At 36.3% G+C, this 72089-nt stretch overlaps 1 protein-coding gene across 2 annotated transcripts; it reads left to right on the forward strand.

Moving 5' to 3' along the window:
* Nucleotides 1-39783: 39783 nt before the first annotated feature.
* On the forward strand, nucleotides 39784-60157 carry LOC141516034 (uncharacterized). Of its 2 annotated transcripts, XM_074227375.1 has the most exons (4): nucleotides 39784-39878; nucleotides 41512-41623; nucleotides 41906-41980; nucleotides 57613-60157. In XM_074227375.1, exons 3-4 carry the CDS (start codon nucleotides 41927-41929, stop codon nucleotides 60055-60057), a joined length of 2499 nt encoding a protein of 832 aa, XP_074083476.1. In that variant the 5' UTR covers nucleotides 39784-39878; nucleotides 41512-41623; nucleotides 41906-41926; the 3' UTR covers nucleotides 60058-60157. The 2 variants fall into 2 exon arrangements, with proteins under 2 accessions (XP_074083476.1, XP_074083477.1); XM_074227376.1 differs by lacking the exon at nucleotides 41512-41623.
* The last annotated feature ends 11932 nt before the right edge of the window (nucleotides 60158-72089 follow it).

Here is a 72089-nt window from a genome sequence, read left to right on the forward strand (position 1 = left end):
TGAGTTCAAATCTGACCTCAGACACTCAATAATTACCTAGCTGTGTGGCCTTGGGCAAGCCACTTAACCCCATTTGCCTCACAAAAACCTAAAACCAAAAAGTTTTCAAATTAACAAACTGCATTGACTAATCTGTGATTTTTTCCCCCTGTGATTTCATTCAAATAGGGGAAAAAAGTAAACTAGACCTAAAAATAAAAACTGTAGATTTTATTTTATAGAGATCATATTTCTTGGATTTATTTTGTGCTGTATTTGTGAGAATCAAGATGATACATTATCAAGTGTCTGAATCATTTCTCAAGATTTGTCTCAAAATAAAGCATGATTAATAAATTTAGTTTTTCCAAGAACAATTTATTCCCACGCCTAATTAATCATTTGGGCAAGCTTTTAGCCTTGATGATTGCCTTTAGTAAGTGAAATTAAATTTGCAAATCTACCTTTATGCTTAAATTCATATTAAAGCTTGAATTGAATTTAAAGTAGAGGCAACCAACAGGTCCAAGGACCCGGAGTTGGGAGGATCTGAGTTCAAATCCTAGCTCTGTGACCCCATGCAAGTCACTTTAATTTCCACAAGCCTCAATTTTCTCAGGTATAAACTGAGGTAATTTGTATCACCTAACTCCCAGGGTTGTTGTGAGGATGTTGTTCAGTTGTGTCCAACACTTCATGGCTGCAGCTGTGATTTTCTTGGCAAAGATATTGGAGTGGTTTTCCATTTCCTTCTCCAGCTCATTTTACACATAAGGAAACTGAGGCAGACAGGGTAAAGTGACTTGCCCAGGGTCACACAGCTAGTGACCATCTAAAGTTGACTTTGAACTCAAGGAGTCTTTCTATCTCCCAGTCTGTCAATATAATAATATGTGTAAAGCACTTGGCACATCTTAAAACACTATACAAATGTTAGTTGTTATTATCATTATTAATTTCTTAAAGGGTAGAGTAAACTCTGCTTAGAATTTTTAGATATTAATAGATGAAGAGTAACAAACAGAAGGGCAACTGGATGGTGTAGTGGGTAGAATACCGAGGCAGGAGGTCAAATCGAGTTTCAAACACTCATTAGCTGTGTAGTAAGTCACATAATCATGTTTGCTTCTATTTTTTCTTCATAAAATGTGCTGGAGAAGAAAATGACAAACCTCTAGTATCTTTGCTAAAACTCCAAATGGGGTCACAAATAGTCAGAAAACCCCAAACAACAACATAATGACAGATCACAGATTTATTTATTATTGTTCCCTGTTGTATGAGCTCAAAGATGATTTTTAATAAATCATATACAAGAAATACAACACCACTGAATACATTGCTAAGTGATTGATTCTGAATAATCTAAAATGAATGAGAAAGATTTTTCTGATGGTTAAAAACGTTATCTTGAAAGTAAAGTATAAAGGGATAGTTGTATATGTTTAATGTATTCTTGTGTTTTTTTCAGATCATGCTAATTCTGTGTGCTTATCAGCTGACTATTAAAAATAAATCATCAATATCTGATTTGACTCTGAAAATAAGAAATTTTAGGAACATGGGTTCTTCTTTAATCCACTAGGATTAAATGCATAAATTTTCTTCAATAAAGCTTTTTTTCAACTATTTGATTCATTATTCAGTTATATGTAGTTAGTCTCCATCTTTTCTCCCAATCATTGCAGCACTGAGAAATAATTCATAAATTTATTTATTCAACACTTCTTAAGGGACCCCTGCATGTAGAAAGAATGGTGCTGAATGGGGGGGGGGATGTATAAAGTTGAGATGACCTCACAGCACTTATAGTGGGAAATTATTAGTGAGTTCAGCTTGTTTGAAATATCCAGGATAGACATTATTTACCCCCCAAATTTTTAGGTCTTCAGGGAGAAGGGATTCTGATCAGCTACATTTTAGTAGTAATTCTTTTTTTCCCTTGTTTGGGCCAGCTGACCCAATGAGGTTCTTTCCCACTCTCAAATTGTGTGATCCTGTCATCTGTGGTTCTGAATGGATGAAAAATATATCCATTCCACATCATGCACATTTATGGAGGGAAAGAAGTAATAGTGTCAATAAGATTCTCTTGAATATTTGCCCCTTGGCAAAGAGAATAACCACTTCAATGTCTCAGGGAAGGGAGGAGAAAATGTGGTATAATTTTAAGAGATTTTGAGATAAAGAAAATGACAAAAGAAGCTCTTAGCAAATGACCTTGAGTTTCTCCATAAAGAGGACAAAAGCTCAGCTGAAAAAGAGGGAGGAAAGGGTAGTGTGAAAAGCTTGAAGAGAGAACAGAGCCTTTGGAAAGGTTTTCTGTGGTGAATGGCATAAGGAATCAGTTGAGGAAGAATAGAAGAATTGTCTTGCTTCAGTGAGGGTCTAATTGAATTGCGCAATGGGAATTTCTAATATTCCCAGTCAGTACAATGGTATGGTTTCCATCAGTTTTGTTTATCAGCAGAAGACAGTAGATGATGGGAATAAGCCATGCTGGAAGTTTGTCAAAGGATCAGTTGAAATAGGACAGCATACAAAGGATTCAAGTGGTGAGGACAGAGTAGAGTTGAATTGACTTGTTATAGGGCCAAGATTAAAAAAGTAAAGAAGTGAAGCCTTCTCTGATCCAGCAGAAACCTGGGCCATTACTTCTAATTTATCTTCTATACAGCTTATTTGTATAGTGTTTCTCCCAATAGACTGTAAACCCCTAGAGATAAGAGATTGTCTTTTTTTAATTAATGAATTTATTCTTATTTTTGTCCAAATGATTTTTATACATTACTGAAATATTCTGGTTGAAGAGTAAACATAATACCCCCTCCCCCAGAAAAATATAGGCCCCCATGAGCAATAAAGTAAAGAGAAAAAATTTAAAATTAAAATTAAAAATACTACTATTAATAATAATAGGGGCAGCCAGGTGATGCAGTGGAACACCGGCCCAGAGCCAGGAGCACCCAAGGCCAAATCCAGCCCCAGACACCCAACAATCACCCAGCTAAGTGACCCTGGGCAAGCCACCCCAACCCCACTGCTCTGCAAAAGCAAAAAAACAAAACAAAATTAATAATAATAATAATAATAATAATAATAATAGGGGCAGTCATGTGGTGCAGTGGACAGAGCACTGACCCTGAAGCACCCAGGTCCAAATCTGGCCTCAGACACCCAAACATCACCCAGCTGTGCAGCCCCAGGTAAGCCACCCAATCCCATTTGCCCTGCAACCCCTCTATAATAATAATAATAATAATAATAATAATAATAATAATAATAATATATGTGCTTCAGTCTGTGTTCCAACACCTCCAGCTCTGTCATGGGTGGATCACATTCTTCATGATAAGTCCATCATCACAAAAGCTACTTCCATATTTTTCCACTGTTGCCATTGCTTATCACAACTTGTCTTTAAGTTTCTCTGTGTCCTTGGGGTCTGGTGTTGTTCTTTGTCCCTTATTTTTGAAGAGGACCAATGACATCAAAGTTCAGCGGCAAGACAAATGTCAGGATGACAGGAGATGGCCTAAGATGAAAGGGATGACCTTGGTATCTTCTGTATCTGATCAAGCTCTGAGAGTTCCACAGCACCAAGTCTAAGTCATGGGTTTTAAAGAGTCTAGAGAACTGAGAAGTTAAGAAATTTGAACATAACTTTTGATGTTTCCTCACATTAAGATTAGAAAAGTAGCAGGATATAAATTAAGTCTCATAAATCCTCAACTTTTCTAAATGTGACTAGCAAGATACAGCAGAAACATCTAGAAAGAGAAATCCCATTCAAAGTAACCTCAGACAATATAAAATACCTAGGAATCTACTTGTCAAGGCAGACTCAAAAACTTTTTGAAAACAATTACAAAACACTTCTCACACAAATAAAATCAGACAAATAACTGGGCAAATATCAACTGCTCATGAATAGGCCAAGCAAATATAATAAAAATGACAATTCTACCAAAATTAAACTACTTGTTTAGGGCCCTACCAATGAAAATTCCAATAAATTACTTCACTGAGTTAGAAAAAATTGTAAGTAAATTCATATGGAGAAATAAAAAGTTGAGAATCTCCAGGGATTTAATGAAAAATAATGCAAAAGAAGGTGGCTTAGCCCAGATCTAAAATTATATTATAAAGTATCAGTCATCAAAACTGTATAGTATTGGCTAAGAAATAGAGTGGTGGACCAGTGGAATATACTAGGTGCAATAGCAGGAAATGATTATAGTAATCTGCTGTTTGATAAACCCAAAAAGTCCAGGTATTGGGATAAAAAGTCTCTCTTCTATAAAAACTGTTGGGAAAATTGGAAGTTAGTATGGAAGAAACTTAGATTAGACCAACACCTCACATCCTATACCAAGATAAGATCCAAATGGATTCAGGATCTAGACAATATTATAAGCAAACTAAAAGATCAAGGAGTAGTTTACCTGTCAGATTTATGGAAAAGGAAGCATTTTATGACCAAGGAAGAGATGGAGAACATCATTAAAAACAAACTAGATAATTTTGATTACATTAAATTAAAAAGCTTTTGCACAGACAAAACCACTGTAACCAAGATCAAAAGTAATGTAGTAAATTGGGGGAAAATCTTTACAACTAATGTTTCTGACAAAGGATTAATTTCTAAAATATACAGAGAACTGAGTCAATTTTTTTTAATAAGACAAGCCATTCCCCAATAGATAAATGGTCAACGGATATGTAAAGGCAATTTACAAATGAGGAAATCAAGGTGATCCATAACTATGTGAAAAATTGCTCTAAATTGCTAATTATTAGATAAATGCAAATTAAAACATCTCTGAGGTACCACCTCACACCTCTCAGACTGGCCAATATGACCAGAAAGGGCAATTATCAGTGTTGGAAGGGATGTGGGAAATCTGGGACACTAATAAATTGTTGGTGGAGCTGTGAATTCATCCAGTCTTTCTGGAGAGCAGTTTGGAATCATGCCCAAAGGGCAACAAAGTGCGTACCCTTTGATCCAGCAATACCACTACTGGGTCAATACCCTGAAGAGATTAAGAAAAAGGGTAAAAACATCACTTGTACAAAAATATTCATAGAAGCCCTGTTTGTGGTGGCAAAGAATTGGAAATTAAGTGAATGCCCTTCAATTGGGGAACAACTTAACAAACTGTGGTCTATGATGGAAGAGTATTGTTGTATTAGAAACCAGGAGGGATGGGAATTCAGGGAAATCTGGAGGGATTTGCATGAACTGATGTTGAACGAGATGATGAGCAAAACCAGAAGAACATTGTACACCCTAACAGCAACATGGGAGTGATGATTAACTTTAATGGACTTGCTCATTCCAACAGGGCAACAATCAGGGACAATTTGGGAACATCTGTGATTGAGAATACCATCTGTATCCTGAGAAAGCATTGTGGAGTTTGAACAAAGACCAAGGACTATTACCTTTAATTTAAAAAAAAAAATGTTTTCTTATTAAGTAATTCTGCTATATCTCATACCATATGTTTCTTCCTTAAGGATATGATTTCTCTCTCATCACTTTCAACTTAGATCAATGCATACTATGGGAATGATGGAAAGACTAGCAAACTGCCTTCTGTTGGGGGGTGGGGGGAATTGGGGGAAAAATTGTAAAACTCAAAATAAATAAAACCTTTCTAAAATTTAAAAAAATGGAGAAGGTAATAAACTAGGAACTGAAAACTTTGAGAAAGGAAGAGAATGACCTGGGCACCAGGATTCAAACTGGATTGGGTGAATAATTTTGATACTTTGAACTTCAGAGGAAGAGAGGTTAAAACTGAGTAAACTGAGATTTTGGGGAATGGCAGTGAAAAGCAAGGGCTATTCCAACTCTTTTCTGTGCTGGGGGATATGAGTGAAGGGATATGAGTAAGATGGCAGACTGGAGGACCAGAGATGCACTATCATAAGAGTGAAAACAGATTTCAATGAGTATTAGTAAAAGATGCATGATGTAAAGAAGTCAGGATTAAGGGAAACTTATAAATGATTAAACAAGAATGTCAAGGGAAACAGTGGAAGGGATTTGCAGATTAAAGTGAGAGATGTGTGGTATGGTGATATTGAGGTTGGGGATGAGAGAATAGGAGATGGGGATGGGGATGGGGATAGTTTTCTCCTATGTGACCAATCATTGGTTAATTCAGGCATTAGGAGAGAAGCAGGCAGTGCCCTAGGGGTACGGTCTCTAAAGGGTATCATTCATGGACAAATGCTAAGTGTAGTCTTTGCTTAGTCACTCTCAAGGGCTTGGTTTTTGGGGGTGATCCATTGTTGTAGTCATCGCATAATTATTGTGGCAAAGAACTTCTGGGTCTACTTTTGTTCTCTTCCTTGGTCTCTAGGGGAGGTGAGGGTCAAGTAATGCTGAGCTGCAGAGGATGATGGACTGAGACCAGGTTCCTGATATCTTACATCTATTTTCAATTGTAAGTATCTGAGATAACTCAGTCACAGTGATTTCAGTACCTACACATTTATCTGATTTTCCAAATTCATGAAATGGGCTACAGGAAGAGTAAGAAACATTTTTTAAAAGATATTAAAAGATACATACAATATCCTGCAAATAACATTTGGAGAATATTAGATTCAAGTATTGAGGAAAAAAACACATTTTCACCATATATTTTATTTGATAAATGCTATTCAAACAGTCCTCCCCTAAAAAAACCCTTTCACCCCCTCAAAGATGTGTGTGTATGTGTGCGTGTGTGTGTCTGCATTCTCCAGAGAGATCTTTACCAGGATAAAATACTGGTAAAATACTTCAAAGAACTGTCCAATTTAAATATATTGTCAGGATTTTTTTGTACCAAAAGACAATTATCTTTTCACAAAATCTGCTGACTTTTTGGGTGAAGCCAAGAGGTTATCAGCAATATCCTATCTAATAGATATTTAAAAATACATATGCTTAACCTATCTCTTCAAAAAAATGTTAATGTTTCCTCTGTTTTTATAACAATTCTACTTCCCAATATACCCCTTTCTCCTTTCTCGCTCAGACAAACAAAAACAAAAGGAGGAAGAGGAAGAGGAATGAGGGAAAGTCATTTAGGAAAATTTAAAAATTAAGAAATACATCAATCAGGTCAAACAAAATAGAGATATATTTTCCATATTCCTAGGGAGGAGGCATCCATTATATCTTTCTTTCAGGACTAAGCTTTCCATTTTTCTTATAGCTTTCAGTATAGATTTTACTATTATTGCTCTTGGGTTTTTGTTATATTATTATTATTGTTGCTGTTTTACCATGTACATTGTTGAAGTATATTGTCGCATAAACAAATTGTGTATATATCTTAGACAATCCTTACATTACACTTTGGATCACATCACATAAATCCTCCCAGGTCTTCCTGGGTTTTTCATATTCATCATTTCTTATGGCTCCATAATATTCTATCTTGTTCAAGGACCACAATCTGTTTTTAAGCCAGTTGATGGGAATCTCTCTCGTTTCTGGCTCTTTGCTGCTACAAAAAAAGGTTTAATGTAATTTTTAGTGAATATGTAGCAGATTGCCTTTCCATAATTGACTCTCTATATATTTGCCTAGCAATGAAATCTCTAGATAAAAGGATGAAGGCCTTTTCATCTCTGACTTAGTATAATTCAAATTCCTTCCCAAAATGACAGGACTAATTTTCATCTCCACCAAGAGTATATGAATGTGACTATTTTTCCACAAACCCTCTAACAGTGATTATTCCTATCATTTATCATCTTCACAATATATAACGTGTCAAGGAAAACTTCCAAGTAGCTTTTATTTATAGTTCTTTTTTCATTACTAATTTGAAGTATTTGTTTATAAGATTGTTGATAGTTTACAAGTTCTCTTTTGCTGGAGAAATTGTTTTTGGTCTTATATATTTGTGTGAGTTTCCTATATATCATGGATATCAGAAAAAGATAATATTTACCAAAGTTTTTGCTTTTTTTTGATTATGAAGCAATCAGACTTAAGGGACTTGCTCAGCGTCACACATCTAGTAAATGTCAAGTGACTGAGATCAGATTTGATTTTGATGGCGTTGCTCTATCCATTTCACCACCTACTTGCCCCAGTTATTACTTTTTTTTAAAAGAAACTCAGGGTACAGTAAGAGCTGCCTGAAAAATTGACTTTTGGGAAATCATTCCATTCGTGATTTTGTAGTTGAAAAAGATGTGTCCCCTACAAAACTTCTCATCTATAGATGCCTGAAAAACTTGAAATACAATTCTTACCTGTTAAAGTCTTTCAGTTTAAAAATTTCAATGGTTTTTGTTAAAAGTGAAAAAATTTGCATGAATAATATTGTAATTTGGTACAGTGCACTTTTACTGGCACTATTTCAAGCAAAAAATATATTAATTGGTGCATGAAATTAAAAATGAATATCCTGGGGTTCAGCTTGGTGGTACAGATAGAGCATTGGCCAAGAGTCAGGAGGACCTGAATTCAAATCTGCCCTCAGACACTTAATAATTGCCTAATTGTGTGACTTTGGGCAGTCACTTAACTCCATTGCCTTAAATAATTTTTTTTTTAAATGAGTATCATGATTTAGGAAGTTCAACTAGTGATAAATTCTTCCGTTTGTAGTACCTATCTTTGTGAGGTATCCCTTTTTACCTACATCCTCATTAAAACCAAGTATTAAAATAAACTGGTTAGAAAATAGAGAGGTGAAATTCCAGTTAAGATAGCCACATGACAGATTACATGGGGTCCTACTCTCTCACTTGAACTTCATCAATGATATAAAAAGAGCTTCAGACTGAAAAGGACCCCCTAAATCCAAAAAAGGAATTTAGGTGAGGTACTTCATTCAATATAGTACTACACAGAAACAGAGCCAGAGGTTGTGGAAACAGAAAAAGAGTCTCAATAGAGAATGTAGCAAAGGCTTAGAGAAACAGATTAACTACCAGTGCCCTAACTATAGAAGTTCTGGAAAAGAAAAGAAAAAGAACATCCAATGCCCTGATAAGGGAAGTCCTTGGGGGAAAGGGAGATAAAAATGGCAGGGCCTTGTCCAGAGAAATCTTAAAGGGGAAACAAAAGACCACGCAACATTCTGACTGGAGAAGTGTAAAGAGCACAGAAAACTGAATCACTTAGCACCTTTGCTGAGAAAGCACCAAAGGGGACAAAAGAAATAGTACTCCAACAAGGAAAGTTGGTGACCTTTCCTAAAGTGAATAAAACCAAGAAAGCAATTTATACAGTAGTAATAAAATTGTAAAAACAATAACCTTGAAAGACAAAGAACTTTGATCAATGAAATCATGCAATAATGGAAACACCCACAAGATCACTGTGCATACTCTGAGAAAGAAGCCTGAAGCAGGCTCACAGAGAACCCATGTAGATGGAAGAGTTCACTGAAGACATTTGAAAGACAGTCTCAAAAAAAAAAAACACTGAGTCCCTACTACCCAGTTTCCAATTACCCAATCATTTGGAGAGAAAATGTGCTAAATCACAAATAATAAAAAAAGTTGTTTTAAATAACTCTGATACCACCTCCTCTAAATTGTTAAAAATTATAAATTATGGGATTAGTCAATGTTGAAAGAGTTTGGAGATGAAAGCTATACAAATACACAGTTGATAGAGCTAGGAATTAGTTAATTCTGGAAATAGTTTAGAATTATGTAAGAAAATTCACTAAAATTTCCTTATCCTTTATTCCTAACCCTTAATATGCAATTAAAGAAAATCACAGACAGAAAAATTCTTTGAGAAAAATCCTATAAACACCAAATAATTTGTAGTAGCAATCTTTATAAGAGGGGGGGAAACATAAAAGGAATGGTATGAATAAAGAAATGGTTCATATCAATGTATTGGAATAGTCCTATGGTATTAGTGTCATGGTCTCAATAGTGTTATGGTATCAAAGAAACATGGTAATACATGTGTAAATTGCTACAGAGCAAACCCAGAGAAAAAGTGTCCAATAATTGTTATTGTTGTTTATTTATTCAGTTGTGTCTAACTCTCTATGATCTTTCATGCAACATAGCATGCCAATGTTGACCATAGGGTTTTCTTGGCAAAGTACAGAAATGGCTTTTCATTGCCTTCTCCTGTGAAGTAAGGCAAACAAAAATTAAGTGGCTTGCCCAGGGTCACATAGCTAATAAGTGTCTAAGGCTGTATTTAATTTAGGCCTTCCTAACTTCAGGTCCAGAGCTCTCTCCACTGAGACTCTTTGTGCTCTGCATAATGATTACACTCATGTAAATAAATGCAAACTATATTTTAAGTAAATCCCACTTAAATTAGAGCAATGAATTATCATGTAATGACTGTAGGTGAGGAAACATCCCACCTGCTCATTGAGTTTTATATACTCTATACTCTATGTACTTTATAGTATATACTCTTTATATATTCTAACTTCCAGAGTGTTCTTTTTTTAAAAAAATTATTTATTTATGACAATGGGGTTAAGTGACTTCCCCAAGGTCACACAGCTAGGTAATTATTAAGTGTCTGAGGTTGAATTTGAACTCAGGTCTTCCTGATTCCACTGGGCCACCAAGCTGTCCATTCCACAGTGTGTTTAACAAACCATCAATCAATGCAAAAGGCATTGACCATTTTCCTAAAGTTGAAGTTAATCAGTCCCTAATTGAAGTTCCAACTGAAGAAGAGGTTTTGAAGCCATTAGGCTCCTTTCAAGTAGCAAAGCACCTGGTGCTAGTTCTATTCCATCTGAGATCTACAAGGTGGGGGGAGGGCATTGCTCAATCCAAAAATTGACTGATATTTTCCAGGTTATACAGCATGAAGGGTTCATTCCTCAAGAATTCAAGGCTGCCTCCATTGTCCACCTCTATAAAGGTAAAGGGAATACATTGTCCTGTGACAATCGCAGGGGTGTTTCTCTTTTAGCTCATGCTGGTAAGATTCTTGCTAGAGTCCTTCTCAATAAAATGATCCTTCACCTGGAAGATAATCTCCCTGAGAGCCAGTGTGACTTCAGAAAGGGTCTGGGCACAGTCGATATGGTGTTTGCTGCCCGACAACTCCAGGAAAAATACAACAGAGGTTGTATACAATGTATGTAAATCTGTCCAAGGCCTTTGATACTGTCAGTCATAAGAGTTTATGGAAAATTATGTCAAAATTTGGTTGCCAGAGAATTATTGTACATCACTTTCATGATGGCATGCATACCCCAGTTCTGGATAGTGGATGATGCTCTCCAGATTTCCCAGTCACTAATGTAATAGAACAAGAATTCCTGGTCTTGGAATCAAGGGGAAAGGAGTTTGAATCCAGCCTTAGACATTTGCCACTTACTAGCTGTGTGACCTTGGGCAAGTCAGTTAACCCCATTGCCTTTATCATGGAACACTAAGCTAATTTCTTATTTTGATAGTTACTTTAACATAAGATCAAAGAATGTCATAAATTTTATTTTCCTGGATTTCAGCAAGTCATTTGACAAAATATTTTCAAAATATTTCTGTTGATACAATGGAGAGATGTAGATTGGAGGATACCATAATTAGGTGAGATCAGAACTGATTGCCTGCATGCTAAAAGGACTGATTAATGTTTGCATCATCCTGGAGAGAAGACACTAGTACAATTTCTTTTTTATTGAAATATATTTCTTACTTTTAGGTTTCTTTTCATTTCTAACCATCTCCTTCCATCTACTCCCTCTTCCATGCATTGAGAAGGCAAGAAAAATAATTCCCACTATATATATGAAAGAATGCAAAACATATTTCCATATTAGCCAAGTTTTTTTTAAAAAGTAAGAAAAATTAAAAATGAGAAAAATATTCTTCAAACAGCATTTAGAGTTCTCTCTCTGGAGGTAGATAGCATTTTTCATCACAAATCCTTTGGAATTGTCACAATTGTTAGGTTTTTCAAGCTTGATTATTATTATTACTGTATAACTTGTGCTCCTGGTTCTGTTCCCTTTACTTTGCATCATTTCATATGAGATTTCCAATTTTTTTCTGAAACCACACCCTATATAATTTCTTGCAGCTCAATAGTATTCCTTCATAAATCACAACTCATTCAGCCCTTTCACAACTATTGTATAGTTTTCCCATTTTTTTTGGTCTAATAAGTGATGCTCTTATCTCAAAAACTGGGATCTTGGGGTTTATCAAATACTGGTTTAATGTGTTTGTTGTCATCTATATAGTGTGGCCTAATCTATTCCACTGAGCACCACTTTATTTTTCTAATAAAATAATATATAATAATATTATTACAAATACTATAAACATATATAATAAAAATAAATATTATATAAATATATAATTATATTATATAATCTAATAATAATAATCCTTTGATTTTGAAGACTTCCAATCAAGTTAATGACTTGAACATTGTGTTTATTACAGTGAAAGGAATGTAGTATAGAAAAATCACATCATTCTCTAGAAGCATTTCATCCAATGACCTGATTTCATAGGAAACAGGACTTTTTTGTGAGAGTCTGGATGCTGTAGGTCTGGATGTGGGTCTATGAATATGATTTCTCTTCCCATATCAGTGAGGTACCTTGGTGCTCCAGCAACAATGGGGCAAAGTGCCAGCACGTGATATATGGCCACAAGGTAGCAACATACAGTATACAAGGCACCACAATGTTTCAGTAATTTATTATACAGTACAAAATTGTTTTCACAATTACCACTTTAAAATACAGTTTGAGATCTGCTTACCTTCTTTCACTATTTTTTTTTTCATCAATACCCTTGAAATTCTTGGCCTTTTGTTCCACCAGATGAATTGCTATTATTTTTCTAACTATATAAAGTAATTCTTTGGTTGGTTGATTGTGTCACTGAATAAGTAAATTAATAAGTAAGATTTCTCCTGAACTAACTTCCAAGTCACACTGTCTGCCCAATAGTGGGCAGACAACGACATGACTATTTTTCACTTTTTATCGTTCCACAGAATCCACTGAAACAGTAAAATGTTCCATTGCAGGGGGTGGGAGGGGGGATTTCTTGTTCTAACAATGGTTTGAGTTTCCCCAGAACTTTTTTCTGTGATGTTACTTCAAGTATTAGTCCAATTATCATCTTTCAGAATTAATTAAAATACAAGTCTATGGTGATTTTCTTTCACTTTGTTTTTTTTTTTTTTAAGGAAGAAAAGTACTTTCTTTTGCTGCCCTCACTCTAAATCCTTGTTGGACAAGACTACCTTGGCTAGTATTTTTCATTCACTTGAATTTCTTCAAAGTCAATGATCCATTAAATCTGTAATTCCTATCTTGCATTTAAAACACTTAGTTGGCAAGTACTTTGGAATCTAAACAACCTATGACACCAAACAGAAAAAGCTATTCATATTTCTAGAATAGGAGTTCTTAACATGGCACTGGGTCTATGAACTGGGATGGGCAAATAATCACATCTTTATTTTCACTAATCTCAGCTGAAATTTTGAATTTCCTTCCATTATGAATGTAGACAATAAATTACATATAAGAACATTTGATCTAAATAAATAAATTTCAATCTTCAGAAAATATACAAGCAGTCATAAGAAATCGGGAGTAGGTATAGAAAAAAATCATTGTAAAATGATAAAAACTTACGGGTATGCATCATTAGTATAGCTTCTAACAGAATATTCTGGGAAAGGAGTTTCTATTCATCATATCCCATTTTCTCATTGATTTCCATTATAAAAACAAGAATTCATAACATTAAGAATTCAGAAATTCAATTAATAGGTAAGCAAACCCTTGAACTTATTAAAATCATATGTTTAAATCAAAATAATAACCAATAATTTTACTCAAATATAATTATGTTTATTATTGAGTTACAGCATCAGAAAACTGGAGTGAGGAGAGGTGGTTCTTTACAACTGTATCACATTATAGATTGTATTAATAACTACCAATCACAGAATTTGAGAGTTGGGAAGGATCTCAGTAGCCTTTAGTTGAAGACATAAACTGAAAAAATCTCATTGAGGCCCAAAATTTACCTTTACACAATTTCTCATCTCTTCTAGTTCTGTACCCTAATGTCACCAATATCCTTTGAGTGAACATCTGTTCAAATACTGAGGATGGCTATCTTGCCTTTCCTGATAATTTCCCAGATAATTTCCAGGATAAATATTCTTAATTCCTCAACCTGATCTGCATACTGCAATAATCAATATTCCTTAACAATCCTTGTTGTCTTCAATGTCCTTCTTAAAAACAGATACTAAGCTCAGATTTACAGTATGCCAAATGTGTTCTGATGAAGAGGGAGAACAGGAGCCTATTATCTCATTATTTTTATAGCTTTTATAAAACTCTAGGGATCCTCATCCCAATTCACATTCAAGAAGATGAATTAGATCTCAAAGAGTAAAGCTACATCTCTTGGCTCTAGGAGGTACCCTGAGGGGGCAGGTAACTCTTCCATAATGCCATATTTTCAGTTGCCTATGATTAGCATCCTAGGATCATTTAACTGTTTGAAATCCATTAATTTTTTTAATAAAAGGATATCTACTAAAATGAAGGACTAATACCTCTGGTGCAAGGGCTTCCCCAGATCTTTTCAGGTCTGCTCCTTCAGCTTTGGTGTCCACCTGACACCTACCTCTCACCTGTTGCTCCATTTTGCACACTCCAGTAAATTTTGACTAATGGACTAAACCAGATTGAGGGTAACCAATAGGCCTCAAATTTGTCAGTGAAGTAGGGAGATATCTACCCCAAGCATATGAAGCCTTCTCTTGTTAGAATGTATGGATGAGAACAGTTTGTTCCAAAGACCATGAAGCAAGTTATTTGAAGCTCTTAGAGCATGGTCAGATACTGAAGATGTCATGGTCATTAACTACATCTTGGGTCATTGCTAGTCATCTTAACTTTTGTCTTGCCTCTGGACTTTGATAATTTTTGAAGAGAGAGTGAGGCTGCCAACAATGAGTAACCATATCTCACTTAAATTCAATTCACACACAAATCAAAATATCACCCTATAATATCACTAGTTCTCTTCAAAAATGAAGAATGAATAATAATAAGAATGGAAATACAACATTTTCAAAAAAAATGGGAACATTGTCCACCATAATGCACTGGACCCTGGTGAAAGTATTGACCCTACCAAGCTGACTTAGCAAATTTATAGTTACTCCCTTGCTTATACAATTCAATATCTTGTCTTCAGGGTCAAGCCACTGCTAGGCCGGGTCCCAGTCTCTTCTCTGAGGCAGTTCTGATTTGAAGCTTACTAGTATTTTTCTTCTTCATTATTTATTTATTTATTTTGAGTTTTACAATTTTTTCCCCTATTCTTGCTTCCCTCCTCCCCACCCCCCACAGAAGGCAGTCTGCTAGTCTTTACATTGTTTCCATGGTATACAGTAATCTCAGTTGAATGTGATGGAGAGAAATCACATTCTTAAGGAAGAAAAATAAAGTATAAGAGATAGCAAAATTATATAATGATAATGTTTTTTTTAATTAAAGGTAATAGTCTTTGGTCTTTATTCAAATTCCAAAGTTTTCTCTGGGTACAGATAGTATTCTCCATCACAGATACTCCAAAATTGTGCCTGACTGTTGCACTGATAGAATGAGCAAGTCCATTAAGACTGATCATCAACCACATGTTGTACTAGCCTCTTTCTAAACTACATCTAGTATCAGATTTACCCTAGGACTTCTGGAAATATTTCCCTCTCAAACTCTAAAGAAAACTAGGGTAGTGAGAGGGCCAGATTGAGACATTGTCTAGAAGAGAAAAGTGGCAAATTTACCAAAGCAGAATCACAGAGTTTCAGAGTTGGAATAGGCTTTAGTGGCCAAATGATCAAAATAGAATCCTAACATATCCAACAAGTAGGCATCCAGTTTCTACTTGAAGACCTCTATCAAGGAGAAAAACACCAGTTCTTGAGGCAGCCTGTTGTATTTCTATGAATCTATTTATGTCTTAAAAGTTGTTTTTTCCAGTCAAAATAAAGCCTAAACTACCCTCTTCACAACTTCCAATGTTATACCCAGTTCTTCCCCGAATGGCTAAACAGAACAAGTATGATACCCCTCCAGAGGATAGTCTTTCAAATGCTTAAAGGCAGATCTCATTTCTCCTTGAGTCTTCTCCTCTTAAGGCTAAGAACTCCCCATTTCTTCAACTGATTCAATAATGAAAAGCTGAGTGAGCCTTCAACACACATCTCTTTGGATGACAGCTGAGGAAAACATCCAACTGGGAAGTTAGATATAGGTAACATGACTAGAAACTAGGTCGTAATTCTGCTGAATGTTGAAGGGAGGGTTATAATTTTCTATTATATTTATTTGTAGAGGCTCTGATAAGACTTTATTTGCTTTTCACCACCACAACCACCATCACCATTGTCATCATCATCATTATTATTATTATTTCCATTTATATATCACTTTAAGGTTTGCAAGTCACCTTGTAAATATGATCTCATTCGCTTCTCACAATCACTTTGGAAGATAGGTGCTATCATGAGTTTCATTTTACAACTGATGAAACTGAAGCAGGCAGAAGTTAAGTGACTTTTCCAGAGTGACATAGGAAGAATCTAGGGCCATATTTGAACTCAGGTCTATCTTGACTTAATTACAGTACTTTATCCATTAAACCATAGTTTCATCCTTTAATGCAATTCATTTCTTTTTTTTAGGTTTTTGCAAGGCAATGGGGTCAAGTGGTTTGCCCAACGCCACACAGCTAGGTAATTATTAAGTGTCTGGGGCTGCATTTGCACTCAGGTCCTCCTGACTCCAAGGCTGGTACTCTATCCACTGCACCACCTAGCCGCCCCTGAAATTCATTTATTAAGCCTCATGAATTTATGTGTTTAAATAGAGGGTTGATGAAGTTCTTAGGCGACCTGTGTGAGGGAACAAATGAGCCAGAGAAAGAGAAGTTGCCCAAATTGTAACTGAACCTTTGTTTCAGAGAATGCTTCTGACAGAGGGATATTAACTATGAAACTTCACTTCCACTACTTAATTTTTTTTCAAAAATAGTTTTCCAACAATAATCTGGCAATGATCAATAATGATTTATGCTCACCTTTGTATTCCCACCCTGATAAAATATCAAGTTAATGTATGTTTTATAGCTTTTTTATGATTTATCAAGTCTATGCTTGTTGAATCTGCCAGAGTGCCTGACACAGGGTCATTTGGAACATGGGAAGCCCAGGCAAGTTTGAATGGATGACAATAACTGTAAAATATATTTCCCAAGATGCCTTTGGTTAAGAGACTCAAATTCATAAAATTCTTAAAGTTGACTCATTCCACATCTCGGTTCCTAGCAAGAGAAATAAATATGTCTGAATTTAAGCAAAAACATATTCAAACTCTCTTTTTTCTTTTTCTTTTTTATGTAATAGTGTTAAACTCCTTTTTAAAAAATTAAAAACACTAACAATAAATAAAAAATAAATCTTACTTTACTTTTAATAATATGGGGTCAAGCCTAAAAGAATAGGACCTTCCATTGCTCAATTTTCCCCTTTTCTGACTCAGTCTGTTTTCGTACTTTTTCCTAAACATGGAAGAATCCCTGACTCGAAGCATTTTCCCTTCTTTCTGTCATAGTCTTTTGAAAATCCTTTTACTCAATTAAATCAATTGTCTATAAATAAAATGCAATCATCCATCCCTTCAGAGCCTGAACTGAAAAACAGAGAATTTGCAAATATTTTGTAATTTACATATTTTTTAAAAATTTAATTAATAAAAAAAATTCACCAGGCCTAAAGGCAGCAAGATGGTCTGCTCAGTAGAGTAACAAGTGAAAATAAATGATCAATAATTCACAGAAATTTTACTGTTAACTCTGAAAATACTAAAGAGCTCAAACAAATTATTACAACCACAATTAACTCTAAGAAATAAAATAAAAGCAAAGAACTAACCAGGGTCATAAGTAAAAAGTTTTATTTATTCTTTGAAGGGAAGAAACTAGTTGCATGTGCCAGAGACCCCGCAGTAGGAAATCCACTTTAGTGTGGCCAAATCTCAAAACAAAAGGAACTGTTGCCCTGACTATAAAGTGTAGCAGCAACACTGATACAAGTTTGAGCAGGGTTCCATGTCTGGAACTTGGCTCCTAGAGGTGCTTGGTTGAGTTCAAGGACCACTTGCTGCTGGTTTTTGCTGGGATTTTGCTGCAGCAGAGTGGTAATGCCAAACTCATGACACAACTTGATTTCTGAGTCTTAATACTGGAAAACAGGATGTCTCCAAACAGAAAAAAGAGAGGAATGGTCTTGATATGGGGATCCTGACAACATACAAGTTTTCCATATTGAGGCATTATGACATAAGGGCTGGAGTATTGGACCAAGAGCCAAGACTTCCTTTTATCTTTCAAGGTGAACAATTCTAGGCAAGTCAGTTAACATCTGTGCCCCTCAGCTTCCTTATCTGTAAAATGTGACAATTGTAGCATCTCATTCTCCTCAGATAAGTGAATCAATAGGAAGAGAAAATATGAAATATTAAGAGTTTCTTGATGATTCCATACAAAAGAAAATTCTGATGGTTTGCAAATTGTAAAAATATGTTGTAGAGTACATTTGATGATTCTTTTCCTATAGAAAAGGATAAAATAAATAACAGAAGATGATAACTAGATAGATACATTCATAGGATATGTAGAAGACATAAGTAGGAAATGGAAGGCTAGAAATATACATGTGATAGATATGGTAGCTGAATAGATGTGGCAGATACAGTAGATGTAGAGATATTTAGGTAGGTAGGTAGAGAGAAATAGCAGATAGAACTTATGGTAGTTAGATAAAAACATACAAATGATAGGAGATTGATAGAAAGAAACATATATATATATATATATATATATATATATACACACACACATACATATGATAGATATAATGCAAATAAATGTGTTGTTATTCTACTATTTTTGTAAGTAATTGTTGATTTTTTAAAGAAACATAGCAGGTCTCATTTCTCATTAAGGAAAACAATTGCCAACCTTGGCAGTTTATAAATATCTCTTCTGTGAGTAAAGGAAGTCAACCCAGAAGTGCCCTTACCTCCCATCAAACTTTGTTTCTCTCAACCATAAAAATCAGGTAGCAGGGCTATAAAAAAAGGTCTGTTTCCTTTGTTCATTCTCTAGCCTGTGGTGCCTCAAAGCTGTGGCTGATCAGAATTCACCTGAAGAGTCTTGAGTCTTAAGAAGAAGCCATCCCCAGAGGTAGGCACTTAGCAATCCTCAACTTTGGGTTCTTGAAGCTTTGCTCAGATCCTTAACCATGGGATTTTACATTTTTTTTATAAGGAATACTGCTCAACAAATTCCCCAAAACTCCCCTTACCCGGCCCCTTACAGAGAATATTCACTTCCAATAGTCTCGATTGTTCACTGATTAAAGGGATGTGCTCTTTAACTTGAACAGTATAATATTTAGCAGAATTTTAGTGAGGATTACTCATAACTAGAGAGACAATGAATTTAATGAATTTAAGAATTCTAGGCTTTGAACTGGTAGACCTGAATTCAGGTGTTGCTTTTACTAGCTTTGTGACCCTGGACAAATCCCTTAACATCTCTAAATCTCAGTTTCTTCATCTGCAAAAGGGAAAAATGGTACTTTTGCTACTTGCCTCCCAGGATGGTTGGGAGGAAAGTGCTTCATAAGATTCAAAACACAATGAAAATAAATTGTTTCCATGTATCTTTTTGCAAAATTTGGACCATCATCTAATTGGTTTTGTTTTTGATTTTCAAAGAGTGTAAATGGAAGAAAAAGCATTCATGGTGGTTTTTGAGGCATTGATTGCTAAACAACTATATTGCTTTATGCTATGTACAGACTTTGATTATTCATATTCTGAAATGCTTACCTGAAGAGAAAATAGTCTAAGATAGACATGGAATGCTAAGTTAGAAATCAAGAAAATTCAGGTTCAGATTCATCTCTGACCCAGGCAAGGAAGTACAATCTTAGAGGTTCATAAAATTCCTTTTAGCCATAAAATACAAAAAAGATGATGATGATGATGATGATGATGATGATGATGATGATGATGATGATGATGATGATAGCTAACACTTTAAAGTTTGCAAAATGCTTTACAAATATTCTCTGGATTTATTCTCATAACAACCCTGGGAAGTGGTTGCAATTATTATCCCCATTTTCAATATGAATCCATGAATCAACCAACTAGTGCCAGATTTCTTACTCCATATGTTATTTTAAACCACAACCCAAACAAGGAAAAGAAAATACCTATTTATCTTTATCAGGGCAACAAAGTGGATCAATGGATAGAGCACTAGCCCTGGATCAGGAAGAACTGAGTTCAAATCAATTGTTAGTTATATGACCCTAAGCAAGTGACTTAACCCTGCTTGCCTCAGTTTCATTATGTATAAAATGTCCTGCAGAAGAAAATGGTACTGGGGCAGATAGAGCACCGGCCTTGGAGTCAGAAGTACCTGAGTTCAAATCTGGCCTCAGACACTTAATAATTACCTAGCTGTGTGGCCTTGGGCAAGCCTCTTAACCCCATTGCCTTGCAAAAAAAACTAAAAAGAGAAAAGAAAAGAGAAGAAAAGAGAAGAGAAGGGAAGGGAAGGGAAGGGAAGGGAAGGGAAGGGAAGGGAAGGGAAGGGAAGGGAAGGGAAGGAAAGGAAAGGAAAGTGGTACACCAGCCCCAGTATCTTTGCCAAGAAAATCACAAATGGGGTTATGAAGTCAATTGACCAAATCAATTCAGCAACATCATCTCTCTCTTCCCTTAGCTGGGAGTCTGGTTCAACAAAGAAAGTCAGAATCTTAGAAGGCTCCAAAAGAGGATATTTTAGTAGGTTCTGTCAAAGGAAAGGTCTGCTTTATGTGGCTCTAAGCCCACAAGTCACATTTAGGAAGAGTACTTATCTCCTCTCATCTAGAAAGTGGACTGTTGGCTTGTAAGATGAAGAGTTGTACTCCATTTCAGTAAATGGAATGGAGCTGTTGACTTCCATTTCATCCAAACCCTGTGTATGGTCAAGCAGCCACTCAGGTAGGAAGATCCAGTGGAAGTATTACTGCTGCTGGGTATCTAGGGTTTGTTTTGAGAGAGCTCAAACTGATCAGTGGCATGAATGAGTAAGGGAAGAAGACACTGCTCCAAATCAGCACCATCTCCTGGTCATTGGCATCATCCTTGATAGTCTAGCCCCAAGGGGGGAAGGGGAAAAAAGAGAATACAAGTGCAGTTGGTAAATTGTAAATAGTAGAAATTGTGAGCTACTGCTAATTATTATTTAATAATTATATTAAAGGGGGGTATTCAGATTGTGATTTTATCAGTGCAAGGAAATTTTTCATATGGAAACTCTCTTTACCAATGAAAATCTACAACTATACCTTTAGAGGGTTAAATGGCTTGTCCATGGTCACATGTCACAGAGGTGAAATTTGAACTCAGGTCTTCTGCTTCCAAGGTCAGTTCACTAAAAATGATACCATCAAAATGATTTGTTTTCACTATCTTATGCAATAAATTATTATATCTCTCTAAACTAATTAGGGAGAAACTTATCTGTTAAAAATTTCCATATTTATCTCTAATAATGAACAATTTATTTTATGGTTTTCAGGTAGCAGCAAAAATGAAGACATCATTGATTGTGGTCCTTGTGACTCTTGCTGCTTATTTCTCAGTAAGTATTATCCAACCTAATCAGTTTTCCTTAATTTTCTCATTGATTGTGATTTGAAATAATGTGATATGATCTTTTATGTAAAAAGTTGTCATTATATATATTTAGTCTCATTTGACATTGAAATTAAATTTCTTTATTCAATAAAATAATTCATTTGTATTTTAGTCTAATTTTAAAAAATCCAGGGTCTTTTCTCATTTAACTCAAGTAGTCTAGCCAATGTATTTTGTGTTTGAAATATCATTTTCCAATCATAATAACAATAGCCAGCAATTTATTTAGCTAACACTTTAAAGTTGGCAAAGAGCTTTGCAAGCATTGTCTCATGATATCCTCACAACCCTAGGAGACAGATGCTGTTATCCCCATTTTACAAATGAGGAAACTGAGGCAGATAAACTTTGAAGTGACTTACCCAGGGTCATAACTTGAGGTCAAATTTGAACTTAAGTCCTCCTGACTTCTCATTAGATAAAACAAAAGAGGCAAGGCACTGTGCTTTTCTCAGAGGAAAGTAGGTAATCTTTCACAGGTCAGACATATGAATAGAGTGGGTTAACTATTTGAACCTGGGCAAGTGACTTAATCCTGTTTGCCTTGATTTCTTTATGTGAAAAATGAGCTGGAAAAGAAAATGGCAAATCATTGAAGAATCTTTGCCATGAAAACCCAAAGGTAGTCAGGAAGAGTTGGACACAGCTGAAGTGACTGAATAACGTTATAATTTCAGAAAAAAAAATTCAGCCCAGGAGAAAGAGTCTAAAATACATTGCTTGCTAAGAAAATAAATTGCTATAGAGAGAAATTCTACTATCCTTTAGAGATCTGCCTGCAATTGCATGGATTGGGGATCATAGCTTCATATAGGAGCTATCCAGAAATATGGAAATATGGAAATACCTAGACCATTGTTGACCTCATCAATCTATATTTCCTCATATGTTATCACACATCCCACATTGTTCTTCAGATTATCAACCTATCGGGTTTACCTGCAGTAATAGCTCAGTATCTAAGGAGAGGCACCTAATTAGGAAGTTCTCCTGTGTTTGAGAGATTCTCCCGAGGTGGGTGCTCAAGGCTTAGATGATAGTTTAGACCATGACCCATAACTAAATATATTAGTAGCTCTACCTGAATGAACCCATCATTTTCTCCCAATAGACTCCCAGACTGAGATGATTTGCTTATGCCATAATAATAATTATAATAACAATAGCTAATATTTCTAAGCATTTATTATTTGCAAGTACCATACTAAGCACTTAACAAAAATTTCATTTTATGCTCCTGACAACCCTGTGAGATAGATGCTACTATTTCTGCTATTTTAGTTGAGATGACTAAGGGAGATAGAAGTTAAGTGACTTGTCCAAGGTCACATAATCAATAAGTGTCTGAGATGTTATTTGAGTTCAGGTCTTCCTGACTCCAGGCTTAGCTCTCTAATATAAAGGCTTTGTGAATCAGAAAATCAAGAAAAAATAATTGACAGAATGTTTTGACAGTTTTTTTCTGCCACTACTAAAAAAAAATAACACTTTCAATGTCAGTATAGTTGACTGCATTTAAAAAAAATTGAATGCATAGATGGGGTTTATTAATTTTTAAAATTTTTAAGTCATTTAAAATTAAATTTTAAAATCATTTTAAAATCCTAGATTAGGATCTCCATATTTCATATTGACTTCTTCCTGTTTCAGAGATTATCTTCAAGATAAAATGAAAAGAATCTCAATTATCAAATCCCTTCTTAAAGGTCTTATAGTGACTGACATTTCTTCAGCACTTTAAGATTTTCAAAATGATTTACAGCAGTGTTTTCTTCACTATTATTCATTGCCAACAAGTAATCATTTGACCTCTGCTTGGAGACCCCTACAGACAGAAAACTCACTATTCACCAAGGTAGCTCCTTATGTTTTGGATAGCTCTAATTAGGAAAATTTGGTTTTCTTTTTCCCCACATTGAGTCAAAAATGACCCCATTACTTTGAAATATGACCCCATTGCTCCTATTTTGGGAACCACCAAAACAAAATGCCAACCATAGTTCGGGACACCAATCTTGTGAGATTGGATTCTATGGTCAATTCCATTTAATCAGTATGAAAACTGAGAATCAGAGAGGCCTACTGACTTGCCAAGAGCCATACAGTTAATGAAATAGCTGAAAAAAGATTTGAAACCAGGTTTTCTTGACTCCTGACTCCTCTGTTCACTGAACTATGTAAAGCTTGACAAGAAAGTAGACAAGGAGGTCATTAATGAAACAGTAAATTAAAGCCACTTGATTAAGAAACTTTGAACAAGTCTCTTAATCAATGTTGGTTCTATTTTACTCATCTAATTAATGAGGGACTAGCGCTTGAATTATAAAATTATAGAATATCAAAAGTAAAGAGACCTTAGACATCATTTACTATGACCTACACAAAATGAGGAAGTAAGGAAGTTCAATTGCTAGAATATTAGACCTGAAATCATGAGGAATTGATTTTTAATTTGACTTTAAGCATTTCCTTGCTTGTGACCTTGGGCAAATCTCTTAAGCCCTGCCTGCTTCGGTTTCCCCACCTGAAAATGGAGTAAATAATAGTACCTACCTCATAGGGTTGTTGAGAAGATAAAATGGGATTTTTACAAGACCCTTAGATGATTGCTATTATTATCTCCTCCCCCCCAATCACACAAGCTAGGACTCTCTTCTAGTTTTTCCTTAAATCTTTTTCAGCTTAAAATTTGATTTAATTAAATTCAACAAATTTTCATCAAGCACCTTATGATTTTTAGCACACTGTAATTCTGACTACAGGATTTCATCTAAATTAAACATATTTTCATCAGATTTCAATCCCAGAATTGGGAGAGACCTGGAAAGTCATCTTGTTTAACTAATCCCTGCTCTGAAATCTCCTCTATCTATAATATTCCCAACAAGTAGTCATTGGATCTCTACTTGGAGACTTCTAAAGACAGAAAACTAACTATTCATAAAGTAGTTCATTATGTTTTGGATAGCTCTAATTAGGGAAGCTTGGTTTTCTTTTTATTCACATGGAATCAAAAAATCCTGAGTTCAAATTTGTCTCAGACACTTAACTATCTATGTGACCCTAGACAAGTCACTTAACCCCCTTTGCCTCAGTTTCCTCATCTGTAAAATGAACTTGAGAAAGAAATGGCAAATCAATCTAAAATTCTCCTAAAATCCTTCCAATTTGAAACTCTTCTTCACTGGTCCAAACCTCTCCAAATCATCCACCAAGCTTCTTTCTCCTCATTGGACTCAGTTTCTTCCTCAACTATTCCTTCCTCTACATCCTTTTTCCATGGAAACTGGAAGGAGAATCAACTCCTTGAAGCTCTTACCTGCCCCATTATGGCATCTATCTGACACCACTTTGATTTAAAATTATTTTTATACCTGTTTATTGTCTCTGAAGGCCAGAGACTTTGTCTTTTGTACCTTTGTAAAATCCATGGTTATATTAGAATGACTTATATGTAGTAGATAATTCATAAACATTTACTTAATGAATGAGTAAATGAGTGAACAAATGCATTTAGCATCCCAAATAAGAACAAATTCTTTTTTTGAGGGTAAGAGACAAGATTCATCTAGACATTCACTCCAATACAAGCCCCTGTAGAAATGCTCTACAGATAATCCTTTTTGTTGTTTAGGCTACACAAAGGCTACTTCTGAGTTCCATAACTAACTAAGGAAGGTTATCAACTGCTGGCCATAATTCAGACTGATAAAGCCAAACAATTGGGCAAATATCCAAGAAACCAATAGTTGACATGAGACATCTGTCTAATTTTAGCTCTCATTTTTAAAAACCAATAAATTTGATCAATAGTAGGTTATCTATCAGTGAATAGCATATGTAGGATCCAGAAGGTCAGATACTTTGTATTTCATGAATAGCATGAGACTGGCTTTCTCCTTCCAGCTAATATCCATGGGTGAGATAGCAAAGCCATAAGCAAAAAAAATCAAGTTTCCAAATAATTCTATATAACATAGAATAATGATATTATCCTTAATGAGTAATTTTATTTTTTCTTTCAATAGTCTTGTGAATGTCACAGAGGATACCACCGTGGGCCTCTAGGTCCATTTCCACCACCACCACCACCACCACGAGGACCAATGCTGCTGCCACCACCACCACCACGACTCCCACCAAGACCAATTCTGATGCCACTGCCACCACTGCCACCACCAATTCCCTTTAACCCATTTTCTCTTCTACCTCCTCCTCCCCAAAATAGATTCCCTCCCTTTCCTCCTTTCCCCAGGCCTCATCCCAATGTACCTTTCCCTCCAAGACCAGGCCCATTTCCATTTCCTATAGTTCCTGGCACACAGCCCACTACCACCACCACTCCCAATACCACCCTCACTCCCAGTACCACTACACCTAGTACCATCACCCAGACTACTACCACCCCTAACACTACCACCCCTAACACTACCACCCCTCCCACCACCACCCCGCCTCCCACCCCACCTCCCACCACCACCCCCCTTCTCACCAACACCACCACCCTCTCTCCCACCACCCCTCTTCCCACCAACCCCCCTCCCACCACCCCTCCTCCCACCAACACCACTACCACCCCTACAACTACCACTCCTACTACAAAGCAAACTAGTTTTGGGGATAGACTTGGGGATAGACTGAGGCAATAAAATGCACAAGGATCTTATCTCTTAAGAGAAATGATCTGCAAAGGCAAAGTAGAAAATAATCACCATTTCTCCAGCCATTATTCCTAGTAATTGCAAAAATAGAACTACTTTGTAACCTAAAAGAACGTTCATCAGCATTGCTATTAACAATACACACATGGAATGCTAAATAAGAATTATCAATAAGGTTTCACTCCCCCAGTAACCTGATGAAGCCAAATCCCTAGGTAGGGCAAGATGCCAAGAAATGTAAAATATGATAAAATGAAAAATGTCACTAAGGCATAGATGGAGGACAAAACTGTATCATGACTCAATCTATCTAGTTTCATCCCCCAGAAGAATATCCATATTTTGGCAAAGAATATGCTACAAATACAAAATATCCTTATGGGCAATATAATACTATCTTTGAATTTAAAAAATACATTTGTTTTATTTAAAATACAAAGAAGACAATTCTAGGAGGAAAAAACTTTAAAAAATTCATGGAATCTGGTGCTCTGTCAAAAAAAATCAGCATTTTATTAATAAGTGATGGAAGGCAGAGTAGACAGAGATCTGACATCAAAATCCAGAAAACCACTGACAAATAATGGCAAGTCACTTCATTCCTCAATCTTTGGGGACTTCTCAAAGACTTTAATTTCTGGAAAAGGTGCTGACCTGCATGGATGGAAGGGTTTCCTCTCTCCTTGATATAAAGATGATCCTTATACCAATGAAATTACAGGTCTAGTTTCTACCGCTGTCCCTAATGAATTCTGAATGTGATAGCATTATTTTTAGAACTGAAAGTTATTCTAGCTAGTTTTAATGAAAGAGGAAAAATGATGCTTTTGGTCATTGTAGGGAATTTTGGTTGAAAGAATGCACAGTGAAGGAGAAAGAGAGATTAGTGACCATCTTAGACATCAATAAGGGCTCCTACATTGTTGCTGCTCAAAGTTGCATTTGTTCTTAAACTTGTAGAAACATCTTTCAGAGGAGTATTGCAAGTGCTGGTGTAGTTCTGAGAAATTAGACCCTTGAAGGACCAAATGTATCATCAAATTCTGTATCACAAACATATTACATCACAGCATACAACAGATAATGAAAATGACTGTTTGAAGTCAACATTTATTCATGAGAAATAATAAAGTGAACCTTGAATTTACATTTCATGCTAAACTCAATCTACTTTCCATGTAAAGATAATACTGAATTGAGGGACTTTCCTTTCTGCCAATGCATCTAACAATTATGGGAAATGCTGTATTGATTTTTCCTACTTAATAAATATTTAAAGCATCTACTTATATTTCACTTCACATTTTAGGGATGATGGGTCTTAGGAAGAATGAGATATTTACATATTTCTCTAATTGGATATTTGGATAGGTTTTGATGAATTGTCCTACAGTTGGGAAAAGTAGTTTAAAAATTCTCCTGAAGGAGGGGCAGTACAGTGGATAGAGCAATGGCCCTGGAGTCAGGAGAACCTGAGTTCATATCCAACCTCAGGCACTTAATAATTACCTGTCTGTGTGACCTTGGGCAAGCCACTTAACCCCACTGCCTTACAAAAACTAAAAAAAAAATCTCATGAAGGACCCTAGAAATTATAATCTTTTCCCAGTTGGGGGAAAAGACTGTCCCTAATCAAAAGAGTTGGAACTGGTCTGAACTTGTAGCAAAAGTGAACCATCAGCTATGGTGGCAGCAGCAACAGCAGCTATGGAAGAACTTTTGGATATGAAGAACTGTGAGCCTTGAACAATGGTTGGCTGCATTTCTTTGTGGTATTTCTTAAAAATCAAACTAGTAACTAAAATATCTCTAGGTTCACATAAATATGAATATTTTGAACAGATAGTTCTCTTACTTGATTTCTTATTTAGTAATTGTATTGAGTAGGGAGATCAGAAGAGCAGAACAGAGAAGGAAGAATCTAGCATTAAAACCATCTCTATAAAAGGAAACACTAAGACAAATAGGACATCTGAATAATGTTTACCCCAAATCATTCCACTGAAATGATCCAGAGTCTCACTAAGGATAATTGTGAATTTTTTGGACCTTGAAGAATTTTAATTTTAGTAGCATATCCTGACATCCTTGGACAATCCTGAAATGCTTTGAAATTCAACAAGGGAAATACAGCATTATTAATGATAACAGTAATAGTAATAATCATCATAATAATACATTTATCTAATACTTTAAGTTTTGTTAGCAATATACTTTATATGTGTCTGGATATATAGGTATATTTGATTTTCACAACAATCCTCATTATAAGTATGATTTTTAGAGATGAAGAAATTGAAAGTCAGTGAATCAGGTCTCACAAATTCTAAGCACTTAAAGATAATCAAACAAAGGAGTCCAGTGGCCAAGTTCATCATCAAACAACCAGAGGAAGACCTCAATTTTGTCCCTTTTTAAAAATCAATCAAGGGGCGGCTAGGTGGCATAGTGGATAAAGTACTGGCCCTGGAGTCAGGAGTACCTGGGTTCAAATCCAGTCTCAGACACTTAATAATTACCTATCTGTGTGGCCTTGGGTAAGCCACTTAACCCCGTTTGCCTTGCAAAAAACCTAAAAAAAATCAATCAAGAGTTATTTACTGTTGTAAGTGCCTACTCTGTGACATAGCATTCTTCTAGGTAGTAGGATACAAGTCCAAACCATAAACCTTCTCTAGTCTTGGTCATACTAGTCATGATATTTCAAGCATCATCAAAAGCATCTCATCAAGGAACCCTGTGTGTTTTTTTGTGAATCTGTCTTTTGGTTAATATTCTATTCATTTATTTTTGACCTTCATTTTCCATTAGCTAATTTATCTTTACCTTTCTCAGTCTAAAAATCCTTCTCCTTAGAAAACAGTAGTAAAATAAGTGTCAATTCACTCCACCTACTTTTCATTCATTCTCAATATCCTACTCTTGTTTCCATATTTCATCTTTAAAAAATTTAATTGCTCTGTTAGTTCCCCAGGTAACCAGCTAAGCCACTTTAGAAGCTCCCAGTCTCCTTCCTTCTTCATTGGAATAATTTGTTAGTGACTTCTGAATTTCGTCTTGAGAGATTTCCTTTCTCTCTGAGTCAACTTCTCCCAGAGAAATCTAGATTTGGGGAGATTTTCCCCTTTTCAAGTCCCAATGTGCCTGTTTCACCAGGATCTTTTTTCTTTTTAGGGTTCTAATGAGTTTTTGTTTTTTTCATCCCACAATCACTTTCTGATATTCATCCCTCCCAACCCACCCCACCTTCAACACCCCCCCCCCCCACACACACACACACATTTGCAATTATAGAGCCCTTGGAACAAAGAAAGACAGCTAAGCAAAACCAACTGACAATGACTACTTCTGCTAGGATATTAAACTGCAAACATCTATTGAATTCTCTTGCCCAGCAAGAGAAGGGGAGGGAGATTCATCATCTCTTTTTTGTAATGAATAATGACCATTGCATTTCTTCTGAGATTTAATGCCGTTTTCCCTTACATTATGGTAGTCACTGAACATACTGTTCTTGTGGTTCTGAGTTCTTTACTTTGTATTAATTCAGATGATCACTCTGAATTCCTCCTGAACTTTGAATCTTACTGTACAATAATCCTGACATATTAATTTCTGACCCTTCTATCAGGATTGAGGAGACTGAAGACCAGGAAGCAAAGTGATATCCCCAAGTTCACTCAGATTAGTAAGCACCAAAAATACATAGCAAACCATCTGCAGTCTACCACAATACATGGGATTAGTCACACTTGTGTAATATATAATACATATTTGTGTGATTATGAATGTATAGTCAATGTGAGCTACTACAGTATATGCATGTGTGTGTGTGTGTGTGTGTGTGTGGGTGGGTGGGTAGTCAATGTGAACTGGTGAAAGTTATAGATCTATGCACACATACATGCACAAATATGCAAATATGCACACATATATCATCAATTTTATATATATGGTATTCAATACATATATGATCATTTTGTATATTATAATACTATAAGTATAAATACAGAAAATATGTAAGATTTTTCCAATCTGTTTACAGTTGACTATATGTGCTTAACTCAAAGCTTATATGATTTGGATTTGCCATATTCCCCTGGCTAGTCCTAATTAGCTATAGATGACTCAGTATTCAAATACTTAGGGTAGCTAGATGGTACGGTGGATAGAGTGCCAGTCCTGGAGTCAGACTTAAGTTTAAATCTGAACTTAGACACTACTAACTTTATGACCTTGGGGCAAGTCACTTAGCACTGTTTGCCTCCTCTGTAAAATGAGCTAAAGAAGGAAATGACAAATCATTCCACTTTTCCAAAAACTCATGTGGGGTTATACAGAGTTAGACACAACTGAAGCAACTCAATAACAACAATGATTTAAATACTTTGGTTTGATGAAGTGATCCCTTGGAAGAGCCTTAAACAGACTTAAAAAGGGAACTTCTCTATTCCTGACTTTCTTCAACCCTCTGGGTTGAAGTATTTAACATCATGCAGCTCTGGAACGTCCCTTGAAGGGTGAGAGGAGCAATTCTTCTCCACCAAAGTATGGTGGAGAAATATGACAACATGTTTCCTCCTCCTATGTGAAAGTTCAAATGGGGGCTCAGCTAGGAGAGACAAGTCAAGAGCTTTGTGGTCTATTTATTTACCTGACCTCAAGAGTTTGAGTAGCAATCTCAAGATGGGCATATCTAGTGTTGGAGGCAATCTCATGAATTCTAGTTTATTAATTCTGGGTTCAGTGATTAGAGCTGCCAGATATCAAGGGGAATTTCTTCAGCAGATAAAATAATCAATGACATAAGATCAAATCTATGCCCTAACCTGACTTAGAGAAACCATGAACTTGAGTTTCTTAGAGAGTGAAATATAATAATGCCTATTGACCAGTCCTCAAAGTTCTTTCCTCTTCCAATATTTAAATCTTATCCTCTGGACAGAGTGAATAAAGAAAAGATACTACTGTCATTGATTAGTTTGTTTATATTTTTGACAATGCAACTTGAATAGTGCCCCAAGAGTATTCTCACCCTAGAAATTCATTCCACCCATGTGGTCCTTTCCTCAGGATTATCTCTGGTTCTTTCTAAATATGTATTAAGGAAGTCCCCAGGACAGTCATGTCTTTATTTCTTTCTGTATTCCATTCCTTATTCTACAGGCTTATTCCACCAAATCCTCATGTAGTTGCCTTCCCCATTTTGGTTTCCTACTACAGGTTGTCTTTCCCCTTAGAAGGTAAACTCCTCAAGGAAAAGAATTAATTTTCTGCTTGTATTTGTATTCCTAGAACAGAATCTTAGGAGGTCTTTCATAAATGCTTTTTGCCTTGACTGGGGATTGACCTTGCTACTTCTATTTATGTTGTTGATGTTAAAGTCTCATTAATAATGCTAGATTTTCAAGGATATCAAGAGAATCAATGAAAAAATACAAAAGGTAATCTACCAGATCTCAAATTGTTTTATAAAGAGATAGTTATCAAAACAATCTGGTATCAGATTGTTGTATTCTGATGCCAGATATTACTTGCAGGTGCTTATCTGGCATTGATGGGCTGTGGTGCCTCACTGACACAGGAGGAAGTGAAAACCAAGAGACTCACACAGCAGCCAGATTATCTTCTAATTTCTTATCAGTCAGTTTATGGGGTGCAATAATTCTGGTAAAAGCAAGTAAAGATGCCTTACACAGGATACCCCTCAATATAAGATATATAATTGTTCAAGTCATGCCACCAGTCATTTGGTTGGTTGGCCTGATCCTCTCCAATACCAAAGAACAAATATTAATAGAATATTGACTCAGAAATAGAATGTAGAATCAGTGGAATAGATAAGGCTCAAATTACATTATATGACCATATATAATCTAGCATATGATAAACCCAAAGATCCAAGCTTTAGGGACAAAAACTCATTATTTGACAGAAACTTCTAGAAAAACTGGAAAACATTATGGCAGAAACTAGTATTATAGACCAACATCTCACACCATATACCAAAATAAAGTCAAAATAAATACATGATTTAGACATAAAGGTTGATAGCTTAAACAAGTTAAGAGAACATTGAATAGTTGCCATTTTGATAGATATGAAGAATATAAGGCCAAATAAATTAAATTACAAAATTATAAATACAAAGTATAAAATAGATAATTTTGTTTATATAAAAATTAGCAGGGGTGACTAGATGGTGCAGTGGAGTCAGGAGTACGGGTTCAAATCTGGTCTCAGACATTTAATAATTACCTAGCTGTGTGGCCTTGGGCAAGCCATTTAACCCCATTGCCTAGCAAAAAAACCTAAAAAATAAAAAATAAAAATTAGCAAGGTTTTGCATAAACAAAATCAATGCAATTAAAATTATAAGAAAAAAGAGAAAACTGGAGGGTGGGGGAATTTTGCAACAATTATCTCTGATACATGATTCATTTCTCAAATATATAAAGAATTGAGTCAAATTTATAAGAAATACAAGTCATTTCTTAGTTGATAAATGGTCAAAGGATATGAATAGGCTGTTTTCAGACAAAGACAGCAAAGCAATCATAAGATAAAATTCTCTAAATCAGATTGATTAAAGAAATACATATTAAAACAACTCTGAGATAACCCCTCATATCTATCAAGGTGATTAATATGACAAAAAAGGAAAATGACAACTGTGGCAGGGGATGTGGGAAAACTGGAACACTAATGCATTGTTGATAGAGTTGTGAACTTATCCAACCACTCTGGAGAGAAATTTGGAATTATACCCAAAACTGTGGATATCTTTTCACCCAGCAATATTATATCTATCTATATCCCAAAGAAGTCAAGGGGGGGTGGAGATTTATATGTACAAAAATTTTTATAGTTGTTCTTTTTGTGGTGGCTAAGAATTGGAAGTTGAATGTTCATCAATTGGGGAATGGCTAAACAAGCTCTGATATTTGATTATAATGGAATAATATTGTGCTGTAAGATATGATGAGCAGGATGATTTCAGAAAAATCTAGAAACACCAATTGTGTATAATGAATAACTTAGCTATTCTCAGCAATACAAAAATCCAATAAAATCCCAAAGGACTACTGCTATTTTTCACTTCCTTTCTTTTTTTATTCAAGTTTTCTTGAAAATGTTTATATAATTGCATATGTATAACATATATCATATTGCTTATTATCTCAGGGAGAGGGAGGGAAGGAGGAAGGGAGCAAAAAAATTTGAAATTCAAAAGTTTAAAGGATATAAATTCCTCCAGAATTGCATTACTAAGAATAGCTGAATCTTTCACAGTTCTTCATTGAACAATATTGTTGCTACTGTGCATTCTGTTCTCCTTTTATGCTCATTTCACTTTGCATTCATTTAGGTAAATATTTCCAGGTTTTTCTGAGGTCATCCTGCAATATTGTATCGTAATAATCTACCACAACTTGTCCAGCCATTCCCCAATTTATGGGCAACCCTTCAATTTCCAATTCTTTAGTACCACAAAAAGAGCTTGTCTGAGCCATATTACCTGATGACTGGTATAGGTCAGTCCCTTTCACTGGGGGATACAGGACTCATCAAGCTCAGTGAATCTGGGTCAGGAAGCAGAAGATTCAGAAAAGTCAGCACTAAGTAGGTGTAAACAAGGATTTGCAATCATATTGTGACCTGGTTTAAAAGATAAACATCATCTCTCTATTGCTTCCACAGATGACTCTATTCATTTTTCCCAAAGATATATGGAGCTATGGCAGTCAAAGCAAATAGAATCTGTCCCTACAAGCACTGAACAAGCCCTCCAGCTGCAGGACAATGCTAACTCCCCCCCCCTGCCCCCCCCCCCAATTTCCTAACATTGCTTTGAGGAATTAGTTCATGAATCAGTCAGTCTATGCTGTGCTTATTCAGCCATTTCAGTTGTGTCAAACTCTCTGTAACCCCATTTGGGGTTTTCTTGGGAGACATATTGTAATAGTTTTCCATTTCTTTTTCTCATTTTACAGATGAGGAAACTGAGCTAAACATGATTAATTGACTTGCCCAGGATCACACAGCAAATAAGTGTCTGAGGTTCAATTTGATCTCAAAAGATGAGCCTTCCTAACTCTAAGCCAAGCACTCTATTTACTGAGCCACCTAGCTGCTCCTGTATTATGTAACCTTCCTTGGGCCAACTCCAGGTAATATTCTCCATGATCTTTAGTTCTAGAATGACTCTAATATCTGTTGTACAAAGGACGTTGTGCTTAAGGAGCACCTTTGTGATGGACTTCAATGGACTCCCCTAGCTTGAAACAACCATGTCACATACATGGACTATGGGTCACAAGGAAGATTAGGAGAGAAAGTACAGAATAAATCAAAACTGATTTGTAATCATGTGAGGAATAGGGGGCTGTTTGGGTCCCACAAGAATGTGAAGGGAGATTGTTAGTTTATATTACAATGACTGGGGTCTGCCTATATTGTTGCCTATGGGCAGGTAAAGAATTAAGACAAAAGGGGCAGCTAGGTGGCCTAGTGGATAAAGCACAGGCCTTGGAGTCAGGAGTATCTGGGTTCAAATCCTGTCTCAGACACTTAATAATTACCTAGCTGAGTGGCCTTGGGCAAGCTACTTAACCCCATTTGCCTTGCAAAATAAAAAGAATTAAGACAAAAGACAGCTTCAATCTGATCAAAACCTGAGATTAGGTCAGGTCTGCCCCACCTAGTTCTGAGTTAACCTAGGGTCTATGTCCTTCTCCTTTGTGCATGTTCAAGGAGATAGCTGCTCTTGCTTATTAATATAATGAACAGTGCCTGGAAAACGGATGGTGGTGAATGTATTAATTAGATTGTGACTCCAGCCAACGATTGGAATGAAGGGGAAAGATTTTCAAAATGCAAATAAGACCTAGCATTTCTGGGATTCAGTGCCCCTCTTTCCTTTACAAAGAGGTGTGCCATTTATTAAGATGTGTTAATAAAAAATCATTTTAATCACTCCAGACTAAGTATTTATGAACCATTGATAACAAACCACAACTTTGAGAAAAGAAATAAAAAAGAGACAAAAAAAAATCATTCAGTAGCAACATCATCCAAAACTTGCAATGAGATACTGGAGAGAGTGTTGGAAGCAGGCAGATGAGATTAATGACAGGTGAGGAAAATGGCCTTTATTTGATCCCAAGACTTCCAGTCGAAGGAAAGTCCAGGATCCAAAGCACCAATCCAATACTCTTGACACCATTCTTGACCCTCTCTGCACCCCTTAGGAAATCAAGTGACCCTCTGAGGACTTCTCTCTTCCCTTGGAAGCTCTGACAAATTGGGGGGGGGGGGGGGTCCTTGGAAGGAAAAACTTCAATGAGCCTGGTTGGGCATGGATTTCTCTAGCAATGACTGACCCAAAAAAGTCCAGGTGAAAGGAGAGAAAAACAAAAATGGACAGTGTTTTTAATCTTGAAAATCAGTAGACAAGGTTTTGCTTGAACACAATAAGAAATTAACAAAGTTAATGAAAAAATTCTAATTCTAAATCCTAAAACTATTTTTATAGATACATTCCTATGCTAAAAATAATAATGTAGAATTTCCCAATACATATAACCTCTTTCTAATTTTAACCTTGAAAATTTAAGTGACAGTCTTTATAAGAGCATTTATGTTTAAGTCAACAGAGAGACAAAATTTAATGATATAGACTGAAAATCCCAAATGAGCCATATCCTTCAAATTATAAATTGTTTGCCTAACCTTACCCATGATCCATAGGGTGACAGATAGTGAGATGGTTGCAACGTTAACATTATATTATACTAATCCCCTGACAACTGCTCTTAACAAAGAGTCACTAAGAAGAGGTTTAGCAGCTGCCCTTGGGGTCTAGAGGTTGTGGTTAAACTCCTACCTAAATTACACTAACAGAGTAATTGAACCAACTTCCTTCTCCCATTTTATCCCATTTCTTCATCTATAAAAGAAACAGAATATAAGAAAGATAAAATGGAGGAGTGGGTAGACAGGGTAGAAGTCATAGAGCCCTGAGATCAAATCCCAGCTCAGATACTTCCTAGCTGCTTATCCTTGCCCAATTCATTTAATCTCTCCATGCCTCAGTTTCTTCATCCGTAAAATGAGAAGATTGAACTCAATGGCTTCTTCATTCAGTGTTTCCCAACTCTAAATGTATGATCCTATGACCTTTGGGTCTCCTGACAGTTCTAAAGGTTTGAGACTGGAATGTTGAGTTCATAAAATTACATTGGCTCAACATATCTCATCCTGCATCCACATCACCCTTACTTCCAATTTTTTCCCTTGAATTTTATCCAATTACTGATTAAGAATATGACATTCTATGTATATTAAATTAGATCAACTAAACATTCACTGGCAAATATTTTGTTTTTGCTGTTGTTGTTCAGTTGTGTCTGACTCTTCTGTGACCCTATGGACCATGTTATAGGATGACAAAACTAGATTTGAGATAGTAAGTACTTCCACCTTTCTGGCTTCCAATTTTCTAAAACTACAAATTTCAGACTGACACACATCAGTCTAAAAGGAGTTTCTTTATCCAGGAATTCCTTCCTTACATACACACACACACACACACACACACACACACACACACACACACACACACACACACAGACACACATACACACTCACATTCCCTCTTCCTTTTCATCTCTCTCTCTCCCCCTTGCTTTCTCTCTTGCTCTCCCTCTCCCTCTCTCTCTCTCTCTCTTCCAATCCCCTTCTCTCTCCTTCCTCTTTGTCTCTGTGTGTATATATATATATACATATATATATGTATATATATATATATATCTGTCATCTCTTTGTCTCTTTCTCTCTGCCTCCCTCATTTCCTCTCTCTCTCTCTCTCTCTCTCTCTCTCTCTCTCTCTCTCTCTCTCTGTCTCTCTCTCTCTCTCTCTGTCTCTCTGTCTCTCTCTCTCTCCCTCTCCCTCTCCCTCTCCCTCTCCTTCTCTCTATAATATGTAGACACAGAGTCCATATATGTGTGTGTGCATATATGGAAAATATATAGAGAAAAAGAATTTGTATAACTATATGACCTCTGCTTGTGTGTATTATATTATGAACTTATGTAAAAAGCATCACTAAATGATTCATCATCTTTGACATGGAAATTCTTCACAAGCCATGGAGTCTAAGGAAGTAAAAGACAAAAGAAAATGTATAGCAAAATATTCATGGAAGTATTTATTTTGGTACTAAAATCTTGAAACAAGTGAGTACCTAGTGATTAGGGAATGATCTACAGTAAGTGGAGCCGGATCTTGTGCTATTTAGTATTTTTGATGGCATCAAGCTGGAAAATAAGTAGGAAAGTAGAACTTAAGGGGAAGCTAGATGGCGCAGTGGATAGAGCACCGGCCCTGGAGTCAGGAGTGCCTGAGTTCAAATGCGACCTCAGACATTTAATAATTACGAAGCTGTGAGGCCTTGGGCAAGCCACTTAACCCCATCTCCTTGCAAAAACTAAAAAAAAAAAGAAATGAAAAAGAGAAAAAAAAGAAAAGCAGAACTTTAAAAGCCCCATGGGTGAGCAACTCACAAATCCCCAGAAATCAAGAAAGAACTAGAATTACAGAAACATTCAATTTGAGAATCTAAGATTTTCTAAAGATCTATTAGTCCAACTCACACACTTTATAAAGAAGAAAACTAAATTAAACAAAGATAAGTGGTAGAAGACTTAGCACCAGAATTCATGTCTCAACCCTTAGGCCCAGATACTTTTAACAGCATATTTAACAGGTATATAAGATATATTATCATCAATTTAAAAATAAGGAAGTTGAGATAAAGATGTCTTTTTAAAAATTGAGTTCTATGACTTTCTTTTTTGTTTCTCTATAGTATATATTTTCCCCTCTATTCTGCCCCTCTTCCGTCCCAGAGTCACCCCAATCACAAAGAATGAGAACCTATCTTAAAGAACACTTGTATCCTCGAATGAATAAATCACTAAACAAATGATTTCTTAAGCACTTACTATGTGTAATACATTTGAATTTAGCCAAATGCAATGACATATTGACAACTAGATTGATCGAAATTGGATTGTAGATAGCAAATACTTTTTTTCTTGAGGAGTGCTACTTCAAAGCTCCACGAGGTCACATGGCAAATTAGTGATAGAATAAACCAGATCTTGTGGTTCTAACCCCACAGATCTTTCTACAAGATGGTATTTGAGAAATACAAGACAGTATTCCAATCCTCAAAGACCTTAAAAATTTTATATTCTTAAAATAGCTGCAAGTCACATCCCAGAGAAAAATCATACCCTAAGAGCTAAAGTGTGGATTCCAAACTTATTATAAAGATAAAACTTGAGGTCATTCTGTGTTCCAGATTCATGGAACAGATAGGACTTGAAGCCATTCTGGGTTCTAGAGTCATTGGACAGGTAGAACTTGAGGTCATTCTGAAAGGTGAAAAGGGGTCAATAAGGATAAGAAGTTCAAGGTCTCCCAGCTCAGAAGATGTTAGTAAGCCTATATGATAACACTTCACAAATAACATCAGAAGATGGTTTCATTCCTATGATTTCAGTGTGCCCATGAACTAGGATGGAAAAAATTATATCTCTTTCACTAACCTCTCTCTATCTGAAAATAAGCATTTTCTTCAATTATTTAAAAAAAAACAAAAACAAAATAAAATCCCATCATCCTGAAAAGGAAGGGTCTTAGACTTCAGTAGATTGTTCGGAATGGTCCATGACTCAAATAAGCTTAAGAATATCTAACTTAAAATAAAAATCAAATGCTTCCTAGGACAGTTGGGTTATGTTTTGGCTTTTTTTTTGGGGGGGGGAATGTTTTCTTAGTCTACTTATCTGTACAATGAAGGAGTTAATGTGAATGACTTCTGAGGCCCTATGTACATATGTACAGTATATATTTCATCTGATCCTTACAATATATGAATATTTATATAAACTCTTTTCAAATTTCTAAAAGAAATAATATATATTGAGCTAGAATTTTTTCATGTAAATCACATCTTGGAGAAATTAAGCCGCAAGAACACTGAGTTATTCAAAAATTAAGGTTCTCTTAGTATCCCAGGAATTCAAAAGAGTTAATATATCTACCAAAGCACATTCTGAGGCAACACACACTTGGAAATTCTGCCTCATTGAGTCAAGGTCTTTTTCAGGAAGGAACTGACGTGTAAGAATCAGTGCCAACTTTAAAAAAACTGCCACTTTCATTCCTTTGTTTGAGGAAGAACCCAGAAGTGACATTATCTTTCATCAGATTGTTTTCTGGTCTACAGAAACAATCCAGTATGGGACTATAAAAATGCAACTTCTCAGATGGGTAATTCCTATAAGTCTCTGTCTACCTCATCTGTAACCATCATCAGGACATCAAAGCATAGAAGGTGACCAGAATAACTGGCAATTTGATCAGACTGCAAAAGAAGGTTCCACTACCAGGGTAGGTATTTGGTAATGTTCTTCTTAAATCTACTGAATATTGACATCTAATTAATTTCTTGAGCTTTATACTTTCATGGATTTTTAATGAGTATGGAACTGTAAGGTTCACAAAATACTTTACAAATATTATCTCATCTGATCCTCACAGTGACCCTGGAAATAGATGTTACTGTTCTAACTCTTTTAAGGAGGACCCATTCAATCAATCAACTAATGTCCCAAATTCACCTGGCTTAGATGTTCTTTTAGATGAAAATATGGCGAGAAGTGGTCAGTAGTGAGGAGCTTCTAGGAAATTTATTAAGTGAATTGTCACATCTAATTCTACCATGCAGAAACTTAGTTCCAAAGGCTCTCTTGAGGTTCTGGGATGCTCCTTGGAATAGACAAAAGACAGAATATTATTCTTGTATGTAAGTTCCCATTTATCCTAAAACATAACTGCCCAAAAAATGGTTTATACTTTTTTCCAGTCATCATTCTGATTTTTATCCATGTTAAGCATTAATGTCAAACCCCAAACCAAAACATATATATAAATCCCTCTCTCCTCATACAGTTCTTAATGTGAGGGAATTAGATGGAATGGTAGACAGAGAGCTGACTTTAAAGTCAAGCTCTAATATTGCAATCCTTTCTCAGACACATACTAGATGTGTGACTCTGGCCACAGCTTCTCTTAGCCCCAGTTCTTTGTCTGTTTAGCCTAATGAGATAGTGAGCTCCTTGTCTGATTGTTTCTCATTTTATTCTGTATACATCTTATTTGTGGGTAGTGGTTTCCATGTTGTCTCCATCACCAGACTATGCTTTCCTTTGGAGGAGAGACTTTTTTGTCTTTCTCTTTATTCCCCAATGTCTGACACATAGTAGGTGCTTGATCCATCTTAGTTGATTAATTGAATAAATCATCCTTAAAAGAGGTATAATAATAATAATAATAATAACTTCAAATGCACTTTGCAAACATTAAAGTTTCATATAAAAGATTATTATTGCTGTTTGTTGTTGTTTAGTTAGAACTCTGACAGGAATGCCCTTGTACACAAGCCTGAGAGAATTACAAAAGTATAGAAAAGCCACCCTAAAATAGGAGTATCTTCTCTGTGACAATAATTTTGTTGCTTTTTTGTCCAGAAATCTCCATTTTTCATGTAATAATAATAAGAAAGAAGATACTTGCTAACTAGATGGTTAATGCAGTACAGAAAGGGGAGGAGGGCTTCCACAATCCTGGATTATTTTGCTTTTTTTTGTTCTAGCCCAATCATTTCATGGGTGTGGGGAACTCCTGGTATGGGAATTGCCTCCCCTGAAGCAGATCAGCCACTCTGCAACTTATACTCTAGGGATTTGTCAGGAGAACTGATTAGAAATGAGAATTACCTATCATTGCAGAGCTGATAAGGGCTGGGATAAGAGTTTAACCTCACTCTGAAGTGACCCTAAAGTCAGTCCTCTTCCCCCTAACTCATTCTGTCTTTATATGAAGAAAACACCTAAAATATATTATTTTCTGAACTTCATTCTTGGAATATTTGGGGATTTCTTATTTGTAAAAATAGGTCTTTAAATTTTTCTAAGAACCTTAATATAAATTCTATATTAAATATATATTATGTTTCCAATAGTTCTTAATCCTAGAATTGGAAGGAACCTCTGAGGCCATCTGGCTCAAAGCCTCCCCACTCCCCAATTTTACAGAAAAGAAGACAGATTTCAAGAAGTTAAGTGATTTTCAAGGTAAATTAAGTAGTAAGAATCAGAAGCTTGATTTGAACCTAGGATCTCTGACTCCAAGTAGATCTGGATGTCACTGTTGCTTCCTTGTGGTGTTTATTTAAAGAGTTCGGAATCTCCTAAAGAACTTTGCATCTTCCTAGTAATATTGCTTTTCCACAATTCAAAAAGTTAACATGGTAAACTCTTTGGTAAAATTTTCTTTTTATCACAAAAAATGTTTATTGATCAAAATTTTTCTCATTAATGGCACTAACAATAAGAAATCATTCTGTCTGATTCCAGGGAACGCCGACAACCTGAAGGATGAAACCACTGTATCTGACCTTGGGTCTTTTGGCTCTCATGACATACTTCCCGGTAAGCATCCTAAAATTACACTCAAATTTATAAAAATCTATTTCAGATATTTTTAAAAATTATCATACCTATAAAGTGTCTATACACAGAAAGACAGAGTGAGACAAAGAGACAGAAAAAGAGACAGAGATATACACAGAGAGAGAGATAGAGAGAGAGAGAAAAAGACAGAGAGAGAGAGAGAGAGAGAGAGAGCTGTCCTTGAAGTTAGAGGTCTGACATACTACTTTTAATTCTGACCATTATATTCTTGTTCTCTTCTATTCTTCCTTAAAAAAAAAAAAACTTCATTAGAAAAGCCAGGTTATTCCATTTTACAGCTTACAGAAGCACATATGAATTCCTCTGCTGACGAATTTTAACATAAGGTGTTAGTAGTTTGTTGCTATTTTAGTCATTTTTCAATCATGTCCCACTCATCCTGATCCCATTTTGACTTTCCTTGACAAAGATACTGAAGTGGTTTGCCCAATTCCTTTTCCAGATCGTTTTACAGATGAGGAAACTGAAGGAAAAAAAGAGTTAAGTAACTTGCTCACGTCATACAGCTAGTAATTATCTAAGACCAGATTCAAACTCAGGAAGATGAAGCTTTCTAGGCACCTACTTGCCCTCAGTAAGTCTGCTGTACTTTCACCCTTCACCTCTTTCAGGGGGACTAAGGGACAATGGATTTAAGTACAATGACTCAAGTTCAAAATTTAGAGGTGGTTTTTAGAGCACAGAATCAACTTTTTAATGAAACTGACTTTTGGAAGACTCTCTGATAGACTTATGATAATTTAGAATATCTTTAGTGAAGGAGTAGAGATGTGTGAATTTGGACTCCCCAAAGTCATTTGTCATTGGCCACCAGAATGTTCCCTGGAAGCAGACAATGATTTCCTACTGCTAGTTCCATTAATGAGAATAACTTTGCAGGAACAATTTGCAAAAGAGTTTACCATGTTAGCTTTTTGAATGGTGGCAAAGCAACACTTCTATGAAAATGCATAGCTTTATTAGGAGGTTCTGAACCCTTTTAATAAGTACCACCATTGCTCTCTTTCATTGGTTTTTTTTCAGCATGGAACATTATGTTCGAACCTTTGAGATCTTTTCCTTTACAAGGCAAACCCTTTATGGTGTTATGAGAGACAAATGTAGTATCATAGAAATATGGCTGAATCCTTTATCAGCAAATCTCAGGCTTAGTTTGGTTTTTTTACTCAAAGAGAGAGAAAAGTTTAGAACTTACCATGTGCCAGAGACAAGATTAAGTGACTTGTCCAGAGTCACACAGCTGAAAGTATCTGAAGGTTGCTTTCCATCTCTGGAATTTAGTTTCTTTTTCAGATCCAAGTGAAGAGGGCAGATGAGCATTTATTTAGCACCTATTGTTTAGTTTTAGTACAAGTGATTCCATTCCATCCCTCCTTCTCCAGCAGATCGCCCCTTCTCCATGTCCACTTTTTCTGCTTATCATCAATCTCTCCTTGGCTCAGTTGAATGCCTTTCTACTGCCTACAAGCATCCCAATGAATCCTTCATTTTCAAAAAACCCCGCTTGATCTATCTATCCCCATTATCTATCCTCTTGCATCTTGTCTATATTTCATGGCTAAACTTCTTGAGAAGGCCTTCTACAATCAACTTAGTCCTTTTCCATTCATTCTCATCTGAAATTCTCTGTTGTCTGGCTTCTTGCCTTACCATTTGATTGAAATTGTTCTTTCCAATTACTATGGTGTCTAGATTGACAAATCTCAGGCTGTAACACCCTAGAGAACTAGATCCTCATCACCTCCTACCTAGATTACCATTTATATATCGTTATTAGCATGATGACTTCCTCATTAGACTATGAGTTCCTTATGAGGAGAATTAGCAGAATTGGATTTTTTTACATGCTTCTTAATCTAAATGCTTAGTTAAAGTGTCTAATAAACAGTAGATTTTTAATAAATGCTTATCAATCTTTTTCATTTTTATCTGGAGAAACTGAGTTCCAGAGAGGTTAAATTGACTTCCACAAAGTCATACAGGAAATAAGAATCAGAGTGGGGATTTGAACTCAAGTTCTTTGGGGAAATAAGATATTTCAAACAGGTTGTGTCATCTTGGATCTTCATCAAAGGGATGAAAGATTCAATTATGTTTTAATTTTTCATATCTTATACTACAAATGCAAAGAATGAAGAAGCCCCTGGTCCCTCCTCTCAGGTATACATACCCCTGCCCATGGCCCATAAAAAACCATCTAGAGAAGAGGAAACATCCTTGTTGAGCTGACATGAAGGACAGAAATAAAATACATCAGTCAATAAAAATACATCAAGGCAAAATGACAGGCAAGATGGGGATAACTGTCTATGCAGAAACCTAGCTCCTTTCCTTCTCTTGTAACGCATCAAGACATCTTAAATAGTCAAGAAAAAACTAGAAGGAAGAGCTACATTTATTTTTTTATTCCTACTTAAATAAGCCTTGAAAGTACAACTTTCAAGAGAGACATTTCTGAATCTGATGCAATAAAAACAGAGGAAAATACAATTTTTTCTCAAAAAAATCAATAAATAGGGGTTAAGAAGTTCAAGATTAACTTTAGCTTCATTTATATGAGTAAAAGGTTTCATTTAAATAAGGGCCAGTGCCTGACCTTGTTTTCTATGAATTGACACTGAATCCAATAGTTTAAAACAAAAAGTCAAAGACAATGAGTGGAAAAGAAGTTTGAGACTCAGCTCAAGGATCACTTCCTACTCAAGGCTTTTTCTGATCCCCCAGGTTTTAGTACTACTGTCCCTTTTTTATGACACACACACACACACACACACACACACACATTATATATGTATTTATACAAGCATAAACCTATATGCACACCTACACCCAGGCTGCCAGGTGATGAAGTGGATCCAGCACTAGGTCTAAAGTCTGAACAGCCATCTTTGAGAGTTCAAATCCAGTTTCAGACCCTTCCTGTGTGACCCTTTGTTTCTTCATCTATAAAATGAGCTGGAGAAGGAAATGGCAAAACTCCCCAGTAGCTTTGCCAAGAAAAGCTCAATTTGGGCCATGAAGAGTCTGACATGACTGAAACATGATTGACCAACAAAATGTATATGCAAACAATATCCATATTGTATGAACGTATATTCCTTGAGCTCTTGGTTTGACCACGTTTTGTTTCTATAACCCTCAGCAACCAGCACCATGCTTGGTAAGCAACAGAAACTTAATAAACATTTGTTGAATTATTGAACTGAATTAAATGAATAGAATATGAAGGTAAAAGAGAAAAGTTGAAATCACTTCAAGGTGGCAATAAAAAAAAAACTAGGTGCACATAAAAATAAGAATAAATTTGTTCTTGGGGTCCTTCTACCTCTTCTTTATTTTGGGGAGGTTTTTTTGTGTTTTAGGTTTTTGCAAGGCAATGGGGTTAAGTGGCTTGCCCAAGGCCACACAGCTAGATAATTATTAAGTGTCTGAGGCTGGATTTGAACTCAGGTACTCTTGACTCCAGGGCCAGGTCCCTATCCACCGCACCACCTAGCTGCCCCCTCTACTTCTTCTTTAAAACTCTTCTTTCCCCCTTGGACTAATTCCCAATTGCTCAATATTCCCAACCTGGTCAGGTTCTACTACACAGATTTAAAAGGGTAGAAAGCAACAGGTTAGCTATTTTTCTCTGAGGAGGTAAGGATTGATGACGACTTCATGTATTATGTCTCTTAAAGCCCCAAGGAGATGTCCCTTATAATTGATCACCAAAAAGAAAACAGCAATGCTATTGCCGTCATTCCAATTCTGTCTCTATTGGCACAGGATGAAAGGGTTGAGACCTTAGAATCCCTTCTCCTGGCCAAGGCAAAACCCTCAATATGCATGAGTGATCCCAAGATGATCCCAAGATGATCCCAAGATGATCCCAAGATCATCTCATCTTCTCCAAAAGACTGCCCTCCTCTAAATCATCCCTCCTCTAACTAATCTATAACCTCTCCCCAATAAGGTCTATAATTTAAACATTTATATGAGTAAAAGGTTTGTGAAAAGGTTTTGCTAAAAAACCCCATCCAATTGTTTCTCTTTGTGAGTATGTAGAATGAGTAAAGGTAAATAGAATGCATGCTATAGCATTCTGAAACTAGAGGGGATATTTGAGATGACCTTGTCTAAATCTCTCATTTTATGACTGAGGAAGGTCACACAGCTAGAGTTTATTGACCTGGATAGGATAGTCCTTAAAGTGGATGTCCATTAATGGCTTAAGAAATAATTGTCATGAGATCTTGATGTTAAATTTGTTTTTTTCTATGGAATCTATCTCTGAAATTATGATGAATTTAGGAACCAACAAGAAAGACTTGGTAAACAAAATATTTACAAATTGATGAGTTGTAAAGCTATATTAAGCAAGGTCTAGAGGAAACTCATTTGTTACCAAAGAGGAGGAGGGAGTATGAATTGGGTTTTAAGGAAAGTTAGAGATTCCAAAAGTGAAGATAGGGAAAAGGGGTCACGTCACACAGAGGTGATTATGAGGAAATTTTTTTGGTTGAATAGTGATGGACAGGAGTTATGCCAGAGTACTGAGAGAAGAATAGGATGGAAAAAATAAGGACTGCCAAAATGACAAGTTGTTACTTCTTTCCTCAGGAAATAACTCCAGAAAATCATATGGTGGTGTAAATGAAGTACAGGGTAGAAAACAAATTTGTATATAGAACATTGTTGTTTTTCAGTCATGTATGATTCTTTGTGATCCCATTTTAGGTGTTTTTTTTTAAACAAAATTACTGTAGTGGTTTGCCATTTCCTTCTCCAGTCCATTTTACAGATGGGGAAATTGAGACAAACAGGGTTAAATGACTTGCCAAGGGTCATATAGCAAGGAAGTGTCTGAGTTCATGTTTGAACTCAGGTTTTCCTGACTTTAGGCCCAGTATGCTATCCATTGAGCCACCTGGTTGCCCAAAATGAACTGAGGTCTTTCTAAATTCTACATCAAGCCCTCAATCCATTATGCCTTCTCATCTAAACTCTTTGAAAAAACATTCTATGCTGTATACCTCTACTTTCTCTCCACTAAATTATTCCCAGATCTTCTGAAATCTGGCTTCCAGTCATCATTCCACTGAATGAAGAAATTCCTTCTCCAAAGTTTTCCAAAAACTAATGTTCTTTTTTCAATCCTCTTCCTTCTTGATTCTTTTTTGCAACCTATATACCCTCTCTTGCTAGTTACATTTGCCTCTCTACATTCTTCACTCCTGCATTTTCCTCCCACATGTTCAGCCACTCCTGCTCAATGTCCTTTCCTGGCTCTGATGACATGTCATGTCCATTAACCTTGGTTAAAGGTTCCATCCTTGGACCTCTTCTCTTTTCAATCTATTCTATTTCAATTGGTGATCTCATTGTTTCATTCGGTTCATTTAAGGGATGGTTACTTCCCTGATCTCTATTTCTCTCATATGTCCAATTAAGAGTTTTGAGATCATTGAACTGGAAACTCCTAAATGAGACATATACAAACCAAAATTTAATGTCTTTCCCCTCAAACCCTTCCCTCTTGTTAACTTCAATATTTCTATCAAAAGTTCCATAATCCTTCCAGTCACAAGGCTTAAAATGGGTACTATCCTCAATTTCTCACTTATACTCACCCATGAAATCCAATCAATTGCCAAATGTCTTTGAGTCTACCTTTACAACATTTCTCATATATGTTCTCCTCTCCCCTCACACACTAAAACTACACTAATCTAGGCCTTAAGCACCATTTACCCAGACTTTTGTAACATCCTTCAAATTGGCCTCCCTTCTTCAAATCTCTTCTCATTCCCATCCATGTTCCACTTAGCTCCGGAGTGATATTGCCCCTTTACTTATTAAAATGCAGTGGTTCAGGGGCAGCTAGGTGGCACAGTGGATAGAGCACCAGCCCTGAAGTCAGGAATACCTGAGTTCAAATCTGGCCTCACACACTTAATAATTACCTAGATGTGTGGCCTTGGGCAAGTCATTTAACCCCATTGACTTGCAGAAACCTAAAAAAAATCCAGTAGTTCACTATTACTTCCACATTCAAATGGAAAGTCATTTGACATTTTTAGTTCTTTACAATCTGGTTCCTTCCTAAGTTTCCAGTCTTTCATACATTACTTTCTACAACCCCAATGTGATGATTGTCTTTCATTCTTGAAAAAGTCTATGACATCAAGGGAGTGATGCTATGACAAGCACATGAATTGGATTTGAGTGGTATTATCTTGATCCAGTGACCAGATATGAATCAGGATGATTTGAGATGGTCCTGGATGTGAGGCAATCAGGATTTAGCATCGTGTCTGAGGCCAGATTTGAACTCCCATCCTCCAAGGCCGGTGCTCTATCCTCTGTGCCACCCAGCTGTCCTATCTAAAGTCTTACTCGCTCTTCAAACATGCTTCAATACATACAATCTCTGGCCTTTGAATTGGCTGTCCACCATGTTTAAAATGTTTTCCATCCTTACCTTCTCTTATAGTTTCCCTGATTTCTTTCAAGTCATATATCACAGCGTACCTTCTTCAGGCCTTTCCTAGTCTCCATGATACTAGTGAGATTCTGAGATTACTTTCCGTTTCTTCTGTGTTTATCTTTTTTTTAGAAAGATTTTATTTATTTTGAGTTTTACAATTTTCCCCCATTTTTGCTTCCCTCCCCCAACCCCCCACAAAAGGCATTCTGTTAGTCTTTACATTGTTTCCATGGTATACATTGATCTCAGTTTAACGTGGCAAGAGAGAAATCATATCCTTAAGGAAGAAACATAAAGTATAAGAGCAAAATTATATAATAAGATATCAAGTTTTTTTTTTTTCTAAATTGAAGGTAATAGTCTTTGGTCTTTGTTCAAACTCCACAATTTTTTCTCTGGATACAAATGGTATTCTCTATTGCAGATAGCAAAAAATTGTCCCTGATTGCTGCACTGATGGAATGAGCGGGTCCATCAAGGTTGATCATCACCCCCATGTTGCTGTTAGAGTGGACAGTGTTCTTCTGGTTCTGCTCATCTCACTCAGCATCAGTTCATGCAAATCCCTCCAGGCTTCCCTGAATTGCCATACCTCCTGGTTTCTAATAGAACAATAGTGTTCCATGACATACATATACCACAGTTTGATAAGCCATTCCCCAATTGAAAGACATTCACTCAATTTACAATTCTTTGCCACCACAGACAGGGCTGCTGTGAATAGTTTTGTACAAGTGATGTTTTTACCATTTTTAATAATCTCTTCAGGATATAGACCCAGTAGTGGTATTGCTGGGTCAAAGGGTATGCACATTTTTGTTGCCCTTTGGGCATAATTCCAAATGGTTCTCCAGAAAGATTGGATGAGTTCACAGCTCCACCAACAATGTATTATTGTATGTATTTAATTTGTATGTGTCTAGTTATTTCAAGGACTCTGCCCTCATTAGGTGAGTTCTGAGACAGCTAGGCGGTGCAATGGATAGAGCACAGACCATGGAATCAGGAGGACCTGAGTTCAAATGTGACCTCAGACACTTAATAATTACCTAGCTGTGTGACCTTGGGGAAGTCACTTAACCCCATTGCCTTGCAAAAATCAAAAAGCAATATAAAAGAATGTGAGTTCCTTGAAGGCAAGAGAATGTTTTGGTTTTCTTAATCTCCTCAATACCTAATACCATGCTGCTTGATATTTCTCCAGATTCAGAGCTTAAAAGAATTTTGGAGATAATCTAGCTCAACCTGCCCATTTTACAGTTGAGAAAACTGAGTTCCAAAAAGGTTGAGGAACTTGCTTGAGGACTTAGAGATAATATGCTTTGAATTGAGGTTTCAATGCTAGATTCTCTAATTCATCATTCATTTCAATATACCATACAGATAGAATTCTCTTTCTGCTAAAAGCAGATGAGTTAATTAATAAGAATTAATGTATTAATTTTCTTAATGACAATTTCGTTCTTTAAAAGGTGAAGGAAGCCAGAATGAGATTTCTTACAAGCAACCAAGATGTTGTTTCTGCTGACATGTGGTAGAAAAGGGGAATTGGACAGTTTGGAACCTGGGGAAAGCAGACTTTATTATGCTTTTTTTTAGGTTTTTGCAAGGCAATGGGGTTAAGTGGCTTGCCCAAGGCCACACAGCTAGGTAATTATTAAGTGTCTGAGACCAGATTTGAACCCAGGTACTCCTGACTCCAGGGCTGGTGCTTTATCTACTGTGCCACCTAGCTGCCCCAAAAGCAGACTTTAAAGATTGAGAAGGGGGATAGAAAGGTTCCAATGATATACTATTTCACAAAGTCACACAAGAGTCAATCAAGAAACATTTAATAAGGACCTACTAAGCACTGGAAATAAAATCAAAGGCAAATACAGTCCTGGTCCTCAGGAAGCATATATTTTATATGGGGAGATAACATGAACTATGCAAATAATTTATTTATATAAATTTTTTATATATAAAAAACAAATAAGGGTTATGCCACATAAGGACAGCATAAATGGAAGCTGTTGTCAATGGGGAGAGATTAATAATTTGGGGGAATAGAAAAGCCTTTTGTTTAAGTTTTTTTTTTTTGCAAGGCAGTGGGGTTAAGTGGCTTGCCCAAGGCCATACAGCTAGGTAATTATGAAGTGTCTGAGGTCAGATTTGAACTCAGGTACTCCTGACTTCAGGGCCAGTGCTCTATCCACTGTGCCACCTAGTCAACCTGGGAATAGGAAAGTCTTACAGAAGGTGGGATTCGAGCTAAATCTTGAAGGAAACCTAGGAAACTTAGAGCCTGAGGTGAGGGAACAGAGCATGGGGGACAACCAGTGTTATATATGAGAAACTGCAAGCTGAATTGGAGAGTGTACAGAGGGAAGAAAATCTAAGAGAATTAGAAAGGAAGGAAAGGGCCAGATGATGAAGGTCGTTACTAACAAAGGACTTTTATTTGACCCTAGAAGAAATGGGAAATCACTGGGAGAACTGAGGGGTGACATTGTCAGACCTACAATTTCTTTTCCTCTGAAAAAAACAGAGAGAGGATCAGAAAAGGTTCCAGGATTTCTCCTAAGGGTCATCAGAGTGATGATAAAGGATGACTTTTGTTAAGGCTAGACTACTAGGTGGATCAGTGGATAGAGCCCTATGGAGGACCTGAGTTCAAATCCAGCCACAGATACTTAGGGTATGGATCTAACAGTGGTCTTGCTGGGTTATAGTTTCTAAATTGTTCTCCAGAATGGTTGGAACAGCTCATAACTCCAACAAGAGTGCATTACTGTATCTCTTTTTCCCTCATTCCCTCCAATATCAAGCAACTTTCAACAAAGTTAACAAGCCAGATTCATCTCTCTCTAAAGAGAGAAAGAATAGATAAGGGAAGGAACATGGAACAGAAATGAAATGTTCACCAAGACACAGCAAATGCATTATCCTGCCTCACTAGCTACTTTATATTTTTATCAGTTCTAGAACTTAATGAAATGAAAATATTCTACTCTCTTCACTCCCAGTGGTGTGACTGAAGCTGTTTAGCAGTAGAGGTTATAGATGGGTCTACTGTCTCTCTCGTGATTTTGGCCACTAACCCACCCAACACAATGTTCCTACAGCTCCTGATGTACTTCAATAGGTTTACTTCCATCTCCTTCTTCTAGAGATTTCTATTCTCCTCTTCTTTTATAGGATGAGGAGGGCATCTGCCCTTCCAAATGGAGTTATAGCCTCTTTAGTCCCTGAGTCAGAATATACTGGAGATTCTATCCTGACCCAAAACATCCATTTCAATATCAACTACAATTCTTTCACCAAAGGACACTACGCTAACTTTGGGTTTTAGCTATTCTTTTTATTCTACTGAAAATCCACATTCTCATTAAGAAGACTAGAGTTCATCCCAAATAGGATCACTAGCATAGTTAAAGGCTTGGAGAATATGCTTCATCAAGATCATTTGAAAGAACAAAGGGGGGCAGTTAGGTGGCACAGTGGAGGGGTGGCTAGGTGGTGCAATGGATAGAGCACTGGACCTGGAGTCAGAAGAACCTGAGTTCAAATCCAGCCTCAGACACTTAAAAATTACCTATGTGGCCTTGGGCAAACCTTGGGCAAAGCCCTATTTGCCTTGCAAAAAAAACCTAAAAAAAATAAAAATAAGAAAGAACAAAGGATATTTAATTTGAGGAAGAGCCTAGTAACAGTGGCATGATGATCTTTTAGTGCTTAGAGGGCAGTCATGAGGAAGGGGTTTAGATTTGTTTTCCTTGATTCTAGTTATTAGGACAAGATAAAGCAATTCTTCCATGTAAAGGGGGAAAAACCCAACCCATGCAAGCTGTTCAAAAGTAGAATTATTTCAGTAAGTAGAATGGAAGCTCACTGAAAGTCTTCAAGCTCCAACTGGCTGAATACTTTTTGTCACAAACAATTTAAAGTTTTAATGTTAATAATTTTTTTAAAAATTATTTAGAATTTTATTTTTCCTCAATAACAAGCAAAAACAATTTTCAGCATTCATTTTTAAAATTTTGAGCCCCAAGAGGGAGCTAAGTGGGGCAGTGGATAGAGAACAGCCCTGGAGTCAGTAGGATCTGAGTTCAAATCCAAACTTAAAACACTTAACAATTATCTACCTGTGTGACCTTGGGCAAGTCACTTAACCCCATTGCCTTGCAAAAACAAAAACAAAAACAACAAAAATAAACTTTGAGTTTCAAAATCTTTCCCATCATCCCCCCCATCCCCTCACTGAGAAGACAAGCAATTCAATATAGGTTTCCAAAACATACTTCCATATTAGTCATGCTATGAAAGAAAACATAAAAAGCCCTCAAAAATAAAGTCAAAAGTATGCTTCAATCTGTATTCAGATACCATCAGTTCTTTCTCTAGAGATGGAGAACATTTTTCAACCTAAATTGTCTTGGATCATTATATTGCTGAGAATAATTAAATCATTCATAGCTGATCATTTTATAATATTGCTATTACTTTATATGCAGTACATTTCTCATTGCATTAGCCCTTAAAAGTTTTATGGGGGTTTTTTTCTGAGAGTAACTTGCTCATCATTTCTTATAGCGCAGTTTTCCTTGATAATTTCTTGAAACATGAGGACTATGCTCTTCTTTTGAGCATAGCTTCCAGGTAGTTCATTAATTTCTAAATTGCCTCTTTGAATCTATTTTCCAGATTAGTTGTTTTTCCAAAGAGATAGTTCATATTTTCTTCTTTTTTTCATTCATTTGGTTTTGTTTTATTGTTTCTTGATTTCTCATAAAGCCATAACCTTCCATTTGCTCAATTCTAATTTTAAGGAGTCATTTTTTTTCAATGAACTTTTGTGCCTTTTCCCATTTGATCAATCTGACTTTTCAAGGCATTCTCTTCCTCATTGACTTTTGGTACCTTTTTTTACCATTTGGCCTCATCTATTTAGTGAGGTGTTATTTTTTTCAGTATTTCTTTGTATCTCCTTTACCAAGTTGTTGATTCTTTTTGCATGACTTTCTTACATCAATCTCGTTTCTCTCTCTACCCCTTTTATTTGATTTTCAAAATAGTTTTTGAGCTCTTCTATTGCCTGAGACCAATTCATATTTTACTTAAAGGCTTTGGATGTTGGAGCTTAAACATCATTATCTTCTTCTGAGTGTGTGTTTTGATGTTCCTTGTCAATGAGATAACTTTCTATGAACAGAAATTTTTCTGTTGTTTGCTTATTTTTACATTCTATTTCTTGATTTTTTTAGTTCTTTACTAAAATGGGACTCTGTACCTTCCCAGTCTTGAAGAATTTGTGTATTTCAGAGCTATTTCTAGGGATCTGTAAGTTTTCAGTTCTTCCAAAGGAGTTATGATCTAAGGAGAGGTGTTAGTACTCTCCCGTCCTGTGCTCTGGTCTGTGAGTGATCACAAGCACTCTTTTCTGTCTTGAAACTGTGACAGGGTCCCCATTCCACTGCTTCTGCAAAGAGAGTCCTATAATCTCCTTCTGATAGATTGACTGACCCCCTTATCATCTGTAGGTCTGAGAGCTCTCTAAGTAGACCCTGCTGATTCAGGAAGGACTGGGTCCCATCTGTTCTGGGCTAAACTGTTCTAAACTGTCCTCCATTCCCACCCAGTGGGACAGACTTTTTCAGTTTACCTTTTAACTTGTCTTTGGTTGGAAAATTATTTCCCACCATCCTTTTGTTGGCATTCCAGGAAATTTTTATGGCATTATTTAAAGACATTCAGAGGGGTTTGGAGGAGAATTTAGTGAGTTGCTGATTATTCTCTGTCATCTTAGCTCTGCCTTAATAATAAGATCAGAGGTTCTTAACCTGGTGTCCATGAATTTGTTTTCAAAATATATGCTATTATTTATTTTAATATGATTAGTTTCATTTGTAGTCCTATATATGTTATTTTTTGCATTTAATAACTATTCTAAGATACACATAGTCTTCCCTAGTCTGTCAAAGAAGTTCCTAACCCAGTCCCCAAACCCCCCCAAAAAAAAAATTTAAAAAGCCCTGGACCAAATGCCATTTGAAGCCCCTTCCCACTCTTTAGCTCTGTGATTCTGAGGAACATGTGTAAGGATTGAAGTGCCTGTAGTACCTTAGAGCTGACAAAGTGAGATGATCAATATGGTGAGAAGTAATCTGCACCAATTACCCTTGGCTAAGGAAAACATTAGATTTTAGCAAAGATCTTTCCTTATCTCTGGAGAATAATGAAGCTTTGGTGATGACAGGCACACTGGCCAAGATATTACATTTTTCTCCTATGTTGTATCTCCTACAGCAATCTACTTCATCTGCTGTATCTCTAATATAGTTTTGAGACACCATGGCCTTCTTTTTCATGCCATTTTTGATTAGGGTAACGAGTTTCTCGGACATTGTAGCAGTAAACTATTCTCAGTCCTCCAGCTAAAAACTGATCTTTGACCAGACACATAGCAGCCTGTTTATTAGCAGATAGAATATACCATCTGAACCCTGGGACAGTATCTTTGATGCCATAACTCCAGTAGCCAGGATAATTGGGCCACAATATGTTCATTCCAGGTTTAGGTCATTATACATCAGGTCACTTTTTCATCCAGAACATATCTTTAGTTGCTTTGTTTTATTTTTCCTTACTTTAATTCTGGGCACCCTAAACCTAGGGAAATTTGCTATGGATGACTTGCAGCACTCCCTTACAAGTAGTCTATGGAATGTCAATCAAAGCAAGAATCCATCATAATCATAAAGACAGGGAGTTCATAAACATAGCGGATCATATTAAATTAAAAGCTATTTTCACCTTGTATTTCAATTTTTGGTAATAATTATCTCACTTCAACCATAAACTAAGACATTTGAAACCTTAAGCATCACTATTAATTAAAGAGATATATATATATATATACATATATATATATATATGTATATATATATATATATAATGAACATTGTTCATAAGATCTTTTATTAACAGAAACAATTAGACCGACTTTCAGTTGGTCTTATCAGTAGAATTGATAAGTTTCAGGTCCAAGGAGAGGATATAAGAACTGGAACATGTACCAAAATTTTGAAGACTTTTGACCACTCTCATGCCATAGCCTCATGAGTGAGGAAAAAGCATTGGGAAATAGGGATAGTGCATGTCAAGGCTAAGCCATTGCTGATGAAGCTGAATAAGCAGGAGTCATGATGGACATGGATATCAGCACAAAATATGCAAAGGGAATGTAAGCATTTGCAATAGAAGACTGAAACTTTAGGGAAAGTGTGAGTTATACTAATATCCAGCTTCGCCTACATGCTCTATATCTTGTTTTCTGATCCAGTGGGGAACTGGAAGGATCCTGACCAGAGCCTCTATGAAATTCTACAATCTAAGTTGTGAGCTCAATGTTGACTCACAATGAATGGTAAAGACAAGAGGTGATAACAGAGTACAGACAGGAAAGAATCTATACTGGCGGGATTATTGAAAAAACCTTCATGAAAAATATGGAAGCTGGGTCTTAAAAGATGAGCAGAATTTGATTTGATTGGGGAAGCAGTGAGAGGGGAGTTTTCCAGATAAGGGGAACCTATGAAAAATGTCATGGGAAAAACTTCATTAACTAAATATAACTCTTTTAATTTTTCATTTCCCTTCATCCTATATCTAATGCTTACCTCACTACGTGATTTCGGGTCTGAGTTTTTGTGCATACTACAGCATCTAAGTAGTGCAGTGGATAGAGCACTCACCTTGGGGTCAGGAAGATGGGAGATCAAACCCAGTCTCAGATGCTTGACATTACTAGTTGGGTGACCTTGGGCAAGTCACTTAACTCCGATTGCCCAGCATCTAGAGCTCTCTTCAGTCATCCTGATTCATATCTGACCACTGGTCCCAGATGGCTCTGGAGGAAGAAGTGAGGTTGGTGACTTAGCACAGCACCCCCCTCACTCAAATCTAATTCATATTCTTGTCATGGCATCACCACCCTTGATGTTGTGGTCTTCTTTGAGAATGAAGGACAAACATCATCATGTGACTTTGGGCAAGTAACCTCACTAGAATTCAGTTTCCTCAAATTAATATGAAAACATTAGACTATGTGGCATCTGAGGTCCTTTTGAACATTAGATATATGGTTCTGTGGTCCTTTTGAACAAGTATTGCTTTGGTGACAACATTGACAGTCTCTTTTCTGAAAACAAAAATAAAAACAAGAAACAAAAGTTGAATCATTCACCAAAGTCTGTTTGAGGTCACCTGGGATAGAGAAAGTTACATCAGAGGGCTTCATTTAAAAATTTTTTTTTACCATTCTGTCCCCAGAAGAACTCTTCTTGCAATGTGCTGGGCCTTCTAAATTGCACCATATACCATCTCTTGTAGCAATAACTAGGATTAAAAATATTTTCTGGAAGAAAATTTGGCTTCTTTAGAATGAACTCTAAAGCCAGGACTATTTGGCGGCATCAGCAGTATCCCAAGGAAATCCCAGTATAGTTTGGGAACTGAAAGCAAACCTTTGGCGATACATGGTCTTACTCTGTAGCCAGCAGATGATGCAACCTTTGAATCAATTTAATTTAACAAGCATTAATTCATCTCATTCTACAGGCAAAGCAAAAAGAGTCTAGGGATTAAAAACAACAAGTAAAACCATTTCTGCTGTCAAGGATCAAGTAAAAGGTGTGGGTTAAGAATGCACCATCTAAATAGATAGGTACAAGATCATTTAGGAGGAAGAAATCACCAAAATGAGGATCAGGAAATCTTTCCCATAAGAGAAGGTCCAAGTTCACATCCCTTGACTTCATTAGTTCACAAGAATTTCTAGGTAAATAAAGCAGAGTCTATTTCCCATAACCCAACAGTACTTAGAGTGCACTAGATCAGGAGACGACATTTCCTTATTTAAGGCTCAAAATAGTTACCCTTCACTAGAAACATAATTGTCCAACTCATGCCTCCAATCATTTGGTTGGTTGGTGTGGTCATCTTTGAATCAAAGGACGAGTAATAAAATAGTTTGTTTTATTTTTATATGAAGAAATTTAGTCCCCAAAAGTTAACTCTTTTTTAATATTGTTTTTATATACATCCTGAATTACATATCTCTATTCCTTTATTTCTACAGTTAAGTAAGACTCAGGAAAGACAAGAAAATGTAAAAACTAGACCACAGGCACATCAAACTTCATCTACCAGTATATCTTCTAATGCTGAAATTAATCTAAATTCATCAGGTCAACAGAAACTTAGGCCATCCAAATCATTTGTTCAAAAAAGTCATGATGAATCATATGATCATTCAACTATGACTCTTCACCGACTTGGTCAAAGGCAATCACAACAAAATATACCTCTTCAACAAAGAAAAGAAATGGCAAAATCTTTTTCAAATCAAATTTATTCAAAAAGTCATGGTGCAGTCAAATTTCCTATAACTCCAACTCAGAAGGAAGTTAAAGGAAGATTTCAAGCAACGTTTGGGCCATTACGTTTTCATTCAAATGTGGCTATTCAAGGAAAAGGTGCACAATCTATAACTGATCAAAATGTTCCCCAAAACTCTGGTCATCCCCCATCAAAACAAAAAATATATAACTTTTCTAAATCCCAGCAACTTGATCAGTCAAAACTCCAACTGGATGCATCCAGTCAGTCAAACCTGAGTCAGCAGAAACGACAACCAAAGACTCTAATAAAAGGGAATATTGACCAGGACGGACTTCATATACAGACACCAGTATATGGAAGACTAAGTCAAAAACATAATTCCTCCAAAATTATATTACAACAAAAAATTAATCAACAAAAATCTCAGAAAAAGACACTTCAACAAACTTCTGGTCAAGGAAAATGGACTCCACAAAAATCTTTCCAAAGGAAACCAGGTCAACAAAAATTTCATTCTCAGAAATCTACACTCAAAAAATTTAGTCAACACAAAATCCAGTCACAGAAACCATCAAAAGCTAATCGACCCAAGCATCAGACAAATACAATCTATCAAGAAAGACCTAACCAATCAAAGGTTCATCCACACATATTTATTCAGAAAACACTTGGAAGAAAATCACATTCACAAATCCTTAAACAAGGAAGTCCTGGCCAACACAAAGGTTACTTACAGATACGTACAAAAGGAAAAATTCACAAACCCAAACATCACCAGAAGCAGCCTATGAAGGGGAGAACTAGTCAACCAACAAGTCAGCAAAAAGAACCCAAAGCGAAAATACCTGTCCAGCATGTATGTCATCCACAGAAACATGTGCCAAGAATACATAGCTCTATCCATGTTCCTTCCCCTCAAATCTCTCAGCAGATTCAACCAGGTTCATATTTATCTGTGGGTTCCAGAGGTACCTCTCATCATTATGATCCAAATTCAAGTGTTCACAATCATCTTAATTCACATGAGCCAAGAGAAAATCCAGCTATTGCTAAAACAAAAAACAAATCTAACACTGATGTTATCAAACCATCCACCATGGCCATCAAGCAACTTAACACCAACAAAACAATCATTACCATACTTCCTAATACTTTTCCTGTCTCAGCAGCCACTTCCTTGATCAACACAACTTCTGCTAACACTGCCACTGGTACAAATGCATCTGCTTCCATTTTACCAGTCTTTATCACCAAATCTGCTGTTACTAAAGAGTCTGAATCCAGTCCATCTTCTGCCACCATGACTACCAACTCTACTGATGTTGCCAGCCCATCAGCTTCCTCTGCTGCAACAGCCAGAGTTGCTGCACATTTGATAGCCACATCTGCTACAACCAATATACACAATGCCTTAGATACATCTGCTTCTTCTTTTCTCACATCCGGAGAAACCATGTTTTCTCTAATTACATCTACTCCTTTCATTCCTCATGCTTCTATCTCCACTGATACCTTTATTATACCTGCTTCTGAAGTCATCCACTCCACATCTGACCATTCCATACCTGCTGCCCTTATGAACAGTCTTGCTGGGGCCATCCAGGCTAACAACAGCAACATGCCTCTTAGCTCTAATGAATCTGTTTCCTCCAAATTAGGGCATGCTGATAGAAGACATACCTCTGATATTCTTGTTCCCTCTGATATCACCTCTGCTGCCTCTGACATACTATCTGCAGACCCATCTGTTGCCATTAGCACAGATTTTACAACTTCCACACCTGAAGTCTTTCTCATTTCCCCTGAATCAATAAACTCTAATTACACTAGTCACCTCATTGATGATATCACTACTTCTACAGGAGTTGCTTTAGGTGCTCAATTAGCTTCCATCCTTGATTTCACAAACTCTGTGGTCAGTACCACATCTAATTCCACCATACCTGCCAATACTATGCAAACTAACACTACCTTTTCTAAAATTCCTATCAAACAAGCAGACACTATGACCTCATCATCTTCCTCTGCCACCATTCCTGTAGGCATTATGCCCATTATCACCAAACTTGATCCTGGCACACCTATAGGCATTAATTCTCCAGCTTCCTCGACAAAACCTTTTGTCACTGTCTCTTCTGATACCTCTGTTATCTGTAAAACTTTCCCTCCCTCTGCTAAGTAAGAGTTCATTTACTGCCACTATACCTGATAACCCACAATTCCACTGAGGAACAACCCAAATTTGATGAAACTACCATGACTGATGAAATAAATATTAGCAAAACAACAGACTGTTTAAAGTGTCGAAAAAATTTATTTGATTGCATTCAAAGTTCATGAAATTATAGAAGCTTATATTTAATAGCTAGCTTAATTAATGTTAACTTAATAGTTACTGATAATGGGTCTAGCATAGCATATGGAATTTATTACATCTTTGCCACAATTGCCAAAAATGATAATATTAAATTACGCAGCACTATGTTCTAGTAGTGACTATATGCCATTGGCCACTTGTGCACCACAACTATTCCTAGCATGATGTTGCCACTTACATACAACTAAAATAGAACTGTCCAACTGGATCATTTATTATTATATTGATTATCATATTGTACCTATCACCATGAAGATCTAAATGCTAACTCTAAGATCAATATTTTGCCCAACTGTAGAATCCACACAATTCCTTTCTCTCCTAATATACTTTCTGGCCCAACTTCAATAACTTTCACTTATAATCTGGATAATCTTCAGAATTACATGGGCTTTGAAAGTAACTAATTAAAGAAGCATATCATGGGGGGGGGCGCTAGGGTGGCATGGCGCAGTGGATAGAGCACCGGCCCTGGAGTCAGGAGCAACTGAGTTCAAATGTGACCTCAGACACTTAATAATTACCTAGCTGTGTGGCCTTGGGCAAGCCACTTAACCCCATTGCCTTGTAAAAAAAAAGCATATCATCATCAATTCTATAATTTACCCCTTTCCTGTGAAATCATGAGTGGACACACAACGTTTTAGAACTCTCTAGTTACAACCACCACTACATTGTCATCACAATTTATCAAAACAATTCCTGACCTCCAAAATAACTTCTAAGAGTGAGACACCTTTCAATTACTCATATCCTTCATAGCATCTCGGGCTGTTCAAATAGTTTAAGGCCAAGGAGTAACTAAGCAAGCTTCACTCTCTGATTCCTCAACCATTTTGTTTCTGATCCCCACCTATTCTCCCCAATCAAAAGGAAAAGAAAAACAGAAAAAATTAAAAAAGTACTATAGCTATTGAAGTAAATAACGTCACAGTACCCTCTGGATAAAGATAAGGAGGCCAATAGGCAAAACATAACCCACTGAAGCCTTGATTCATGGAGAAAAGTCACTTTGACAAATTATCAGTGATAGAATTTTCTTTAACAATTAATAAAGCATTCATTAACTAATGGTTTGGATGGTCATCTTATGAGTAAAGTTACATTCTTAGAAATTTGAGTAAAATGATAGATAATTTCCTTTATTTGGTGGTAAAAAAAAGGCCACTGTCCAAAGTTTTTATCACACCCAGAATTCTATTTTATGAAATTGGATTATAAAAAGAGTAACAGTACATGATGATGTATATATGTATGTATATACAGAGAGTATAAAACTGATACTTCAAAGACTTAACTATAAGAATGTTTCCCAGATAGGCAGAGCAAGAAACAAGAGAATATAAACCAAGAACACAGAGAATTTCTCTGTTGTTTCCCAAGATCCTGGCCTTTGAAATAATTTATCCTGGCCTTTTGAGGTAGAACTTTCTATTAAGTCATCAAACAATCTGGGGATTATGTGAATTAGGTAACAAATGCACATTTATTTCAACAATAAAAATTAGCCATTTTACACAATCAAGATACTTCTAGAAGCAGCTAGGTGGGCAATGGATAGAGCACTGGCCCTGGAGATCTGACCTCAGACTTTTAATAATTGCCTGTGTGACCTTGGGCAAGTCACTTAATCTCATTTCCTCAAATAAAATTTTAAAAAAAGATACTTCTGAAAGTTTGCAACTAATTTGACATGAAAACCCACTTACCATAATTATTATTTGAATGAATCTCATTTAAAGAGAATAATTGTCATATATTTCAACATTGGGAAAAATCTGATTTTTCATAGGTTGACATGGTGTAAGTCTTTGTATTAAACAGAAGAACTATGAATAAGTACAAAAATATGCAATATAGCTTTTGAGGTCTTTCAGTGAATTCCTTTCTCAAATATGTACCATTCAGCTTGTATACAATTCATATCCAAATCAAATTTGTTAAAGAATCCTCTAAAAGTGAGCTTAAATTTACACCTGTAAGACCATTAACACAAGCTACTTCAATAGTAGAGGATATGAGAGTCATATGATCTTTACTCTCAACACTTCCAATTCCTCTCAATTATGTTTTGATACATCTGCATTTGAGTAGTTGATTAGTTCTTATTCTTCATTACTGAAGACCAAAATAGCATCACTAAATTAGAGACAAGTTACAGCATGTTCGACTCTGGCTGATCAGATCAATGCAATTTCATGATGCCTTGTGGCATAGGTCAAGCACAAATAGTCCATGTGAACACAGATGGTTACTCTAAACTTTCGAATCCCATGTTTCCATTCTGCTTTCCTCATAGATCTCAGCACCCTTACTGATTCAGGCATGCCATGCTGGGTGGTCCTGTGCCATTGTCTCCTATGCTGCACAATTAATTCTAAAGTTCTTAAGACAGACTTTCAGGGTGTCCCAGTATCTTCTGACCCCCTTGTAAGTGCTTGCCCTGTATGAGTTCTCCATAAAATAGTCTTTTGGGCAAGTGCATGTTTAGCTTTCAAACAGTGTAGGTAACCCAACAAAGTTGCACTTCAGTATCATCTCCTGCCAGGTGATCTTCAGAATCTTCCTAAAACAATTAAAATGGAATTGATTCAGTTTCCTGCCATGGTACTGGTAGACTGTCCAGGTTTCACAGACACACAGCACAATGGCTCTGTAGACTTTCAGTTTGGTAGTTAATCTAATACTTCTTCCCTCCCCCACTTTCTTTTGGAGCTTCCCAAATGCTGAGCTAGCTCTGACAGTGCGAGTATCAACCTCATTGTCAATGTGGACCTCCCGGGAAAGGACACTGCCAAGGTAAGTGAACTTGTCCACAGTACTCAAAACTTCTCCATTTGCTGTAATTGATGATTCCACATACGGAGAGTGTGGTGTTGACTGATGGAACATCTGAGTTTTCTTGGGGTTAATGTTAGATCAAAATTAGCGTTAAGTAGCAAAGACTCAATCCATATTTTGTTGCATCTCAGCTTCAGAAGCTGCACTGATGCACATTCATCTGTAAATGGATCATGCACCAACACTCTCTTCACTTTGCTCTTGACTTGTAGCCTTTTCAAGTTGAAGAATTTACCATCAGTATGACAGGAGACCTTGATGGTTCATCCTCAGTGAAGGTGTTTAATAACATTGCTAAAATTATCTTGCCAAGAAGTCTGGGAATTAGAAACCAGGAAGGATGGGAATTCAGGGAAGTCTGGATACTGAGTGAGATGAGCAGAACCAGAAAAACATTGTACCCCCTAACAGTAACATGGGGGTGATGATCAATCTTGATGATCACTCATTCCATCAGTGCAATAATCAGGGACAATTTGGAGCTGTCTGAAATGAAGAATGCCATCTGTATCCAGAGAAAGAACTGTGGAGTTTGAACAAAGACCAAGGACTATTAACTTTAATTTAGGAAAAAACCTGATATCTAATTGTCTGATCTTGCTATCTCTTACACTTTATGTTTTTTCCTTAAGGATGTGATTTCTCTCTCATCACATTCAATTTGGATCAATGTATGCCATGGAAACAATGTAAAGATTGACAAATTGCCTTCTGTGGGGAGTGGGGGAGGGAAGTAAGATTAGGGGGAAAAATTGTAAAACTCAATATAAATAAAATCTTTAAAAGAAAAAAATAGGGGTGGCTAGGTGGTGCAGTGGATAGAGCACCGGCCTTGGAGTCAGGAGTACCTGGGTTCAAATCCGACCTCAGACACTTAGTAATTACCTAGCCGTGTGGCCTTGGGCAAGCTACTTAATCCCATTGCCTTGAAAAATCTAAAAAAAATAAAAATAAAAATAAAATAAAAAGCCTGGGAGCAAGGATACAGCTTTGTTTCACTCCAATGGGGACCAGGAAATCTTAAGAGCATCATGCACTATCCAGAACCAGGGCAAACATGTCATCATGAACTTGACATATAATACTGATGAACTCCAGATAAACAAATTTTGACATAATTTTCCATAAACCCTCACAACTAATGGTATCAAAGGCCTTGGACAGATTTATATACATTGCATATAGCCTCTGTTCTGTTCTTGGCATTTTTCCTGGAGTTGTCGGGCAGTAAACACCATATCAACTGTGCCTAGACCCTTTCTGGAGCCACTCTGGCTCTCAGGGAGGTGACCATCTTCCAGGTGAAGAATCAGACTATTGATAAGAACTCTGGCAAGAATCTTACCAGAAATGACTAAAAGAGAAACACCCCTGTGATTGTTGTAGGACCATCTATTCCCTTTACCTTTATCAAGATGGAAAATGAGTGAGATCATGAGGTAGGTGACTATTGCTATTTCCAACTCCACTCCTCCCAAGAACTCCCTGAAAAGTCTGGTAGTCTGAGCCTATTCTAGCATTAATGTCATCCAAAATAATATCCTCTTTTGGTACACTGATGATAAGGGTCTCCAAGTCCATAAAATTTTTCTTTCTCTTCATCGGGGTTCATCAAGGTGGGAGCATAGGCACTGACGATGGTGGCATGGCATTTTCCTGCAAGTGCCTATCTCATTGTTATGAACTTGTCATTCTCTCCTTTTCCTAGGTATACAAACATGTTGACTAGATCAGTTCTGTTTGTAAAATCTACCCCAGTTGCAGGGTGCTCCCCTTCCCTATGACTACTCCACATGTGAATACAGTCCTGACTTCAGTAATCTGGCCTTCATTTGCCAGTCTTGTTTCACTAAGTGCTGCCATTTGGATATAATCTCTGCTGAGCTGTTCATCTTTCATGTCAATTGAATATTGTGTTGTCTATAAGTGTGTACACATTCCATGCACAGATGAGTAGAATCTTCTTTGAAGAAATTTTTGTACATTTTTTGGTGTTTCAGTGACAAGGTGGGATTTCCACTTGCCTTAGTAATTAGGCCAGGGTTGGGGAAGCAGATAATTTGTAGGGCATCTTTTCTAGCCCCTTTTTCTCAGCAGGAGGGAAGCAGTATGATCCTTAAAAGGCTGCTCAGACACCCAGGGGGCTGCCAAATACCAATGCTACTTCCAGTGAGGAGACATTCTGTGGTTGGGTTGCCTGGATGAAGGGCTATGACTACAGCTCTCCATATAGCCCCATGTGTTGCTTCATCACTTGCTTCTTGCCACATAACTTTGAAATAGGAATGGTAAAATGGTGTGGGTGATGTCTTTTGATTCATGCATAAATTGAATTTAAGTGAGGCAGAGTGTCAGGAAGTCATAGCCCTCATTCTGTCTTCCAATGTTATCTTGGTCCAGTGGTAAGTCAAAGTCAAGCTTTATGGCTGCTGGAACAAATTGCTTTTATCCACCAGTGGAAGACTTCACATATTTGGGGTAGATATACCCCTAACTCACCAATGGTTTTGAGACCACCCTGCCATAGCTACCCTCAATATAGTTTAATTCATCTGCCAAAATGCTTTACAACAATAGCTTCTTGGAGCCCCAGATGTGAGTTAGGTGACTCAAACAGACAACACAGGTTCAAAGCAACCCAAAAAAGGGTTTGGCAGCCCCCAGACCAGATATACAAGTCTTCCTTGGCTGCACCCTACACTTCTGTCTGCAGTTTGTGATATTTCCATTTCTATGTAAATATAGAGGAGAACTACATGTAAATATTTCTTCATGAAATACCTTTAAAATAAATGCAAATCCACAGAAATCTCAATTCTTACAATAAAAAAAATCATTATATGCAATGTTTAGTTCTCATAATGCATCCTACTAAATTTTAGGCTCCAACAGGCAGGAGCTATGTTTTCAATTTTTGAGTCATCCCTAGCACCCAGCTTAGCTCTCTGTACATGGGAGATGCTTGACAAATGTCTATCAAACGTCCATCAGAGGAATAAAGAAATTGCCAGCTGCCACATCTCATTCAGAAGGACTTATATTTAAATAAAATCAAAACAACCATCACAAAATTGAAAAGAACTTCCATTTGATGATCCAGTTTTGAATTATCCATATCCCTTTCCCTTTCCCTTTTTTGTACTTTATCAAGAGTCTGGCATATAACCTGCAGGTTTGTGTCGTGACCTTATATTTCTATTAATGTAATCTAAGACTACAGTAGTTTTTTACATCCAAGACATTTGACTGATTAACACTGAGTCTGCAGTCAATTGAAAACTATACCTCTTTTTCACATGAACTATGACTAATCCAGTAGGTTCAAATTCTGTGTACATTCAAATAACCTCTAAAAAATCTAAATGGAAGGCTTAAGATGCAATCCTATTAAATTTCTTTTCATTAACTTAAATTGATGATTCCTGCTTGTGTGGATATTCCTGATGTCATATTTCTCCCAATTAGATTTGGCTAGTATAATTTGTTTGTTTGGCTACTTTTGCCTTCAACCTAGTAATTAATAAAAAATGTTAAACAGGATCAAAGGGGAAACCTTACATTACTCTTTCTAAGCTAACAGCAACCAATTAGATAACTTTGGATTTAATTACTAAACCATTAATTCAACAGTCTACTGTATTATCCATCACACTTCTCCATTTGTACCTAAGATATAATGGAAGAGACTTTGTTATACGCTTTGCTAAATCCAAAATGTACTATGTCTGCCATATTTCTTTATCTAACAATCTAAAATTTACTAGTTTTATGATTTCATTGATTCCTATTAATTACCCAATGTAAGCCACAAATAGAGGCAGAACACCCTTTATGAAGAGCTCTGGCTAAAAATAAGTTATCAAGATACTCACATAAGAAAATTGAAGACATTTTCTATGAACTCCATTTTCTTTCTCCTGAAAAGAGAGAATAAAAAAATCATTTGACATCACCACTGAGTGGGTGTCCTTCTCTTTTCTGTCACTATCTCATTTAATGGTCTCATTCATTCCCATAGACTCAATGATCATCTTACAGATGATTCCTAGTCTATATATTCAGGTTTATCTCTTCTGACCTACAGGCCCATATTATCAAGTGCCTATTTGATTTTTGGTGGCAGTCAACTAGCTGCTGCTAATGGTATTGATGGTGGTGATGAGGAAGGTGGACCCCATCTCCACAATTTTTCTCCCCTCAATGATGTCTTTGGGAGCTAAGCAAGAAAGCAAATTAATCTAGTGACTTGGGGAAGGGAGGGTATCATTACTATTTCCAAGGCTCTTGGGACCAGGATCCATCAGGATTTGAGAGGAGATGGTGGTCAAGGTAATGGTAACAGTTTGACTTGCCTGTCACATGCTATTCCTCTCTATCCTTCAAGATGCTTTATTGCTTTATCTAGGTTGGCTTGCCTGCCATGAAATCTTCATCAGTCATAACATGAGGAAAAAGGAATGGTGATTGAAAGAGAACTGGCAAGCAGCTGCAAAAATAGATCTCATTAAAAGAGACAAGAAAAGAAACTATATCCTCCTAAAAGGTACCATAGACAATGAAGCAATTTCAGTACTAAATATGTATGCACCCAATGGTATATCATCCAAAATTTTAGAGGAGTAGTTGAAGGTGCTACAGGAAGACATAGGCAGTAAAATTCTACTACTTGGAGACCTCAATCTCCCACTCTCAGATTTAGATAAATTAGATAAATCTAATCATAAAATAAACAAGAAAGAAGTTAAGGAGGTAAATAGATTGTTAGAAAACCTAGGCATGATAGACATTTGGAGAAAATTGAATGGGGATAGAAAAGAATATACTTTTTTCTGTAGTATATGGCACTTACAAAAAAATTGACTATGTGCTAGGGCATAAAAACCTAAAATTCAAAGGTAGAAAGGCAGAAATAGTGAATACATACTTCTCAGATCATAATACAATAAAAATCACATGCAATAATGGTCCAAGGAAAGACAGACCTATTTGAAAACTAAATAACCTCATTTTAAAGAATGAATTGATCAAATAACAAATTATAGCAATAATTAATGATTTCATCCTAGATAATGACAATAATGAAACAATGCACCAAAACTTATAGGATACAGCCAAGGTAGTTATCAGGGGATATATCTTTAAATGCTTTCAAGAATAAATTGGAGAAAGAGGAGATCAACAAACTAAACATGCAACTAAAAATTTAGGGAAAGAACAAATTAAAACACCCAATTAAATACCAAATTAGAAATTCTAAAAATTAAAAGAGAAATGAGGCAGCTAGGTGGCAAAGTGGATTGAGCACCAGCCCTGGAGTCAAGAGTACCTGAGTTCAAACCCAACCTAAAAAAAATTAAAGGAGAAATTAATAAAATCAAATGCAAGAAAACTTTTGAACTAATAAATAAAACGAAGAGTTGGTTTTATGAAAAAAACAAGAAAATTGATAAACCTCTGGTTAATTTGATTAAAAAGAAGAAGAAAATCAAATTGCTAGAATCATAAATGAAAAAGGTAAAACTCACCACCAATGAGGAGGAAATTAAAGTAATAATTTGGAATTATTTTGCCCAACTGTATGCCAATAAATTTGATAATCTAAGCGAAATGGATGAAAATTTACAAAAATATAAATTGCCCATGTTAAATGAAGAGGAAATTAAATACCTAAATAACCCTATCCCAGTAAAACAAATTCAACAAGCCATTATTGAACTGCCTAAGAAAAAATCTCCAGGGTCAGATGGATGCAAAAAATGAATTCTTTCAAACATTTAAGGAACAATTAGTTCCAATTCTATAAAAAACTCTGGAAAACTAGGTGAAGACAGAACTCTGTCCCTAACTCTTTTTTTAGGTTGTTTTTTGCAAGGCAAATGGGGTTAAGTGGCTTGCCCAAGGCCACAAAGCTAGGTAATTATTAAGGGTCTGAGACTGGATTTCAACCCAGGTACTCCTGACTCCAGGGCTGGTGCTTTATCCACTGTGCCACCTAGCCACCCCCTAACTCTTTCTATGATACCATTTTGGTGCTGATTATCTAAACCAGGAAGAGTCAAAACAGAGAAAGAAAATTATAGACCTATCTCCCTGATGAATCTAGATACAAAAATCTTAAATAAAATCTTAGCAAAATGATTACAGCAAGTTATCACTAGGTCAATACACTATGACTAGGATTTATCCCAGGAATGCAGGGTTGGTTCAATATTAGGAAAACTGTTAGTATAATTAATTATATCAATAACAAACATATCAGAAATCATAGGATTATATCAAAAAATGGTGAAAAAGCTTTTGACAAAATATAGCACCTATTCCTACTATAAACACTAGAGAGCATAGGTAGGAATAAATTAACTGTTCCTTAGAATACTAAGTAGTATCTATCTGAAACCATCAACAAACATTATATGCAATGGGGATAGGCTTGAGGCATTCCCAATAAGGTCAGGGGTGAAACAAGGATGTCCATTATCACCACTACTATTCAATATTGTATTAGAAATGTTAGCTTTAGCAATAAGAGAAGAAAAAGAAATTGAAGGAATTAGAATTGGGAAGAAAGAGACAAAACTCTCCCTCTTTGCAGATGGCATGATGGTACACCTAGAGAATCCCAAAAAATCATCTAAAAAACTAAAATAAGCACTCATAAATCTTCAACATATATATGTGTGTGTGTGTGTGTGTGTGTGTGTGTGTGTGTGTGTGTGTGTGTCTAGTAGCAACAGAAAGAGTTAGAAAGAGAAATCCCATTCAAAGTAACTTCAGACAATATAAAACACTTGGGAATCTACCTCTCCAGGCAGAGTCAGAGATTTTTTGAAAACAATTACTAAACAATTCTCACACAAATAAAATCAGATCTAAATAACTGCTCTTGGATAGGCAGAGAAAATATAATAAAAATCCATCTTTGGTGCCAGTTGATGCCCCCAACTCTTTGTGACTCCAAGAAGCTGTAACATACACAGCAGTCATACCCTCCCCCACACACACACCCAGTAAAACCATCTGGACAGCCAGGCTTATGCCAGGCTGAAGAGGCAATAAATCCATCAGTGAGGTGAAGTGATGTCTACCCTAAGTATATGAAGACTTCCCCCAGTAGAATGGGAGGGGGACAAAAATTTATTCCAATAGCCATGAAAGCAGTTGCAGCCAAGGTCATCTACTGCATCCTGAGCTATCAAAAATTCTTGTCCTGCCACTCTAGACTTCTGTGACTCAGGGAGAGACAGAGAAAAAGAGAGACAGAGGAGGGAGGGAGAGAGAGGGGGGAAGGGAGAGAGACAGAGACAGAGAAACAGAGAGAGACAGAGACAGAGAGAAGTGGATGTCTTTAGCAAATCTGCTGCACTTATAGCCAATTTATGAGCATATTATCACTTGGTACTATTACTGGTCCTCTGGGGAGACTCTTTCCTTGTTTATAAAATAAGGATAATAATAAAATCTAGATCAGAGTTATGAGGCCAAATGAAATAATGCATGAAGAGCACTTTACAAACCCTAGAGGACATAGATGTTTTCAATTATTGTGATAATGTTGTCAGTGACCTGATACTTCTCTTAAGGAGATAGCAAGAGGAAGCACAAAAGAAAAATGTAATGAAAACTCAAAGAGAATTTAGAAGACCAAGATTCTAGTCCTATTTGTGCCCCTAAGAAGCTCTGTTATTTGACAAATCACTTACCTAGCTTAGGCCTTAGTTTTCTCATCTGTAAATAGTTGGAATAGATAATGTTTAGCAAAATGACCTAAAGAAAGAAATGGCAAATCACTCTAATTATCTTTGCCAAGAAAACCCCAAATGGGGTCACAAAAACCAAAGGAAAACAATTGACCACAACACAGATAACTACAAACTCCCTATTCCTACTAAAGTTCTTGTATTCCATGGTCATGTTCTCCATTGTTTTTCTACCAAAAAAATCTTATTCTATTCATATATATATATATGTATATATATATATATATGTATATATATATATTTGGAATTATTTCACTGAAATTTAAATAATTAAAAAATAAGTACTTTGTTGTTGAGTTATTTCAGTCATGACAATTCTTCATGATTTAATTAGTCCTTCTCCTGCATATTTAACAAATGAGGAAGCTAAGGCAAAGAGAGTTCAGTGACTTGCTTAGAGTCACACAGTTAGTAAAGGTCTGAGGCTAGATTTGAAATCAGGTTTTCTTAACCTCAAGCTCAGCACTCTACCCACTTAGTTGTCCAATAATCATCTACTAATTAATTAAGGAAAAAAACTGTGTGATATAATGAGCCACCCTAAAAGTCAGAAAGACCTGGGTTCAAATTTTGCCTCTGATACATACTGGCTATTAGATCTTAGACAAGTCACCTAACCTCTAGAGAGCCCCAGAAAAGTCATATATTTGAGTTGATGATCATGTATTGAAATGCATTTGGAGAGAGTTCCTTCATTGTCAATTGCCTATGCTAAAAAATCTCCAGTCTGGTCCTCCAAACTCCCCTCCCCCCAACCCCAACACACACATATACACAGACATACACAAAAAAGGAAAACATCTATTTGGTCTGGGCTCAATGTATGTTTATTTATAGAAATACTTTCATACTTATAAGCACTTTTACCATTGTCATATTATCCAAGTTTCTATCATTTAAGAAATCACAGGCATCGAGCAGAGTAGTCAGAACACTGGATCTGGGGTCACAGGACTTGGGTTCAAAACTCAGTTCTGCTACTAATGACCTAAATGAACTTGGAAATGTCTAAAGGCAGGGTGTGGTGGATCGTTGAAGAAATCTACCAAATCTAAAGAATCCTGACTCTGGGGAAATCATTGGTTTTTACCCTTAAGTGACCAGGTAGCCATTTCAATATGGCCAGAACCACCAGAAAGCTATTCCAGGGAAGTATAGCCAGAGTCTTACTCTACCCCCCAGTCACCTTGTCACCTACAGATGGATGGATGAATGGGTGGGTGGATGGATGGATGGATA

This window comes from Macrotis lagotis, chromosome 3 (genome assembly GCF_037893015.1).
Source record: "Macrotis lagotis isolate mMagLag1 chromosome 3, bilby.v1.9.chrom.fasta, whole genome shotgun sequence".
Taxonomy (NCBI): domain Eukaryota; kingdom Metazoa; phylum Chordata; class Mammalia; order Peramelemorphia; family Peramelidae; genus Macrotis; species Macrotis lagotis.

Excerpts from the sequence above, each read along its gene's own strand:
- LOC141516034 (XM_074227375.1), top strand. The coding sequence starts at position 41,927 with ATGAAACCACTGTATCTGACCTTGGGTCTTTTGGCTCTCATGACATAC. Across the intron at positions 41,981-57,612 it reads CTCTCATGACATACTTCCCG|TTAAGTAAGACTCAGGAAAG; the intron begins GTAAGCATCCTA and ends TTATTTCTACAG.